At 43.4% G+C, this 72,089-nt stretch overlaps 1 protein-coding gene across 1 annotated transcript; it reads right to left on the minus strand.

Moving 5' to 3' along the window:
- Positions 1-50,432: 50,432 nt before the first annotated feature.
- LOC144307509 (uncharacterized) lies at positions 50,433-55,330 on the minus strand. The gene is made up of 4 exons (XM_077887324.1): positions 55,075-55,330; positions 54,830-54,891; positions 54,511-54,723; positions 50,433-54,371 (listed from the first exon to the last, which is right to left on the minus strand). The coding sequence occupies exon 4, from the start codon at positions 54,310-54,312 to the stop codon at positions 52,789-52,791; it is 1,524 nt and encodes a 507-aa protein (XP_077743450.1). The 5' UTR covers positions 54,313-54,371; positions 54,511-54,723; positions 54,830-54,891; positions 55,075-55,330; the 3' UTR covers positions 50,433-52,788.
- Between the last annotated feature and the right edge of the window lie 16,759 nt (positions 55,331-72,089).

Consider the following 72,089-nt stretch of genomic DNA (forward strand, 5'->3'; position numbering starts at 1 on the left):
TGACTGCTTAGTGGAAAATGAACAAAAGAAAGGAGCAGAGTTAGGTGGAACTCATCAGAAAAATCTTCCTGGAGGAAATGGCTTGAGATGGATGTAGAAGAAAACAGGGGGAAAAAACTAGAGGAAAGAAATGGGAAATCAAGATGAGAGGAATGGCATATACGAAGGCTCAGAGTCGCATATTTGGGGTTAGTTTGGCATATTTGACCAGACAGTAGAAGAGAACATTATACAACAGACATTTATTGAACACCTACCGTATATTAGGCATTATGCTGGGCACTGAGAATACAAAGGAGAACCTAATATGGTCCCAAACAGCCTTTGGGGACCTCTTCATCTAGGTGGGAGGGACAGAGGCCCACATAAATGCTCATGGCCCAAAGAATGCCATAGTCAAGAAATATAGCATCATCATGGGGGCACTGATGATGAATGATCTAGTATTTGGGAAGCAGGGGGACATCACAGATGAAGAACACCAGAGCTGGATCCAGGCCCAGGGAACAGTATTTGTTTTTTTTTGTTTTTTTTTTAAAGTATTTTTTTTTTTTTATGATAGTCACAGAGAGAGAGAGAGAGAGAGAGAGAGGCAGAGACATAGGCAGAGGGAGAAGCAGGCTCCATGCACCGGGAGCCCGACATGGGATTCGATCCCGGGTCTCCAGGATCACGCCCTGGGCCAAAGGCAGGCGCCAAACCGCTGCGCCACCCAGGGATCCCAGGGAACAGTATTTGTATGAAAGTTCATGTTCTGGAGGGCAGGGCAACTGGTGTGAGAAGCACAGTTGGCAGCAGTAGGAAGGAGAGTGGAAAAGGTGGTTGGGATCAGCTTGTCCAGGGCTTTGTTGGCCAAGCTGAGTTTTGCACATTGTTCTGTGAGCAATAGGGAACCATCAAAGGTTTTTTATTAAGGCAGAGGAATGACAGACTAGGAAGACAGCTCTTTCTGGGCACCAGAATGTGGAAGGACTGGAAAGGAGAGAAGCCAAAATCAAGCAGACCCATTGGATGGCCATCTCAAGGTCCTGGCAACAGGTGTCAAGTGCCCTGGACCAGGACTGTGGTAGTGAAAGCAGGGAAGAGGGGCCATTCCAGGGATATGTCCACAGGGAGAAACCACAGGGCTGGGTGTCATGGAAGGTCAAGGAGACAGAGAAAGTGACAATGACCCTGAGATAGCAGCTTGGGTCCGTGTGATATTGTTAACCAAGACAGGGAACATAGACTATTGGCAGAATGTTAAGTGGAGACAGGTGACAAGTTCAGCTTGGACACGAAAGCCAGTGAGTCTTGCGAGTGGAATGTCCAGCAGGAAGTGGGATGAGAGATGGAGGCAGAGATACCACCAGGGTCCAAGTGGCACTGGTTGACCCTATAGGACCAAATGGAGTGTCTCTTCTCTCATTTACTCCCCCAAGGCAAGGGCTAGGGCCAGAGCCAAGTGAACCTTTGGTGGGGGATGCCAGCCCCGAGTGACAAGATGCCTTTTTTCCAGGTCCTCCCAGAAACCTCATCCCTTCCCTTCAGAAGCAGTGGCCACTTTCCAGGGCAAAGGGAGGTGTTCTGTGTGCAGAACCCATATCCACGCACGGGCCATGAGCTTTTGAATTCTTGGCGGTGGGTGGAGCGTGGTGTCTTCCAATGCAATCCAGTGCGTTGATGACTGGGCATTTGAGACAGAACAAATTCCATAGCTACACAATGACCTCTGGAGCATTCAGTATACACAACTGAGTCTTCAGTGCTAAGGATCCAAGAGTGTATTCATGAGGCATTTCTAAAGACCCAATCTGCATGAACCACAGCCGGTCTCCTAGGAGTCCTAAAACTTTAATTAGACCAGGCAAGCCCCATAACCAAATCCTATAATCCCATAAATCTATAACAACAAGTTAGACACAAGAGGCTAATTGTGCTCTGAATGTTTTATCCAAAATGGTAGGAAATGGCTCCTAGCCCCAATCAAAAGTTCTGCTTTTTTTTTTTTGTTGTTGTTGTTGTTTTTATTTATTTATTTTTTTAAAGGTTCTGCTTTAACTGAGATTTGTCATAATCACTGTCATCTGAGTAGGGGTGATAGAAACTAAAAACATGGCCACACACAGAGATATATGCATGCACATGCACATGTCCTTGGTCACTTTAATGTCCATTGTATTTTCCTCTCAGTCCTGGATTGAGCTAACACTGGGGCAGAATTACACAGGGTTTGGCACAGGATGCAGCTACCCCAAGGCCTCTTCCCTACCACCTCCTTTATTCTCTGTAGGGTGGTACATCTACTTGGGGCCTCCTGTCCAGATGCAATTTGAGAAGAGCCCAGAATTTCTGGAAATACTACCACATGAAACAGTAGCTGCTTACCCCCCAATGCCCCAGACACCTGCTATATTCCCACAGCCCCTTCCTCCTGGGCTGTTTCCTCAGAAATGCTGTTCCTGAGGTCCCTCTCACTTTAGTTAGTGAATAACTGGGTATCCAGTGTGCAGAATGTGAGGTAACCTAGAGGCTGCCACTAAGATTTAGCTCTGAGGCCCCAAAGGGCTAAAAGTTAAACTTCCCCGTGGCTGAGTGTAACCATTGAGAAATGAGTTGTAGCCTCTCTGGGTTTTCCAAAAGCTTGCCAGAAGCCCCCAGGAAATGCCAATTTAGCTTTGGCTTCTATGTTTATTCTGACCTATGACCCTCGACCTAATCCAATTTTCAGAATGCTTTCTCCAGGATGGCTGTGGTCTCCCAATGATTTTTTTGTTAAGTCCCTGAGGTTCCAAAGCCAGTCCCTGAGAACTTCCTCAAGGAGGTAGGACAGAGCCCAGTTAATTCTGAGTCTCAAGAACCCCTTGCCTTGCCTAGGCTTTTATGTTCAGTCAGCTGGTCTCCCAGAGCGATGGGGCCTGATTCTCCTTCCCCTTCTGAATCCAGGAAGAAGGTGGTTTGGGTAAGTGCTGTCTCAGATAATCCCCAGGTCAGGGCCTATCTGACTCGTTGAGTCCCCTAAGTCATATGGACCTCTCCTCCAGTCCTGCTGAAGCACTTCCAGAACCTACAAAATGAGTTGTCGTAGACTCTGTTGTCTCCCAAGTATGAGAGAGTCTCAGAATTCCTGAAGTCTCCTCCAGGCTCTTAGATCTCTTGGTTCACAGAAGCAGTCTTCCAAGGGGGCCTGGAGGCCCAGCTAGCAAGGCAGGGCCCTTGCATCCAGGGTGTCCAATGTCAGTTTTGTGGCCCTAACTAGCAGAGAAGGTCCCAAGGGCCAGGCCAGAGCCAGAAGAGTATCCCCAAATCCAGGGGAGCCCTCCTTCCCTAGTTGTGGCTCTTTTTAGACTCAGGGGTGAATATCTTGGCCAAAGGGGAAGTGGTACCATTTTATAAATGCAAATAATATAGTGTGCCAAAGGTCCCAGCTTCCGAGGTCAACAGACTTCAGTTTGAGTCCAAGCTCTGTCACCTAGATTCATGACCTGGGACAAGCCACTCAACATCTCTGAGCCTTCATTAGCTTCATCCTGTATAAAATGGAGACTACAGGGGTGCCCAGGTGGCTCAGTCAGTTAAGCATCCAACTCTTGGTTTCGGCTCGGGTCATGATCCTGGCATTGTGGGATTGGGCCTTATATCTGGCTCCAGGATCAGCACAGAGTACACTTGAGAGTGTTTCCTCCTTTCTCTCCCTCTCCTTCTGCTCCCTCACAACCACCAATGTGTTCTCTCTCTCAAACAAATAAACAAATAAAATCTTTTTTCTCCTCATTTATTTTTTTAAAGATTTTATCTATTCATGAGACACACACACACACACACACACACACACACACACACACACAGGCATAGACATAGGCAGAAGGAGAAGCAGGCTCCATGCAGGGAGCCCGATGTGGGACTTGATCCCAGGACTCCAGTATCACTCCTTGAGCCGGAAGGCAGATGCTTAACCTCGAGTCACCCAGGCATCCCCAAACAAACAGGATCTTTAAGAAAATTGTAGACCACAGATGGATGCAGCTCACAGGGTTATTGTAAGTATTCAATGAATTGGTGCATGTTGAGTCTTTAACATAGGACTTGACTGTAGCAAGACTCCAGAAATGGTGCCTGTTATGGCTGCTCTCACAAATTAGCCTTCTCACTGGGATATGTAAAGAAAGGAAAGGACAGGGCCAACTACCAACCACACCATAGGGCTTGGTACTTAGGCCTGATCAGGCCATGCTTGAGAACATTGATTTCCAGATACCATTTATGACAGGGTCCCTGTTTTCTCCCATGCTGCAGGAGACCTGAGCGGTAGGTGCCTCCAGAGCTGTGGGATGTCAAATATTCATTTCTGTGCTGTTCATTACCCTGCTACCTTGGAATTTGCTCACTTTCCCCCAAAGCCAGGCCCTGGCTTTCTCTCCTAGTACACGTCACCCCAGGTTCCTCTTATCTCAGATATCTGAGATACTTGGTATAAGCACTGTTTTTCAAGAGACTGTATTTAGACAGGGCAGGTGGGTGGCACAAGTCAAGGGTGATTCAGTGACATTTACTGGCCAAGCCAGGCTGGTCCTTAGGAAGTTACTTCAGAACACACTAGGCAGCCTTTTTTTGTTTTTGTTTTTTTAATTCATGAGAGACACAGAGAGAGAAGCAGAGACAGGAAGAGGGAGAAGCAGGCTCCCTGAGGGGAGCCTGATGTGGGACTCCATCCTGATCCAGGGATCATGACCTGAGCCAAAGGCGACACTCCACCATGGAGCCACTCAGGTGCCCCACACTAGGCAGCCTTAACAGTACAGGCTGGCCCGTCCTCAGAGACTATGATGAAAAGTGTCTGGAGGGTTGAATCAACTCCTAAGATGAGTTCCATTCACAGCCAGGCTTGAAAAGCCAGACATGTCTGAACAATAATCCTCACATTGAATTTGCTTGGCAAAGTTGGACTTGTCAAAATGTAGATTTCTAGGCTCAGTCCACTAGATCTTCTGATCCAGTGATCCAGATTTTCTGATTCAGTAATTCCTGATAAGCTTAGAAATCTGCATTTTTAAACAGCACCCCCCAGCCACTCTAACCTAGGGGGAATGACCATCCCCTTTGTAATCATTCTTGGCTAGTACAGTCCCAAGATTCACCAGAGAAGGAAGGCATTGCCTCATCTAGCATAACTTTTCTGTACCCCTTTCATATTAATAAGTAATCTCTAAAATTTGTTCTAAAAATTGTTGAAGTATTTTCTCATTCTTGCAATGATACATAAGAAAAAGTGATTCTAAGCAAAATCATTTCATTTGCAATTATTATATTATGGAAGATTGTATTCATTCTTTATTACTTCAAAGCAAAATTACCTGCAAATTAGCAGGTAACACATTATTTATTATGTCATGGTGTCTGTAAGATAGGAATCTGGATGGCTTGGTTGAATGCCACTGGATCAAAGTGTGTCACAAGGCTCCACTCAAAGCATTGGCCATTGCCTCTGGTCTCATTTGAAGGCTCAACGTGGGGCAGGGGGTGAATATCTGCTTCCCAACTTACTCATGTGATTGTTAGGAGGATTTGGTTTCTTTCTGGCTGGCAGAGACATCAGTTCCTTGCCACATGAACCTCTCCATAAGGCAACTCATAGCTCACAACAAGGCAGCTGGCTTCCTTTGGAGTGAGCAAGGGAGAGAGAGAGAGAATGCAGTGAGAGTAAGCAGGGCAGAAGTCACACTCTGTCACCTCACCTCATCTTGGAAGGGAAATCCCATCATTTTTGCCATATTGTATTATGTGGAAGCAGGTTACATTCAAGGGGGGGGGATTACAGAAGAGTCTGGACATCAGGAGATGAAGGTCACTGGGGGCCTTTTCAGAGGCTTCCTACCACAGAGATCATATTTTATTTTTTTAAAGATTTTATTCATTTATTCATGAGAGACACAGAGAAAGAGGCAGAGACATAGGCAGAGGGAGAAGCAGGCTTCCTGCAGGTAGCCTAATGTGGAGCTCAATCTCGGGACTGGGGTCACGCCCTGAGCCAAAGGCAGACACTCAACTGCTGAGCCACCCAGGCATCCCCAAAGATCATATTTTAAAGCACACTTTATTTTTTTAAAGATTTTTTATTTATGTATATCGGAGAGAGAAAGAGAGGCAGAGACACACAGGCAGAGGGAGAAGCAAACTCCATGCTGGGAGCCTGATGTGGGACTCAATCCCGGGACTCCAGGATCACGCCCTGGGCCAAAGGCAGGTGCCAAACCGCTGAGCCACCCAAGGATCCCCTTAAAGCACACTTTAATGTGATCTTTCATACTATTCAAAATATGGGAGGAAACTGATTTATCTTATTTGAATGATGCATGCTGTTTAAAGTATGCAAAGCAAAACACGATTTACTGACAAATGCATTTAAACATGACATTACAGTATGTTTCTTTCAGAGACAGAATATATATGAAAATGTCAAAAGCAATTTAAGTAAGGGTAGTGGCATCCAAAATGAGACAAAAAACGGCTTTCATGCTGTGATGTTGAAAATTCTTGCATTTTGTACTGTAAAAGTAAATCTCCTTATTTATATGATTTTAGTATCTTGTTTCTAAGTGATGACATTAGAAAATCACACTGCTATTTCTCCACACCCTGTACACAAATTACAGAGCAAATGTGTTTATTCTTTGCCCCCCACAAAAGCATAGAGCCAAATTGTATGCAATCGTCCCTATACTTTGAGTTTTGCCATTGAATTTAGAAGTATGAGAGATAGCTTAACGTACTGTGCATATTGTTTTGATCAGATATTGTGATTTTAGAATCTAGTAAAGAGCAGCTTCAGACAATGTATTAGTTGTCTAGGGCTGCCATAACAAGTGGCATAGACTAGGAAGGTCAGGGCACTTGAACAACAGAAACTTATTCTCTCACAGTTCTGGAAGTTACAAGTCTACGATCAAGGTGCCCACAGGGTTGATTTCTTCTGAATCCTGTCTCTGGCATGTAGACAGTCATATTCTACCTGTGTCTTCACATGGTCTTCCCTCTGTGTTCTAGTTTATTTTTTAATTAATTAAATAATTAATTAATTAATTTTTGAGAGAGAATGCACACGCATGTGGGGGGTAGAGGGGGAGAGGGAGAGAGAGAATCTCAAGCAGGCTCCATGGTCAGCACAGACCCTGAGATCATGACCTGAGACAAAATCAAGTGTGAAACACTTAACCAACTGAGCCTCCCAGGCACCCCCTGATCTCCTCTTTTTATAAGGACATCAGTCGTGCTGGATTAGGGGCCACCCTGATGGCTCCACTTTTACTTAATTACTTCTGGAGAACACCCTACCTTCAAGTACAGCCACATTCTGTGGTACGGGGGGTTAGGAATTCAATATGTGAATTTGGGGGAACACAATTCAGCCCATAAAAGACACATTTTCAAAATTTTCATCATCCTTTCTCACTTCTATTTCAAACAGCAGCCTACCTAATGCTACTTGTCTGTTAGCCAACAATTCACAGTAGGTATAAATGGACCAATACAGGACTATAAATAAGAACAACTTAAGGGGTGCCTGGGTGGCTCAGTGATTGAGTGTCTGCCTTAAGATCAATCAGGTCGTGATCCTGAGGTCCTGGGATCAAGTCCTGCATCAGGCTCCCTGCAGGGACCCTACTTCTCCCTCTGCCTATGTCTCTGCTTCTCTCTCTCTGTATCTTTCATGAATAAATACATAAAATATTTTTTAAAATAAAGAACTACTTAAAACCATATAATGATCAAACCACAAGTCTAGCCTTCAATGAGTAGCTAAGTGATAAACTAGCTGAGCGATGCGAGACTGGGTATCATCATCCATTCCCCTAACTGCCACATGGGATCACTGGCTTTCCCCTAAAGGCTATCCAACAGTTCTCTTCTAAAATGAGTGCTTTTAAAATACTGACTTTGTAAACAGAAGTTGAGAAAAGACACTGTCACTGCCATTAATGATGTAAAATCCTGGATTGGTGAACCATCTGTTGGGAAATACTGCCCAGATCCAGACTTCATATCTGTTGCCATAGGTCAGAGTCACCCTGTGTTCATTAATTTTTTTTTCTGTCCAGACTCTGGGCTCAGTGCTGTGCAAGAGGCTTGTATTTTGTCATCTCATTTAGCTGCCCCAACAAGAAATAGGGGACAACTCTTGAGTACAATGAACCTAACTCTGAAATACTAAAGGAAGGATAACAGTAAAATATCACCAGGATCACCAGGATAGTCACCAGGATCAGCAAGTGCCACAGCATCTCAAGAAGCCCAGAAAACTCCCCACTGAAATTGCCACAAAAATATCTACCAAATTCCTCATCCTCCTGTAATTAGACTTGCTGTTCTTCAAGCATTACCATTTGAGGGAGAAAAAAAGGAAAAAGAAAAAGAATTGTTCATTTTCTTTCTGCTTCACTTAATTATTGGTTTGGCTGCAAAGCCCACCTTTTTTGCTACTTTTTTAGCCAAGATTTTGCATTCCACCCACATTAAAGGTACAATAAGCTCTTGTGTGCTGGACTTGGACCTAGTCATCATCTATATCATTGATTCTTGGGAAAATGGGATTTGAGTTCAAAATAAGGGCTTCCTAAGACATTTTTGGAACTGGTTCTATTTGTAAGCTGGGGACTACCGCATCCTGTATGACAATTACCAAAATTAAACTTCTAAGCATGGCTGAGTCTTTCTTTAAGGGCTCGAAAGCCCTTTAGGATTCTACTCTTGCTAGACAGAGCAGCTCAAGTGCTGCAGAAGTCATAGGAAAGTGAGCTGACCTCAGCACCTTTTTAGAAGTAGGTGACCCCTCAGTCTGAACAAACTGAACCTGGTCCCAGAATTCCATAACCAGTTCAGTAACTGCTACTTTTCTTTAAATGAGGAAAAGGCCAATCAAGTTCATTTGTCCCTGATCACTTCTGGGAGAAGATATCAAAGACTTAGAAGGCACAGGAAAAACATAGTTTTTGCTTAAGTGGGTATATTTTATGAGTAAGCATATATTTCAAAACAGGCAAGTTTTATACCTTTAAATCCTTAGGTTTTTTTCAGTTGTATTGGGGGAGACCTGGGCTCTGTTTCTCTGTTGGTTTTCCCTTTTGATTATGTTTGTCCTCATTAGGATCCATGGAAGGTAGAGGTAGCAGACCTTTTTGGTTAGGCTATGGGAGGCTCACATCTTTTAAAAGGCCAAAGCAGCTCCCCAAAGTTCCTCAGCTCATTAGCTGAAAGTTTTCTTGGATGATCCCCACTGCTAAAATGATTCTCTGTGCTTCATTAAAACTTTCCAGTGTGTTCTGTGCTTGGCACATGATGGGCACAGGACACTATTGCATACCATAGGTTATTGTATTCATTTGCCAAATATGAAGAAATGTAGACAAGATAATATTGATTGAGGTCTAGGCAAAGTGGAAGCTTTAGTAAGTACAGTGTAGGCCAAGGAGAAAGCAAAATTGGGCATGTTTGGGAGCATACTTCAGAGCTGAGCCATGAAAGGCGACTCCCTTCCTAGAAGCTCTGAAACCATGGTAACTCTAGTTACTTCGACACATCCTCTGGAATATGCTATTTATTGATGATGTTAATTAGTTGATTGTGTGGGAGTGGTGTCTCAGGAAACTTGGAATCTTGGCCCTTAAACCCAACTCATGTGAAACAAAGTTGAATTGGTTTGAAGGAAGCATAGGGAAAGGAGTGGCAACAGATAGTAAGAGATATAAAGAAGGAAAGTACTAGAAGGAAGAAATAGAGGAACACATGAAGCAACAGGGGAGTCATTCTTTTTGATTAAGCATTTACCAGAACTTTTACACAAGGAGTTACTGGGATTAGAAATGCTCTTTCCTTTCTCCTCAGATGAGATGTGGCATGGTGATCCATATTAGAAGGTTCTGTGTCTTTTCATTGAAAATTTGGCTGTTGTTACATCTTGGAAATCCTTCTCAAGCATTCAGTTAGAAGGAGCCAATCTACATGACTTCATTTTGAAATAATTTGTAAAAATGATTGGCTGAATAATTAATATAACTCGGAATGACTTTCCTCAGAAGTCCCTAAGTGCAGGCTGTAACATGTCATTTTGCACATCAAAGTCATCCATGAGCTGCCTAGTTCAATCTGCACTCTGAGTTTCAGAGACCTTGTGTGGCTCCTATTGATGTGGTCTGGCATTCTCTGAGGATGTAACTACTGGTACCTTCTCAGCCCTTTATTAGATCATCCTGTATTTTTATCTGTCTATGGAGAGAATCCCAATCTAAAGCACACTCCCAGACAAGGGTTTTATGGACAAACACACCTAAAATATTTGGCACCTTGAACTGAGTCATGATTTAAAAGAGAAACACCGGGATCCCTGGGTGGCGCAGCGGTTTGGCGCCTGCCTTTGGCCCAGGGCGCGATCCTGGAGACCCGGGATCGAATCCCACATCGGGCTCTCGGTGCATGGAGTCTGCTTCTCCCTCTGCCTATGTCTCTGCCTTTCTCTCTCTGTGACTATCATAAATAAATAAAAATTTAAAAAAAACTCTTAAAAAAAAAAAAGAGAAACACCATGGGGTGCCCGGATGGCTCAGTCAGTTAAACGTCTGCCTTCAACTCAGGTCATGATCTCAGGATCCTGGAATAGCGCCCTATATGGGGGAGTCAACTTCTCCCTCTGTCCCTCTCCTTGCTTGCTTGTATTTTCTCTCTCTTGCTCTCCCTTTCTCTATCTCAAATAAATAAATAAATAAATAAATAAATAAATAAATAAATAAAATCTTTAAAAAGAAATAAAAGAGAAACACCACAACTGCAGTCTAAAGAATTCTCCCCCACTTCAAATTAGAACTGCACTGTTATTTTCAAAATGTTGAGAAACTTGGGGACATTGTGCGCGGCGTGCCACTAGTGGGCACCAGAGGTTCAGTGAGAAACCACAGGCGACTAAGAACGCAAGGTTTCCTTTTACAAGGCTGAAGGCAGAAAAAGTCTTTTTTGGTCATTTTGGGCTTCCTTCAGCTTTTGTTTTTCCAGTTTGGATGATAGGCAAAGAGACTTTCAGCTTGATTAGGTTTGATTTGATTTGATTCCTCTATTTCTTTTTTTTTTTAAAGATTTTTATTTATTCATGAGACACACAGAGAGAGGCAGAAACATAGAGGGAGAAGCAGGCTTCCTGTAGGTAGCCCCATGTGGGACTCCATCCCAAGACCCCAGGATCACGACCTGAGCCAAAGGCAGACGCTCAACCACTGAGCCACCCAGGTGTTCCCCCCCCCCAGACATCTACTTTAAGGAAGCAAGGTCTCATATGCTCTACAAAACAAAGCCACATCATTTATTTTGCTATAGTGTCTTTTACTACTGGGGCTAAATGTCAGAGGAACAAAAACATAGATATCTTTCTTGGCTCCAGCATCAGAGAAAATGCACTTACGAGGAAGGAGAATAATGGAAACGATGGCAAAGCTCTCAATTTTGTGTGTGAATAGAAGATAGGAAGTAGCCTTAATAATCCAAAATGGCCAAAAGACCAAGAATCCCACGAATTTGAACACAATGTACAGACAATTAACCTTCCTGATTATAGCTTTCTGAGCTAATGTTACACAACTTGGCACTTAAATAAAAACATTTTAGTGCCTGTTGTAACTGGGAGTTTCGATAGGAACACATATACTCTCCAAGAAGTTTGCTAAGAGCTTTACCTGAGTCACATTACTTAAACCCCACAAAACCCTTCTCAGTGGTTATTGCTATTATCAAAGCAATACATGTGCATTGTTGAACAGATAATACTGTTTGCAGGATTACAGTGTTCTTGTCTCACGGAGTGGAAGGATGAATCTCACAGACACAAAAGGGTGAAATGAAGTGGAAGCTTATGAAGTGAAGGTGCAGGAAGGAAAGAAAAAAGCTCTCTAGAGTGAGGGGGATCCTGAATGGGTTGCCACTGAAGGCTTGTAATGGCAGTCTTTTATTGATAACTAACTGAGAAGCTTGTGGCCCTGAGATTCTTGTGCCATCTTGGTCCATTCCTTTATCTCTTGTTCTGCTCTGTGTCAGCGTCTCCACCTGCCAGGAATAGTTCTGGAGCCTAGTCAGGGGAGTCAGGGGGCCTTCTGTCTCTCCTACCTACCCCCAAACCCGTCCCTAACTCGTGGAACATGACCTGTGGGCAGAAAAAGCTATACTGGGGTTGTGAGGAGTGATTGATTGTATACTTTTGAATTAGTGGGGGTTAGGGATAGCACAAGTCTCCAAGGAATCTGGAAGCAAGGCTTTCTGGACCTTGAGTGGCCAGCTGCTACCAAGATAAGGTCACTTTCTTTTTTTTTAAAAGATTTTATTTATTTATTCATGAGAGACACAGAGAGAGAGAGAGGCAGAGACATAGAGGGAGAAGCAGGCTCCCGGAGGGAAGCCTGATGTGGGACTTGATCCCAGGACTACGGGATCATGACCTGAGCCAAAGGCAGATGCTCAACCACTGAGCCACCCAGGTGCCCCCATAAGTTTACTTTTCAACATGAAGGCACTAAGGGAGCCCCAAGTTCCTCAAGGAAGGTCACGCTCTGCATGTTTCAGGGACCTATCAGTGGGCTGCGTGCTGTAAGGAGATTTTAAGCTACATTTCTTCTGCCTTCATTTCCCACATCAATACCAGGAGTCCTTATTGAAAAAAACAGCAACATCCACTCTTCCCAATTTCTGTGTCTCTCTTCCAAGAGGCAACCACTCTCATTTCTTTGGGTTGGTTTTGGGGTTTGTTTTGCTATTTGACTCTAAATTCCTGACTTACAATGTACTCTATTTCTGCTGGAATGCTGCTATTTCTTGATTTTTCCATTTTAAACATGAGCTATCCACTTCCTTTATGGACTATAATGACTTAGTTCCCTTGCAACCCCTTTCCTTCCTGACATATACATAATTCTCCTGTTCCTCTTTGAGTTAATAATTGTTTACTTTGTGTGCATTTATCACTACAAATGCAACCCTAGACTTACCAAACAAACATCCTCTAAAACCCTTCTTCATATGGTTAACACATCAGATAATCTGCTAGTTCCATCTTTTTCCTGGAGAGATCCTTCCAGAACCCTTCACTAACCTGTCTCTACCCTCGGCTTTCCCTCCATCTTCATCCTGGAAATTTGCTTCATTAGTGTCCTGCTTGACCCTCTGTTTCCTGGATCCGTTGTGTTCTTCTGACCACTTCCTTGTCTTGCTGGAGCACATATTCTAATGGCTTCCTGAGAAGGAATATTTGAGACCTTATCCCTGGTACTCTGAAATTTCATGACAGTGGGCTTTGGCATGTGTCCTATAGTCATTATACTGGATACTTAGCCCTTAAATCTGGTAACTCATTTTTTTTCCAGGTGAGTTAAAAGACTTCTTTTATTCTCTCTTTGATTATTTTTTCTCCTTCGTTTTTTTCCTGTCTTTTCTCTGGGAATCCTGATAAATAATGGTTCTGTAATTCTCTTATCCTATCTCTATTTCTCACCTCTTTGCCATTTTGTTCTGCATCCAGAGAGAGGTAGTTAAATGTATTGTCTGTTTAATGAATTAAAAACAATTTTACTCAGAGCACCTGGGTGGCTCAGTGGTTGAGCATCTGCCTTTGGCTAAGGGTGTGATCCTGGGGTCCTGGAATTGAGTCCCGCGGGGAGGCTGCTTCTCCCTCTGCCTATGTCTCTGCCTCTGTGTCTCTCATGAATAAATAAAAAATAAAATCTTTTTAGAAAAGCAATTCTACTCTAATAGGCTGACTTTTCAAGAGGCCATTCTTGTTCTCAGTGTTTCCTTTACGTTTCTAGCGTCAGTCAATGTTTCATGTTTACAATGCACCTATGCACTTCTCTGAGGATATTAATTATAGTGTTAGTATTGTGGTTTCTTCGCCTCCCTGCATTGTTTCTATTTCAAGTTTCTTTTTTCACTGTTGTTTTAATCTCTTTTTCCCTGTCAAAGATTTTTCTCCAGTGTTTGATTATTCTTTTTTAAATTGTTTTAAGTTTATCCATTTATAATCTCTATGCCCAATATGAGGCCCGAACTCACAACCCCAAGATCAAGAATCCAATGCTCCCCTGACTGAGCTGGCCAGGTGCCCCCTCCAGTGTTTGATTATTCTTAACTATTCATTCATATTGGGAGTGAGACAACAGAAAAATCTGTGTGTGTGTGTGTGTGTGTGTGCGCACGTGTGCACGCATACATATGTGGTGTGTGTGTTGGGACAATTGTTGACTGGTGGGTCTTACATACTTAGGTGGACCTAGCCATTTCATTCAGTATCTGAAGGCCTTTTCTCTTAAGCCAATTAAATCCCCAGACAGGGGTCTTTCAATTTCCTGCCTGGAGGATAGAATACTGAGTGCCACTATTAAGGGTATTGATGGGAAAGACAAAGGGTGAAGGGCTGTTTATATCACCTTTGCGGAGAAAAAATGAGTGGGAAATATTAGAAAGGGAGACAGAACATGAGAGACTCCTAACTTTGGGAAACGAACCAGGGGTGGTAGAAAGGGAGGGGGGCGGGGTGGTGGGGGTGACTGGGTGACAGGCACTGAGGGATGAGCACTGGGTGTTATTCTATATGTTGGCAAATTGAACACCAATAAAAAATAAATTTATAAAAAAAAGAAAAGAAAATAAATATCACCTTTGCTCTGAGCTGAGCCCACTTTAAAATCATCATCATCATCATCGTCATTATTATTATATTCACCACCTCATTTTAATAATAGCCAACATTTACTGAGGGCTTATTTGTCAAACAAAGATTTATGTACAAGTACGATCTTTTTAAAAAAAGACTTTATTTATTAATGAAAGAGGCAGAGACATACGCAGAGGGAGGGAGAAGCAGGTTCCTCGCAGGGAGCCTGAAGTGGGACTCGATCCCGGATCCTGGGATCACGCCCTCAGCCCAAGGCAGATGCTTAACTGCTGAGCCACCCAGAAGTCCCCAGGTATGTTCTTCATACCATGGTTAAACATAGGAAAAAAATGGAAATAATAAAAATGCCTAGAGGAGATTGATTACAAAGCATAGTGTATTGATACAAGGAAATGGTAGGCGGCCATTCAAAATAATATAATTAGGGATGCCTGGCTGGCTCAGTCAGTAGAGTATGGGACTCTTGATTTTAGGGTTGAGTGTTAGAGCCCCACATTGGGTGTGGAAATCACTTAAAAATAAAATCTTAAAAACCAGTCTAATCATCCCCAGTTGTTGAGGCCAGCCACCTCCCCTAGGGCTACTTAATAGACGTTCCATTTCAGCTGAACTGGCCCTATCATCACCTCTATTCCAGCCATCCACCTAGACTTGGATTGAAAGAAAAACAGGGGCGCCTAGGTGTCTCAGTGTTTGAGCATCTGCCTTTGGCTCAGGGAATGATCCCAGGGTCCTAGGATCAAGTCCTGAATAGGGCTCCCCGCAGGGAGCCTGGTTCTCCCTCTGCTTGTGTCTCTGCCTCTCTCTCTCTCTCTCTCTCTCTCTCTGTGTCTTTCATGAATAAATAAGTAGAATCTTTAAAAAATGGAGATGGCCTTTTGGAACTGCAATGATGGGGAGAGACTGTCCCTTATCCCCACGTCCCTTGGTGCAAAGAGGCAATGGTATGCTGATAAATGTTTGACAACCCACGGGAGGAATCTCTGTAGTATAAATACTCCTCACTCCCATTGTCCAATTTCAAGCCATCAAAGTGATGTCAACTGGTTAACACATTTTCTGAAAATTTAACAGTACATTTTTGTGAGCTGGGATGAGCTAGTTCAACCACTGTGCCACCCAGGTATCCTGAGATGGCATTTCAGGACGCTTGCCACCCAATGGGGAAAAGAAATGTGAAAGTGCAGAGTTGGTAATCTGAAAAAAATTAAAACCACTGTGTGGTACATGGTGGCAATTTTAGAGTAGTAGTGAGTGTGTAGCCACTTAGAATTTTCTTCTTTACACTTTTTATGTGTGTGCCTATTTTGTGTGTATAGCTCCATGTTTTCATGAGTGTGCACAAGTAACATATTGTTTTTATTTAAGGATCCATATTACCTATGAAGATAAAGATGTCAGAAACAGAAAGGAAGACATGAAGTTAATAGAAGTGTGTTTTCCATTGCACATAGAACTCCTGGTAATGCATGGTGCCAGGAAGAAAGCTGGCTTCAAGAAGTCTTCTCATTCAGAAAGAGAAGAACTCCCTCTTGAAGAGAGAAAGTACCTAGGTCACAAGGAGGCTACTCCTTAATAGCTTTGATCCAAGGATAGAAGCTTACTTCCCTTATTCATTCCTTGAGGGATTCAGAGAGGATGTTTCTGATACAGTATTAGGTCTTAATTTTTTTAAAGATTTTATTTATTTATTTGAGAAGGAGAGAGGAGAGAGAGGGAGAGAGAGAGAACGAGCAGGGGGAGGGGGCAGAAGCAGAGGGAGCAGCACTAGATCCCAGGACCCCAGGATCATACCTGAACCCAAGGCAGATGTTCAATCGACTGAGACACCCAGGCACCCAGCATTTGGTCTTTAAATGGAAAATTTAAAGCAGATTGAAGAGAACAAGGCCTCCTGGTCTACTGAACCTATCACATCACCATAGAGGTGCCATTTAGTCTGAAAAGACTAGACTTGTTTTCTCTGTGATTTATACATTACCCAGAAACATCTTGGCTTCCTGGAATTCTTAGTAAAAGTTCTGTTTTCTCAGCAACAATATTCAGGCATTGCTCCTAACAGCTTGCTCGGTCTCAGGCATGGAAACTAACTGGTATTGCCCCCCAGCAAAGGCATTGCCTTTGGCAATAAATCTGAAGAGCAAAGTAAAATTGCACATTCGACAGCCCCCTGCTGGTTCCTTAAAATCACACAAAACTATCCATCCATTTTTTTTAAAATTTTTTATTGGTGTTCAATTTACTAACATACAGAATAACCCCCAGTGCCCGTCACCCATTCACTCCCACCCCCCGCCCTCCTCCCCTTCCACCACCCCTAGTTCGTTTCCCAGAGTTAGCAGTCTTTACGTTCTGTCTCCCTTTCTGATATTTCCCACACATTTCTTCTCCCTTCCCTTATATTCCCTTTCACTATTATTTATATTCCCCAAATGAATGAGAACATATAATGTTTGTGCTTCTCTGACTGACTTACTTCACTCAGCATAATACCCTCCAGTTCCATCCACGTTGAAGCAAATGGTGGGTATTTGTCATTTCTAATAGCTGAGTAATATTCCATTGTATACATAAACCACATCTTCTTTATCCATTCATCTTTCGTTGGACACCGAGGCTCCTTCCACAGTTTGGCTATCGTGGCCATTGCTGCTATTAACATCGGGGTGCAGGTGTCCCGGCGTTTCACTGCATCTGTATCTTTAGGGTAAATCCCCAATAGTGCAATTGCTGGGTTGTAGGGCAGGTCTATTTTTAACTCTTTGAGGAACCTCCACACAGTTTTCCAGAGTGGCTGCACCAGTTCACATTCCCACCAACAGTGTAAGAGGGTTCGCATCCTCTCCAACATTTGTTGTTTCCTGCCTTGTTAATTTGCCCCATTCTCACCGGTGTGAGGTAGTATCTCATTGCGGTTTTGATTTGTATTTCCCTGATGGCAAGTGATGCAGAGCATTTTCTCATATGTATGTTGGCCATGTCTATGTCTTCTTCTGTGAGATTTCTCTTCATGTCTTTTGCCCATTTCATGATTGGATTGTTTGTTTCTTTGCTGTTGAGTTTAATAAGTTCTTTATAGATCTTGGAAACTAGCCCTTTATCTGATATGTCATTTGCAAATATCTTCTCCCATTCTGTAGGTTGTCTTTGAGGTTTGTTGACTGTATCCTTTGCTGTGCAAAAGCTTCTTATCTTGATGAAGTCCCAATAGTTCATTTTTGCTTTTGTTTCTTTTGCCTTCGTGGATGTATCTTGCAAGAAGTTACTGTGGCCGAGTTCAAAAAGGGTGTTGCCTGTGTTCTTCTCTAGGATTTTGATGGAATCTTGTCTCACATTTAGATCTTTCATCCATTTTGAGTTTATCTTTGTGTATGGTGAAAGAGAGTGGTCTAGTTTCATTCTTCTGCATGTGGATGCCCAATTTTCCCAGCACCATTTATTGAAGAGAATGTCTTTCTTCCAATGGATAGTCTTTCCTCCTTTATCGAATATTAGTTGACCATAGAGTTGAGAGCCCATTTCTCAGTTCTCTATTCTGTTCCATTGATCTATGTGTCTGTTTTTGTGCCAGTACCACACTGTCTTGATGACCACAGCTTTGTAGTACAACCTGAAATCTGGCATTGTGATGCCCCCAGCTATGGTTTTCTTTTTTAAAATTCCCCTGGCTATTCGGGGTCTTTTCTGATTCCACACAAATCTTAAAATAATTTGTTCTAACTCTCTGAAGAAAGTCCATGGTATTTTGATAGGGATTGCATTAAACGTGTATATTGCCCTGGGTAACATTGACATTTTCACAATATTAATTCTGCCAATCCATGAGCATGGAATATTTTTCCATCTCTGTGTCTTCCTCAATTTCTTTCAGAAGTGTTCTATAGTTTTGAGGGTATAGATCCTTTACATCTTTGGTTAGGTTTATTCCTAGGTATCTTATGCTTTTGGGTGCAATTGTAAATGAGATTGACTCCTTAATTTCTCTTTCTTCAGTCTCATTGTTAGTGTATAGAAATGCCACTGATTTCTGGGCATTGATTTTGTATCCTGCCACGCTACTGAATTGCTGTATGAGTTCTAGCAATCTTGGGGTGGAGACTTTTGGGTTTTCTATGTAGAGTATCATGTCATCGGCGAAAAGGGAGAGTTTGACTTCTTCTTTGCCAATTTGAATGCCTTTAATGTCTTTTTGTTTTTTTTGTTTTTTTTTTTTAAATTTTTGTTTTTATTTATTTATGATAGGCACACAGTGAGAGAGAGAGAGGCAGAGACACAGGCAGAGGGAGAAGCAGGCTCCATGCACCGGGAGCCTGACGTGGGATTCGATCCCGGGTCTCCAGGATCGCGCCCTGGGCCAAAGGCAGGCGCCAAACCGCTGCGCCACCCAGGGATCCCATAATGTCTTTTTGTTGTCTGATTGCTGAGGCTAGGACTTCCAGTACTATGTTGAATAGCAGTGGTGAGAGTGGGCATCCCTGTCTTGTTCCTGATTTTAGGGGAAAGGCTCCTAGTGCTTCCCCATTGAGAATGATATTTGCTGTGGGCTTTTCATAGATGGCTTTTAAGATGTCGAGGAATGTCTCCTCTATCCCTACACTCTGAAGAGTTTTGATCAGGAATGGATGCTGTATTTTGTCAAATGCTTTCTCTGCATCTAATGAGAGGATCATACGGTTCTTGGTTTTTCTCTTGCTGATATGATGAATCACATTGATTGTTTTACGGGTGTTGAACCAGCCTTGTGTCCCGGGGATAAATCCTACTTGGTCATGGTGAATAATTTTCTTAATGTACTGTTGGATCCTATTGGCTAGTATCTTGTTGAGAATTTTTGCATCCATGTTCATCAGGGATATTGGTCTGTAATTCTCCTTTTTGGTGGGGTCTTTGTCTGGTTTTGGAATTAAGGTGATGCTGGCCTCATAGAACGAATTTGGAAGTACTGCATCTCTTTCTATCTTTCCAAACAGCTTTAGGAGAATAGGTATGGTTTCTTCTTTAAACGTTTGATAAAATTCCCCTGGGAAGCCATCTGGCCCTGGACTCTTGTGTCTTGGGAGGTTTTTGATGACTGCTTCAATTTCCTCCCTGGTTATTGGCCTGTTCAGGTTTTCTCTTTCTTCCTGTTCCAGTTTTGGTAGTTTGTGGCTTTCCAGGAATGCGTCCATTTCTTCTAGATTGCCTAATTTATTGGCGTATAGCTGTTCATAATATGTTTTTTAAATCGTTTGTATTTCCTTGGTGTGGGTAGTGATCTCTCCTTTCTCATTCATAATTTTATTAATTTGAGTCTTCTCTCTCTTCTTTTTAATAAGGCTGGCTAATGGTTTATCTATCTTATTAATTCTTTCAAAGAACCAACTCCTGGTTCTGTTGATCTGTTCCACAGTTCTTCTGGTCTCGATTTCGTTGAGTTCTGCTCGAATCTTTATTAACTCTCTTCTTCTCTTGGGTGTAGGATCTATTTGCTGTTTTTTCTCTAGCTCCTTTATGTGTAAGGTTAGCTTTTGTATTTGAGTTCTTTCCAGTTTTTGAATGGATGCTTGTATTGCGATGTATTTCCCCCTTAGGACTGCTTTTGCTGCATCCCAAAGATTTTGAACGGTTGTATCTTCATTCTCATTAGTTTCCATGAATCTTTTTAATTCTTCCTTAATTTCCTGGTTGACCCTTTCATCTTTTAGCAGGATGGTCCTTAACCTCCACGTGTTTGAGGTCCTTCCTAACTTCTTGTTGTGATTTAGTTCTAATTTCAAGGCATTATGGTCTGAGAATATGCAGGGGACGATCCCAATCTTTTGGTATCAGTTCAGACCCGATTTGTGACCCAATATGTGGTCTATTCTGGAGAAAGTTCCATGTGCACTTGAGAAGAATGTGTATTCAGTTGAGTTTGGATGTAAAGTTCTGTAGATATCCGTGAAATCCATCTGGTCCAGTGTATCATTTAAAGCTCTCGTTTCTTTGGAGATGTTGTGCTTAGAAGACCTATCGAGTATAGAAAGAGCTAGATTGAAGTCACCAAGTATAAGTGTATTATTATCTAAGTATTTCTTCACTTTGGTTAATAATTGATTGATATATTTGGCAGCTCCCACATTCAGGGCATATATATTGAGGATTGTTAAGTCCTCTTGTTGGATAGATCCTTTAAGTATGATATAGTGTCCCTCTTCATCTCTCACTACAGTCTTTGGGGTAAATTTTAGTTTATCTGATATAAGGATGGCTACCCCTGCTTTCTTTTGAGGACCATTCGAATGGTAAATGGTTCTCCAACCTTTTATTTTCAGGCTGTAGGTGTCCTTCTGTCTAAAATGAGTCTCTTGTAGACAGCAAATAGATGGGTTCTGCTTTTTTATCCAGTCTGAAACCCTGCGCCTTTTGATGGGGTCATTAAGCCCGTTCACATTCAGAGTTACTATTGAGAGATATGAGTTTAGTGTCATCATGATATCTATTCAATCCTTGTTTTTGTGGAATGTTCCACTGAACTTCTTCTTAAAGGGGAATTTTAAGAGTCCCCCTTAAAATTTCTTGCAGAGCTGGTTTGGAGGTCACATATTCTTTTAGTTGCTGCCTGTCTTGGAAGCTCTTTATCTCTCCTTCCATTTTGAATGAGAGCCTTGCTGGATAAAGTATTCTTGGTTGCATGTTCTTCTCATTTAGGACCCTGAATACGTCCTGCCAGCCCTTTCTGGCCTGCCAGGTCTCTGTGGAGAGGTCTGCTGTTACCCTAATACTCCTCCCCATAAAAGTCAGGGATTTCTTGTCTCTTGCTGCTTTAAGGATCTTCTCCTTATCTTTGGAATTTGCAAGCTTCACTATTAAATGTCGAGGTGTTGAACGGTTTTTATTGATTTTAGGGGGGGATCTCTCTATTTCCTGGATCTGAATGCCTGTTTCCCTTCCCAGATTAGGAAAGTTTTCAGCTAGAATTTGTTCAAATACATATTCTGGCCCTCTGTCCCTTTCGGCGCCCTCGGGAACCCCAATTAAACGTAGGTTTTTCTTCCTCAGGCTGTCGTTTATTTCCCTTAATCTATCTTCATGGTCTTTTAATTGTTTGTCTCTTTTTTCCTCAGTTTCCCTCTTTGCTATCAACTTGTCTTCTATGTCACTCACTCGTTCTTCCACCTCGTTAACCCTCGTCGTTAGGACTTCTAGTTTGGATTGCATCTCATTCAATTGATTTTTAATTTCTGCCTGATTAGCTCTAAATTCTGCAGTCATGAAGTCTCTGGAGTCCTTTATGCTTTTTTCTAGAGCCACCAGTAGCTGTATAATAGTGCTTCTGAATTGGCTTTCTGACATTGAATTGTAATCCAGATTTTGTAACTCTGTGGGAGAGAGGACTGTTTCTGATTCTTTCTTTTGAGGTGAGGTTTTCCTTCTAGTCATTTTGCTCAGTGCAGAGTGGCCAAAAGCAAGTTGTATTGGGAAAAGGAGAAAAAGAGAGGAGAGAAAGAAGGAAAGAAAAGAGAAAGAGAAAAAAAGGAAGAAAAAAACGAAAAAGAAAAAAAAGGTGAAGAAGAAGAGAAAGAAAAAGAAAGGAGAAAAAAAGGGGGTGGGGGAAGGAAACAAATCAAAAAGCAAAACAAAACAAAACAGAACAAAAAAAAAAAAAAAAAAAAAAAAGAACCACGGGGGAGTATCTTCTGATTCTGTGTACTTTAAGTCCCTTGGCTTCCTCTGGAAGTTGTCAGTCAGTCTAGCTGGTGTTCTGGGGGAGGGGCCTGTTGTGCTGATTTTCAGGTGTTAGCAGTTGGGGGAGCTGCTGTGCCCCTGCCTGGTGCAGGGCTCAGTGGGGGTTGTTTACCCCGTGAGGCCGCAGGAGGAACAGCCCCAGTGGCGGGGCAGCTCTGGAAACCTGGATTCAGCCCCCGCAGGAACTCCGGAGGTCTCCGTCTGCAGGGCCTGGAGGCTCCGGAGCGGGGCCGCTGATCTGCTCAGCTGGGGCAGAAGCATCCTTGCTGTCCTGGGCCCTCCCAGCCTCTGCCTGTCCCGGGGGAGGAGGGATCCTGGGCTGTGTCCCGGTGCCCTGTGCTCCGGGGCCTGCGCTGGTGGATTCGCGCTCCCGGGCCGTGCAGCCCCCTCCGCGTAGCCGCCGCCCGAGCACCCCGAGCTGCTCCTGGAACCGCGCAGCCCCCTCCGCACGGAGCCTCTTCCTCTGCCCGAGCCCCTCCGAGCTGCTCCCGGGGCCATGCAGCCCCCTCTGTGGAGCCGCCGCCCGAGCCCCTCGGAGCTGCTCCGGGTCCCGCCGGGTCCCGCCGTGCGCGCTGCAGCCCTTAGGGAGCTCGGCGCACTCTCCTGGGCGCGCAGTTGCTGTTACTGTCCCGGGGAGCCCGAGGGCATCCCCTCCCTCCTGGGTCCTGCTCCAACTCCCTGCAAGCCCCTTTCCGCCCGGGAAGGTTGGTGCAGCTCCTGCTTCTCCGGGACGGGGCTCTCCTGTCCTGGGTACACTCGCCCCGGCCTCAGCCCGGCCCCTCGCGGGGCCCCTCCCCCTTGGAGGCCTTTTGTTTCTTTATTTCTTTTTCCCCGTCTTCCTACCTTGATAGAAGCGCGAACTCTTCTCACTGTTGCATTCCAGGTGTTCTCTCTTTAATTCTCAGGCCGAATTCATAGATTTTCAGGATGATTGGAAGGTTTTCTAGGTAATTTGGTGGAGACAGGTGATTTGGAGACCCTACTCTTCCGCCTACTTGCCCCTCCCCCCTATCCATCCATTTTTAACATCTCCTTGGGCAGCCACTTCAAGGGATTAAAAAATGTGCTAGCCAATCTCAAAGAAGTCTCAAGGAAAATCTTCAAATTCTTCCATTACATCTAAATGCTGTGAGAGTTCAGTCAACCCTGAAAGGGCATCATAACCATCGTGGATGTGTGTGGGGCCATTCAGAAGCTCTGAGTGTTGTCTGACTGGCAGACATATTTCTGGGATTACCTATGACAGGATAGAATTAAGCTGCCTAGAAGTAGTTAGTTCCTCACTGAGTATCCTCTCTCATCATTCCCCCATGGCAGGCATTGCCCATTGCCCATGTATGTGTGTGTGTGTGTGTGTGTGTGAAACAGAGAGAGAGACAGATAAACAGAGAGAGAGAGACAGAGAGATTGACAAAGTGAGAATAAGTCCTTCTTTTTGTCTTTCCATTTGCTACTCATCTCCCTGTGACCTGTAGAAGTGACAGTTTCCTGAGGAGAATCTTCTGGAATCAGCCTGGCTCAAATTTGCCTGTGGGGTTTCCCAAAGAGCCAGGTAATTGCCCCCAAACCTTCCCTTCATTTTAGCAAAAGTCAAGTGTGTTGTAGGTTTCCACTTTTACTCATGTTCTTATGTCTTGGACCATGATTTCATTTTGGGCTCCGATTAATCACTTTTATGACCGAGGCCAGGATGTTTGTATAACTGATGTTTATGGCTCCAAGTTCAAAGCTATTTATAACATAGTAGATTGCAGAACTCTGATTTGGAAAATATTTTTTTTAAGAGGGAGGAGGAGAGGGGGAGAGAGAATCTCAAGCAGGCTCCACTCCCAGCATGGAGCTCAACTTGGAGCTCCATCCCATGACCCTGAGATCAAGAGTTGGTCACTTAACCTACTGAGCCACCCAGGCACCCCTGATTTGGAAATCTTTAAAAAGCTATCTAGAAGATATAATTTTCAGTAGCTGGATACTCCCCCCGAATATGGAAACCAAAGGTATTGGGAGTGCAAACAGGCCTTCACTATGTTATACAAGAACCTGAGAATGGAAAAAGCTGGGCCAGACCCCCTTCTTCAGCTCAGGGGTCTTATCTTTAACAGGGGCTCCAGCAATTGGGTCGAGGGAGTATTGAGGTCAGCCTCTTGGGGGTCCTCCCACCATTCCTTTAATAATCCATTGTGGGTTTGCGAATGGTGAGTCTATGTCTTTGATGATCTATATTGCCAACTTGTGCCATCTATCATGGTAATTGATTCCCTAAATTTCCTCCCCATGGTGTAAAATCAGACTTTTCTTGATTTGGCTTCAACTCACCTCATAAACTTAAAGGGAATTCTTCCTTTATTAAATCTATTAGAATCCATTGTTCACTCCATGAGGCACTTTGTAATTTTATAGCTCTCTAATATGTTTCCCACCCTCTAGCCTTTCTGACCTAAAGACAGCTAATCTTTTTAATCATGCCTCCTTTTTGCCATATGGCAGCCCATCCCCCTCCCGTGCCCTTAATCTCTTTCTTGTCTTCTCTGGCTCTTCCCCCAATCCTTCCTTTCTTGAGCTCTGCCTTTCTGAAAGGGCAGTGACCCAAACCATCCCCAGGGTATGGCTAATGGGATGATTGCACTGACTCTGCACTCTGGGAGTTCCCACCCAGGAGCAGAGACCAGGTGGTTGGTGGGGATGGAGGTGGGGTGAGGGCAAATAAGCTGGACGCTTCACCAGCCAGAGGTTAAAAAAAAAAAAGATTAATGTGCCCATGAATACATTAAAATCAGTAGCTAAGTTGAGGTTGGCTGCTTAAATATGGCATCCTCCCCTTCCTTTGAGTTCTTCCTCTTCTTGCTCCATAGACCCCTTCATGAGATCCCTCCCTTTCTTGGGCCCCCAATCCTCCTCTTAATGTTTATTTGCCATATTCAATTTGGATAAACACTTCTTATTGGGGAAGGGTATGTGACTCACGGTTCATGGGGGGGTGGCATACCAGTGAAGAACTATCCTTGTGCAGATGCTAGTAGGTTTGGACAAAGAGAGAAAACAAAATTCCTGGACCCTGATGTGTAATGAACATGAATGATTCCTTGACTTCCTTGGTGCCCTAAGCTGATGCGCCTCAGGCTCTGAGTAGTATTGGCTCCAGGGCTACCGAGAAAGATGAGTCTGAACACCTAGCAGAGTGTTCTAAGTCTGCCACCATTCTAAGAATAATGAGCTAACTGATCTGACATCAGACTGCATTCAGGATCCCCTAAGGGGTTGCTTTTCAAGCAACTCATGGTTTTAGCCAATAGGTGATTTTTCAGGGTTAGGCTGAGAGGGGAGAATGGGGATAGCTGAGAGTGGAGGAAGTAAGGAGGAGGTGCAATGAGATGCTTCACACAAAGACAGGGTGCACACCTTTCAAGGACATCTCTTTCTGTTTATCAGTCCTTATGCTAAGGAATTACCAAGAAAAAAATCTAGAAGAAAAGCGGCGGTGCATGGAGGACTGCTGGCATCTCGTCCACACTGCCTCATGACTCATTTTTCCTCTGAACCTGAAGGCTCAGCTTACATGTTAATAGAATTCTATTAAGTAAAGGCATCTTTCCTTCCTGGAACTTGGTCTGAATACACCAAGTGAAACTCCCACACTTACAGACTCAATTGGGGTCCCATGACATTTCTCCAACAGCCGCCTCTCCTGAATTATGGAATTGCACAATGAGCTTGCGAAAGCAAAGAGTGTGGCCAAAGAATTAACTTCTAAGAGAACCTTACCCAGAAGTCATTTGACCTTTCCTCTTGATTGTCAAAGAAGTGCTTATCTTGGCAAAATAGTAGGATGAGGTAAGGTGGGTACCTTCCTGCCCCACCAGGTTCTTCTACTTGAAAGACGCTTGCAGTCTTTGCTATACTCAGAGTTCCTGAACTCCTGGCTTTCAAGTCTAATTTCTGCCTGCCAACTGCATAAAGGATGTGAATTGCGACTTCAAGGTTCATATTTTCCAGTAAAATGTCCCCAGAGGCTTTGACAAAGACACCTCAATGTTGGATTCATAATTAAAATTGCACATATACTTAGTATTCAGATATGCAGTTTATCTGAGGGAAAAACTCACTCTTCTTGTATTTGATCAGTGTTATCAGAACCATAGATAAAAGTACTCTTATGTATCTAGGTTTGGAAAATCCTGGATTTTAGTGCTAAAAATAGTTGTTTCACTGACTGTACAATTCAATTAAAAAGCCTCCTGTGAATCAGAGCCAATACTACTTCTTCCAGGAAGCCTGGGTAATTTCCATGAAATATTCTCTAAGTCATATGGTGAGGAGAAAGTTAAAATGGATATTTCCTACACATAGTGGCATTCATCCTTATTTCTTCTTGCCTGTTTGTGAGAAAGAGCAAATAAGATAAAAGGAACTACCAAAAAGAGAGAGAGAGAGAACAAATATATCTGCAGACCTATGTTCAGGAGACAATGTGCCTTGTATCCAGAAGACACACAATGAGTATGTATTCCTTTTAAAAATGGAGTCTAGGGATCCCTGGGTGGCACAGCGGTTTGGCGCCTGCCTTTGGCCCAGGGCGTGATCCTGGAGACCCGGGATCGAATCCCACGTCGGGCTCCCGGTGCATGGAACCTGCTTCTCCCTCTTCCTGTGTCTCTGCCTCTCTCTCTGTGTGTGTGACTATCATAAATAAATAAAAATTTTTTAAAAATGGAGTCTAGACAATGGAACTTGATTCTCTTTACCAGCCACTGGAATCTTCAGATGGCCATCAGGATAGAATGCAATACCAGTTACCATTAAACCTAGATTCAGAGATGCTGAAAAAAAATCTCCAGAGCATCCAAGATATATATAAATCTCCCTTCCCCTCTCCCCACCCTCCATCTCTGCAGGAAACATAGCTTTGAAGAAGTGGAGGTTAAAAGGCAGATTGACTTTCTCCTCTCAAAAATGAAAGACTTGAGGCACCTGGGTGGCTCAGTGGTTGAGTGTCTGCCTTCAGCTCAAGTCGTGATCCAGGGGTCCTGGGATGGAGTCCTGCATCAGGGTCCCCGTGGGGAGCCTGTTTGCCCTCTGCCTATGTCTCTGCCTCTCTATCTCTGTGTCTCTCATGAATAAATAAATAAAATCTTTTTTTAGAAAAGGAGAGACTTGGATTCCATTACTCCATAAAGTTGTTCCAACACCTAATTTTAAAACTGAGGCCCGGTCAAATAATGTGCATATTGGTTTTTTAACCAGCTACTCTGGGCAATGATATCATGGTGATTCTGACATTTTTTAAAAAAGGTTTTATTTAAAAATCTGAGGCACCCAGGTGTCCCGATTCTGAGGAATTTTAGAGTCAAAAAGGATATGGTACAGTAAACAGGGTATTTTTACCTTGATGGTAAAGATACTGTAACTGGTCAACATTCCAAAGTGTGCCAGTGATGTCCTCAGCCCAAGAAATGTCTAACTCCTACTTTCTTGCTTATTTGCCCTGTGATTTAGAACCCTCTTTTGGAGGCACAGTGCCCTGGGCAAACTCTGCAGATCATAGTAACTTCCACTATTTTCATTTCATATTAAGGAGTGAAGACACAAGAGTTCCTTTCTACATTTCCCTGGAATCTTGCTTGGAGAACTGAAGCAGAAGACTCCAGGGGACTGCAAAAGCAGAGAAGTAACACTTGGCAAATTGGAACTGCTATCACATGTAGGAGACAGAAGATTTCAGTGCCCTTACTGTTGCCATGGGTGCAGTAGAAGCGTGGGTGTGAGTGTGGGCATGTGACTCTGATCCTCAGAATATGTGATTGCTATGCCAAGCCTTTCACCATGAGCCTCTGGAAGTTGGCGCTAATAGCTCTGTCTGATCTCTGAAGCAGTATAAAGCTCCCATATTCTCAGGAAAAGGCCTGAAATATTCTCCCCTATTTCCTCTGCATGAGGGCTCCTGGGTCATAATGGTACCCACAGAACTTTGATGGTCAAGGTCTATACCCTTTAACAGCTCTGGTGGGTGGAGGAGTGACTTGGACTACAAGCAGCCTTAATTAGAAACAAATAAACAACAGGTATCTGGGCACCTGGGTGGCTCAGTTGGTTGAGCATCTGACTCTTGCTCAGGTCGTGATCTCACCCCTGAGTGGGTCCCACACTCAGCACTCAGTGGGGAGTCTGTTTGGGATTCTCTCAATCCCTCTCCTTCTACCCTACCCCTCCTCCCCCTACATGCCCACACACACTCTTTATCAAATAAATAAAGAAATCTTAAAAAAAATAAGAATGATAAAAGAAACCCCAACAGATATCATTGCCTAACATTTCCACAGGGCAGCTAAAGGGGAGAGACTGATCGATTATGCATTGAGAATGGCTAGCCAAAAGCCAGACTCCTCCATCACAACCTAGTGGTAGGTCAAACCGTAGCATTGCCAACAGCTGACTCTTCTGAGTTTGCCCTGTTAGGAAAGTCTGTTTTGGGTGATTCAGTAAGGCAGCTGGCAAGCTGGAGAAACCATTTATCACCTCACCCAGGGAAGCCTGTAATCTAATAGCATCAGTTCTGTTGGAAACAAGAGCATAGAGGCATGGTTGCTTTGGGGAAGGTAACCTGAGCAGTGCCAGATTGCTTGGCAGAGCTCCAGATTTGGGTTAAGGGTGCCGGCTTCTCAGATGGTCTTACCCAGGGAACAGAAGCCTGAGGCAGCCCTGAATACTTCCCTGGACCTTGTTACTTATGACATCTGGTCAACCATTTTGCCCATCTAGGCCTCAGTTTTTTCATTTGTAAAATGGAATTAAGAATAGCAACTCATGCTTTGAGTCCTGCAAGACCAGGGTTCAAATTGCCCCTCTAATATTATCTGTTTGATCCTGAGTAATTATTTAACCTATCTGCACTTTCAGTTCCTTGCCCATAAAATATGCGAAATAATATTTATCATATAGGGCTTAGGAAAGAAAATAGTGTATATAAATATTGCACATGCTCGATAAATATTTGTTGAATCAATAAATTGAATAGTACTGCCTGGCACATATTAGGTGATTTTTAGGTGTAGGTTCATCTTCTTCCCCAACTAGATATGACATGGAAACATACAGTGGGACAAACTATTCTTACTGAGCCACACACCCAGATATCAGCTTCATACTCTAGAAATTGTTAAGTCTACATCTTTTATGTTTGTTTTTTCCATGGGTATTATTCTGGCCAGAAATGTATATCCTAGTGATACTGATCATAAACATGTTATGGTCAAAGGCAAGAATATTAACCAACATCTAGATTACCCAACTAATATTAAAAAGAGGAGGGATGCCTCTATGGCTCAGTGGTTAAGCTCTGCTTTCATCTCAGGGCCTGATCCTGGAGTTCAGGGATTGAGTGCCACATTGGGCTCCCTGAGGAGAGCCTGCTTCTCCCTCTGCCTACGTCTCTGCCTCTCTGTGTGTGTCTCTCATGAATAAATAAATAAAATCTTTAAAAAAATAAAAAGAGGAACAACCCTTCTTTGCAGAAAAATGTGCACACATCTGAAAATACACACATAAACATTCAGACTTCTGCAGAGAATCTCAAGGGGTTCACAGGCCCTCTAAAACCCCAGGATAAGAACCTCTGAAACCTCTGGTATGCTAGGCTGGAGAGGTAGGGCAATTTGTCAGATAGATATCTCAATAACCCTGTAACACTCTTTGCAGAAAAATTTAGGTAGATGTAGGTCAAAAGTATTACCTTTTTCCCCCCAAATCTTCATTATAAAAGAACCTTGCTTCATATTCTCAGTTTCCGTCTTATCTTTTTATTTATTTCTTCTCTTTATTTTTTTTTAAGTTTTATTTATTTGAGTGATCTTTACACTCAATATGGGGCTAGAACTCACAACCCTGAGATCAAGAGTCACATGCTCTTCTGACTGAGCCAGCCGGTGCCCCTCTCCTTCTCTTTAATGATGATCACAAGTCTTTCTTTAAAAGAAGAAAATAATAGCTGGTTTGTAACATTTCTGTTATGACAAAGTTGAAATTAGCAAAGTCTATAGTTGGTGCTCAGTCAGCATTTCAGTTTAATCGTAATTTAATTTTATTACACCATATGGTAACCATTGATACTCTTTATGGTAATCATTGTTTTGTCTCTCAAGCTGCTACATATATCCCTTATATAGTTATGTATGCAGATCCATACCCATGAACCATGAATATTATCCACACTTTCTATGTGAAGGTTGCCCTTTCGTGTAGCATTTCACTGAAGCTCTTTGTCTCTTGGTCTTCTCCATGCTCTTAGGAAGAGCAGCAGCCCCGGTCCCTATTATGGCATACTTAGTATTCCATCTGTTGCACTTTTCTCTGGCAACTCCAGTTTGTGTTTCAAAGTCATAACGTGGCTCTTCTTTGTAGCCTTCTTGAGTCCACTCAGCTTGTGGTTGTCCCACTTCAATCTATCATAATGCAGCCGTGTGAATATGGGACAGCCATCCATTTTTCCATGCTAGAAAGGCAGTGTTCAATGATTATTGTTTCCTTGCAAGTAGACTGACTGCGTCCCAGGACCTGACCTGTCATGGAATATTTAACATAGCTCCTGGGTTGTGCTGGTGAAGCAAAGTTCCTTCATTATGGCTTCAATCTACAATGTGATTCTGGACCACACATGGCTGCAATTTTGGCCAGGAGTCAATCCCAGAAGGTTTCTGATGGTGAACTTTGTTTCAGTGGAAAACTTGATAGTTGCCCCAGGCAGCTTTGTTTTTGAATATGGGAGTGGTAGACTCCTTCCTTACTATATATCAGTGGTCAAATGCATCAGACAGAATGTTCTGAGCAGCTGAAAAATTTCATTTGTGAGTCACTTCCTCTTTCACTGTCTCTTACCAAAAAGCTTCCCTTCTGAGCTCAAACTTTGTATACTGTCCTCCAGGAGTATGCGTGGCCCACAAAACCATGTTACATGAGAGAGAATAGCAGATGGCAGGAAGCAAGAAATCCATGATACAGACATGAAGAAACACAGGAAGCTTGAAGCTTTCACTCCAAGAGGTTTTGAAAGCTGCAGTACCAGCCTCCAACACTTTTGCCAGACTCCACTGTGCCAATCCCAGCCAAAGTGAAGCACATGCCTAGGCATAGGAGGTAGGGCAGGAGACAAGTGGCAATGCACAGCATCTCATGCTCTACTTCCTTCTCTCTTTTCCTCCTTCTCCCCAGAGCTACCTGTCAGAATGTCTGCCCTGAAAAGGCAGGATTGATCAAAGGGTTTTCTCAGATCTAGGGTCAGCACATTGACTCATATTCAAGCACTTAATGCTTTCTGTGACTAACAGGTTAGTGGCTAACAGCATGGACTCCAGGGCCAGTCCCCTAAGCTCAAATTCTGGCTCTGTGTATTAGTAGCCTATAGACGCTGGGGCAATTGCTTTATCTGAGAGCTCTGGCTTTTCTCACTTAGGGTACAGCATTAATTACAGTACCTATATCATTGTGTTGTTGTGAAAATTATATGAAACACATTATATATGGATATGTGTCTGTGTGTATCTTAAGTGTTTTAATAATTATTAATGCTATTATGATCAGGGTTAGGGACTCTTCCAGCCTGCCTTGTCTCATCACTGTTGTGAGTTCTCCACCCTGTGCTTCGACTTCACTACCGTGTTCATTGTTTCAACCATACTTTTAACTTCACGGGATTAGATGCCACCTATTTAGGTCTGAGAGAATGTTCATAGGGCTCCTTCCCTACATCCCCTCCACGATGGCTTTGGGTGTCCCTTTGGAGGAGACCTTAACACCACATCAGAAAATAAACTCCTCAATCACAAAGGAACAGACAAAATATTAAGAGTAAGGGAAATGAAACTGAGTAGCAAGGGGGAAGGCTGCCTAACACATCAAAGGCCTCTCCACACCAGTAGGAAGTAGAAGACCAGAGTCACCCCTTTGGTTTGTGGTCTGTGCACTTTGTTCCATTCCCCACTTGTACCTTCTCTTTTTCCCTCTCTCCTGTTTCCTCGCCCTTTGTAAGAAAAACAGCCTGTTGCAGCTGCTGACGCAGAAATCTGGCTTGTGGTAGCTCTTACTGTGTGGTGACTCATGATGAGAAGCAGGAATAATTTGCCTGGAGGGGGGAAGATGTGTCAGTGTGTGGGCATGCAGGGCAATTGCCTGGGTGGTACTTATACTCAGCTAATGCAGTAGCTCATTAGCTTTCTGGAGAAAACTCCCAGAGGTCCAGGGGCATTATATTCCCCTGGTGTAACAAAGGAGCAGGGGGAGGGCAGAGAACCTCTGCTCCAACCCCAACCATCAAGTTTGGAGTTTGGGGGAGTCCCGGAGGGCTTCACAGCAATGAGATATTTCACATCCTGGTGATTAGACACCTAAATCTGGAGGATTTCAATGAAGGAGAGCAAAGAGCAAAATAGTGAATGCGGTGCTACAGACATTTGGTCCTTGCCCTTCCCCTGTCCTCCAGGGACTCAAGGCTTTCCTGATTCTCCATGGGCCTCTGAGCAACCCTCTACTCACCCTCCCAGGTGGACTGTGCCCCAGCCTGAGTGTTGCCAAGTACCCACCAAGTTCATCACAGGTGCAAACCATGAGCAGAAGGCCTGAGCCACTCCATGGCCGGGCCTTAGCCTCTGCTGGGCTACTTTCTCTGTGGCTTGCAGGTACACCCAGTATCAAGCAATGAGAAGATGTGGGCAAGAAGATATTCTTTTCTCTTTCTCCACTTTCTGGAGAAAGAAAGCATGGGCAGACCTCCACTTTCTCAGTATCCATTCATCAGGCTCCTCCCTAAGTACCACTGTCCCCTCTCCTGGGCCCTCACTCATGACTTCATATTTTGGGACAACTTCAGTGTAGCTCTTGTCCCCAAAGAGGGTAAGGGATACTTGCTTTGGACCTATCTTACTCTTTTCCCTTAATAAAACTTCTTTTTATATTGATAACCCATTTTTTAGGTCCCTTTCTGGGTGACTGAAACAGTCACCAGATTTGATTAAAAAATCAAATTCAAGCTGGAGTGTCAATGGCAGATAGACAATGGCTCATTCTGCTACTTTTTACAGTTAACTTGTACATTTTAACAGGACCCTTCAATACATTTCAGGGGTGGCATACTTTCTTTGTAAAGGGCCAAATAGTAAATATCTTAGGCCATACAGTCTTTGTTGTAACTATTCAACTCTGTTCCTATGGCATGACATTAGTAATAGACAATTTGTAAATGAATTGACTGGCTGTATTCCAATAAATCTGTGTTTCAATAAATAAGTAAGTTGAATTTCATGTAGTTTTTACATGTCACAAAATATTATTCTTCTTTTGACTTTTTCAATCATGTAAAAAATATAAAAACCATTCTCAGTTCAGACACGCAAAAACAGTGGCAGGCCAGATTTAGCCAGGAGATTGTAGTTTACCAGCTAGTGCCTTAGCCCAGGGGTTTCACATGCTGTTATAAAGTTGAATGGGATGGAGAGAGAGAAAAAAACTTTTTAGAATGAAATTGGAGGCAAACTTATCATCATCCTCTTCAAATCACACAAGCTAGGTGGAAATGCTTCCTATTTCATTTGACCTATATTATTGAGTAACTACTATGACAAGGATCGTGTTAGGTACTACGTAATACACGGAGAGAATAAAACAGATGGTGTCTATGCCCTTCTATTTTTTAAGATTTTATTTATTTATTCACGCGACACACACACACACACACGCGTGCGCAGAGTCAGAGACATAGGCAGAGGGAGGAGAAGCAGGCTTCATGCAGGGATCCTGATGTGAGACTTGATCCAGGGACTCCAGGATCACACCCTGAGCCAAAGGCAGATGCTCAACTACTGACCCACCCAAGGGACCTTGTCTATGCCCTTCTAGAGTTTAAAGTACTGTAGGGGGGGGAGATAGACTATCAACAAGTAAATATGTAATAAATCAAGAATTTCAAACTGTGACAAGTGTGTGAAGAAAACACAGGAGAGCCATTGCGGAGAATGAGGGAAATTGTGGTCTGGGAAGGTGGACTTGCTTGTGGAGATGCTTTTATGAAAGAGCTGGGCTGGTGAAATGCAGCCAGGAGTAGGGGAAAGGAAGCACATTCTAGGCAGAAGGCTCAGCAAGTGTTAGGGCCTTGAGACAGAAAAGAGCTTACTCTTTCATAGATGTGAAAGGAGACAGTATGACTAGTAGGACTGAAGTAGTGACTCAAGAGGAGTTGGGAAAAGTATGGAAAGGACACATTACACAGAGCCTTGAAGCCCATTGAAAGAGTATGGACTTCATTTAAAGTGCAAGGAAAGTTCTTTTATGTTTTATTTTTCTTTTTCTTTTTTAAAAAGATTTTATTTATTTATTCATGAGAGAGAGAGAGAGAGAGAGAGGCAGAGACACAGACAGAGGGAGAAGCAGGCCCCATGCAGGGATCCCAATGTGGGACTTGATCCCGGGACTCCAGGATCACGCCTTGAGCCAAAGGCAGGCGCTAAACCGCCGAGCCGCCCAGGGATCTCTTATTTTTCTTTTTAAATGTAAGCTCTGTGCCTCATGTAGGGCTTGAACTCATAACCCTGAGATCAAGAGTCACATGCTCTACTGCCAGCCAGGTGCCTCTGATAGAGTAATATTTTAGACATCTTACGTGTAATGCCTCTGAGATCTCATGAGTCTGGCATTTAGAGGAGAGTTGTGGGTTGGGGACATGAACATGAAAGAAATCAGCATATAGATGATATTTAGAGCCATAGTAATAGAGGAAATCGCTTAGGTGGAGAGTGCAGATACAGAAGAAGCCTGAGGGACTGGTGCCAGGGCACCCCAAAATTTGGATATTGGATAGAAGAGGAGCCTTCAAAACAGATGAAAAAGGAGCAGGCAAAGATACAGGTGAGTTTTTGAAATGTACAGTGTCACAGATACTGAGAAAGGAGTTTTGGGGGAGAGAGCAGTTATCTCTGTTGAACACTGCTAGAAGGTCAAGTTGGATGAGGGCAAAAAGGACACTACTGATTTTGGTAACATGTAGGTCTTTGGTGACTTTGACAAGAGACTTTGCTGAGGTGGAAAGGCTAGATGGACAGTGGCTGAGGTTAACAGAGAGGTAAGTTGGGATGGGATGACCTTCATAAGGCTGATTCCAGAGCTGTGATCCAGAATGTATCACTTGGTGGTTTGGCAATTTCCAAGGCAGCTATCCCTACTGCCTGAGTGGCATGGCCCTGATGGCATGGTATGGCTCCTTGCACTTTTTCAATGTGGCTCTTAAAAGTAATAAAATGCTCATTCATTTATTTATTCACCGAATATTTGTTGAGTATTTAATAAGGGTTGGGCGCTCTAGATAGTGGACAAAAAACCAGATGAAACGTTCTGCCCTGGTGGAACTTACATTTAAGCCGCTAGGAAAGCCAAGAAATAGGCAATTACACAATCATAATCAGGGTTATTAGGTACTATGACATAAGAAAGATACATTAGTCGAGGTAATTAATTCTAGCTGCTGTAACAAATGATCCTCACATCTAAGAATTTCAACACAATAAAAGTTTATTTGTCATTCATGTCACCGGCCAGTGCAGGTCTAGCAGTTCTCCTGGGTAGCTGTCTTCCAAGTAGTGACTCAGGATTCAGGCTCTTTCAGTTGTATGGCTTCACTATTCCATAGACTCGCTGCCCCCTTCAGAGTCTACCAGTGGGTCCTTGAAAGTCTGTAGGCCAATAAGCAAAGATAGCTTATGGACTCTATAACATGATTTATAGCCACACTAGAAAGAGACTTGAAGCCAATGTGATGACAAGAGAAGCTGAGAAATGTGACCTCCCTCTGCCCAGGAAAGAAATGGGGTTCTTGAGAAACTAGGCAGTCTCTAACACTGAAGTGCAGGATGATATGAGGGTTCAGAGGAGGAGCTCTTTATATTTATTTAAGGTATCAGAAAAATGTTCCTGGATAAAGTGACATCAAAGCAAAACACCTGAAGGATGAAGAAGAATTTAGCTGATGGAGTGGGGTCAAGACTGTTTCAAACAGAGACAACCACGGGTGCTAGTGAGAGGAGGTGAGAGAGAGCATGATTTGTTTGAAGAACTGAATGGAGTCCAAAATGGTCAGAACACAGAGCATGAGTTCAGGAATAATAGGAGAGGAGAATAAAATGGGAGGCCAGTGCCAAGGGTGGGTAGACCATCAAGCTGATGCTTACAGATAGAAGAGTCAAGAGTTCCTCCAGGGAAGCTGGTCCCTGATGAAGGCTCTGGGTAGAGGTACTAGGGCAGCAACTTCAACCTCAAAGGCCTTCAGAGGCTACGCAGAGAAACTGGAAGTTCAAGGTAGTAGAGAACAGTGATGCTTACAGTAAGGTGGAACGCGCATGCTTTGCCTAAATATATTAAATTCAAAAACCAAAACAAATAAGCAACGAAACACTGCGCAGGACAAATAAACCACATCTGCTGTGGACCCCTGATAGAAGGCATCAAGAGAGTGTTTACAGTCACCAAAACAGGAAATGAGAAGCTTTCAGAAACAAGACTTTGCATCCAAGTCTACTGTTGTTGATGTGCTGGTTTGCAAAGGGTCTCACAACTTATTTTGTGCTGTATTTGGTTATCTAGCTGGTAAGACTACGAGTTTCTTGAAGATAGAAACGGATTGTCCTATTTCATTTCAATGATGATGATGATGATGTCAGGCACTGCTATATTAACCCACTAAGTACTCACAATAACCAATGTGAGAAGTACTATTATTGTATTCATTAAATTTTACTCTTTTCTTAAAAAGAATTTTAAGTAAACTCTATGCCCAACGTGGGGCTCAAATTCATGCCCGGGAGATCAAGAGTTGCATGCTCTACCTGCATGTTCTACAGGTTGAGCCAGCCTACTCATTAAATTTAAAAAATGTAGGGATGCCTGGGTGGCTCAGGGGTTGAGCGTCTGCCTTCAACTCAGGGCCTGATCCCAGGGTCTTGGGATTGAGTCCCCCATCAGGATCCCTGCAGGGAGCCTGCTTCTCTTTCTATGTCTTTGTTTCTCTGTGTCTCTCGTGAAAAAAAAGAAATCTAAAAAAATTTTAATTGAACCATAATTGACACACAGTGTTACATTAGTTTCAAGTGTACAACATAGTGATCCAACTTCTCTACATGTTATATAGTGCTCACCACAAGTGGAGCTACCACTTGTCACCATACACTGCTATTACAATACTATTTTTTTTTTTTTTTCAATTATTACAATACTATTGACTATGTTCTCCACGCTCTACCTTTTATTCCATAACTGGAAACCTCTATTGTTTCCATTTTGCTTGTTTGTTTAGTAGGCTCCACGCCTAATGTGGGCCTTGAACTCATGACCACAAAACCAAGAGTTGCACGCTCTGCTAACTGAGACAGCCAGGACCACTTGTATCCATCTTTTAAAACATATTTTATTTATTTATTTGACAGAGAGAGAGAGAGAGAACAAGCAGGTAGAGCAGCAGGTGAAGGGAGAGGGAGAAGCAGGCTCCTAGCGGAGCAGGGAGCCCGCTGTGGGGCTCGATCCCAGGCCCTGGTATCGTGATCTGAGCCAAAATCAAGAGTCAGATGCTTAACCAACTGTGCCATCCAGGCACCTCAATAAGTGGTAGCTATTGCTATTAGGCACAATGATGGCAATACTAAGTACCCAACAAATGTTTTTGAATGACCAACTAACTAGTGAGTCCAAAGTACTTGTATTCAGGGGTTCAGAGGGGAAAATCCACCAAATTTAGCTCAACAGTATAAAGTGAATATGAAACTGCCTCTAGCTAAAAAGTTTTGGTATCCTATATATACTGAAACCTTTTCAGAATTTCCTGTTATTTAGTAACTAACTACTAGTCCTAAGCCGTTATATAAATACAAATTTAGAGTGCGTGTAAAAGTAACTAAGCAAGATGGGGAAATGGTCCTGCTGGCTACTTTTCTCCATCAATAAATAACTCATTTGATGAAGCAACAATTTCATTTCCTAAGAAAATACCAGACAGGACATCGCCCAGAACTTTAAAAAGCCCTGTTTGGTTGGCCTTCGGTAAATATATATTTAGGTAATGATAAACCATGAACTTAGGCCAGATTCACAATCCCCTTTTCTGCTTCTGTGACTGTAGTTACGCAAAGAAATGGGGAAAAAAAGGTTCAGAGAGCCTGGAGGCCCTAGTCCAGCATTTAGATCATTTCCTTCTGTGGCTCTTTCCCAGCCAGGATAATGGCATTCATATAAAACTGGTCTTTAGAAAAGCCATGTAGCAGGCCAACTTTGTCTTTGCCTCCTTCTAGCTTTTCTTTGTAGTTTGCTCTGCTCTGAGTCCCTAACATCTCTGTGCTGTCCTTTGGTCTCCCCAGATCCCTCCCCACAATGTCCTGTATGAAGTTACTTTCCAGAGCAGAATCTATGCCTTCCCACCCATCAAGGCTGACCTTTCTGGTAGGTTACTCCTCTGGGACTCTGCTGTTGGTTTCTAAGACAAAAGGAGATATAAGGATAATGGTATAGCTACTTGCCACTTGTCTTAACTTTGGCATTCTCACATGTTTGATTCATTGCTTCAGAAAATAGGTTCGGGAGCTCCCCTGCAACACCCAGCTAGGAGTCCTAGGTTTCTTAGAATTGGCATGAAATCCATGGTAGCTACCAATTGGGCATTCTGCCCATAGCAGTACAATGGCTTGTGGGGGGCTTGTCCAGACAGAGCAAAGCTCCTGCTCCATGAAGTCAACTGGGGCAAGAGTCAGGTATGGGTGAAATGAAGGAAAACAGGGAGAACAAGAAGACCAGTCTCTCAGAAATAGTGTGATGATTAATTTTTTAAAAAGATTTTATTTATTTATTCATGAGAGACACAGGGAGAGAGAGAGGCAGAGACACAAGCAGAAGGAGAAGCAGGCTCCTCGCAGGAAGTCTGACGTGGGACTCGATCCCAGGTCTCCAAGATCAGGCCCTGGGCTAAAGGTAGTGCTAACCACTGAGCAACCTGGACTGCCCTGTGATGATTAAATTAAGCCATACATGCAAAGCATTCAGGGCAATGCCTGACACAGTATGAGTGTTCAGTAAATGTTAGCTGTTATTATTCCCCACCACTGAAGATGGAATGGTCAGTTGGCAAGGATTCAGATCCAACACGTCCCTTGAGTAGAGATGGTGCCTCCCACAGAGCTCCTCCTTAGGACCCCACTCACCTTGTCTCTCTTGAGCAGCGCTTACTCCATGCAAGGATCATGGGCTCCTGATCCCTTCTCCCCGCCCCAACCACACAGCCTCTCCTGCCTCCTGCTGCTAACCCCATTTACTATCCATGCTAAAAGCCCTGGTGTCCTTTTTCTCGTTATACCCCAGAGGTCATATACTGGTAGCAAATACATGCAGTGGACATATTTGTTTGACTCACATGGTAATTCTTTTAAGACTACAGCAGGTTGACAACATGGAAGGGTTAGGAGATATTGTTAAAAGTTGGAATTGGGGGCTCGGGGGCAGGCCCCCCTTCACAGAACCTGGGTCTGAGGACACCTGGCTGTTCCTTCGGCGGAAGGAGGGGTGGGGGCGTGTGTTGGGCTCTGAATGATGTACGATATCCCTTAGAGTGACCATTAAAACCTCCGCTGTGAAAAAAAAAAGTTGAAATTTGGGCTGATTCTTTTTTTTTTGTTTCCAACTCCTAAGATCCAGCAACATGGGTTTAAATTCTAGTTGGCAAACATGTGTTGCTTCTAAAGCATTTTTTAAAAATTTCATTTATTTATTCATGAGACACACACACAGAGAGAGAGAGAGAGAGAGAGGTAGAGACACAGGCAGAGGGAGAAGCAGGCTTCATGCAGGTAGCCTGATGCGGGACCCGATCCTGGGTCTCCAGGACCACGGACCTGGGCCGAAGACGGCACTAAACTGCTGAGCCACCCAGACTGCCCATGTGTTGCTTCTAAATGGTGTCTTCCACCCTCACCCCAGCCATGCACTCTCTGGCTTGCCATTTATTCCCAGCAGACCCACTTCTCTCTCTTACTGACATTAGCAATAGACCTTTAGGGCTCACCAGGGAGAGCCTCAGTGGCTTGTTTAAACTGGAGCCTGAATCTATGGCAACAGAAAACAGGTTTATCTTCCTTGGAGTGTTCATAAAATTCAGTCACCTAACTCTACCTCTTAGAAGAAGAGAAGAAATATTCTTTTCATCGTGGGGAAGGTTGCCCTTCTCTGATAATGGGCCACATGATTCCTTCTCATGGAGACCGGGAACATACACACGTATACACACACAGACACACACAGACACACACACACACACACACACACATTGAATGTTTGCATCCTGCTATAATAAACACATCTCTCCATAGACAAGGAAGTCCACGTGTGTCTATTTCAACTAAGTGGTCTTTCTTGCATAACAATTCAGGCTTTGTCTGTAGAGTTTATAGGGCCATGTGTTATTCAAATACTTGGGGCTGCTCTGGATACCCTGCTGGGCATTCTCCTGGAAAACATTCTGGAAGCTCTCTAAGAGCCTGCAGGGTGGGATGGAGAGAATACTGAATGTTAACTCAGCCAATCTTCTCCAGAGGGGCAGTCAGCATCTGGTGGAAGCAGGGCAGCTGCAAACCCAGCCCAGTGGCCAGGCATGGCAGGAATGCTTGTAGGAGTACAAAGTGCAGCTTGCTTTGAGTCTAAAGAAGAAAAATAGCTGATCCATTCTTACAAGCTTGGGGGAAATTATTAAAAAAAACTTACACAGCTTACTACAGGCAGGCACTGCTCCCTGATCTCAGAAAAATCCAACGAGAGAGGTTCTGTTATTATCTGCATTTTTATCAGTGAGGAACCAGAAGCACAAGAGGTTAACTAGCTGAGGCTGTGAAACCAAATCGCCTAAAAGCAAGGATCCTAATTGGGGCAGTGGGCCTGCAGTTTGTCCTCCTAACCCCTACACCATGGTGCCCAGTAAGGGCAAGGGACCACCAGCATCAGTATCACCTGGGAACTCCTTAGAAATGCACGTTTCAGGGGCACCCCAGTGGCTCAGTTGGTTAAGTGGCTGTCTTTGCTCAGGTTATGCTCTCAGGGTCCTGGGATCAAGCCCCCTCTCAGGGTCCCCACTCAGCAGGGTGTCTGCTTCTCCCTCTCCCTCTGCCTCCCCTCCCCTGCTCATGCTCTTTCTCTTTCTCTCAAATAAGTAAATAAAATTAAAAAAATGAAATGCACATTTCAGACCCCACACAGACCACCTGAATCAGAAACTCTGGGTTTTTAACGAGCACTGCTGGCAAGTCAAACTCCAATTAAAAAAAATATACAAAAAAAGGCAAAACAAAACAAAACAAACAAGCCCTCCAGGTGACTGTGATGCAAGTTCCTGCTTGAGACCTGCACCCTGAGGGTAAGGGCTCCCAGCAATTGCAATAGAGCACTGCAGGTTGCCAGCAGGAAAGAGCTGGCCAAATATGCAGTCAATTGAATAAGAATTGAAAGGCGAGGGTAGGGGTAGAGGTGGGGCGGGATCATTTTCTCACCAGCTTGTCCCTTACCTGTGATTCCGTTATTAGCCGTCATTCCTTTGGATTGTGAAGGCTTAATGATTTAGAAGACGCATTTATTAAAATACAAATGCCCTTGGTGAAATGAATGCCATAAGCCAATTCTTCCACGGAATCTTCTGGAGAGTGACCAACCATTTCTGTTTGCCTGGGACTGAAGGGTTTCTGGAGACGCAGGACTCTTCTGTGATGAAACAGATGATCTCTCCAACGTTCGGACTTCCCCAGGACTGAGGTAGTTCCTGAGAGACAGGACTTTTTGTACTAAAACCAGAAAGCCCTAGGCAAACCTGCCTAAGTTGAAGATCATGAAGTAGACTACAGTAGGCACTGTGACATCGGTGACTTGGAAGCCACATAGCTAAAGATGCCCCGACTTTAAACATCATTTCGAAGGAAATGTTTCAGATTCAACATTTTCCCAACTTCAGCACATGGGTAGAGGTACGGTTATGCATCCAAAAAAGACCTGAGGGGTTATTAGAACACATAACTCCACAGCACCAGACATTTCCATGAAATTTAGTGCTGAAAAGAGAAAGGGTTTAAGAATTATACTTCCCCAAGGGCACCTGGGTGGCTTAGTCGCTAAGCATCTGCCTTCAGCTTGGATCATGATCCCAGGGTCCTGGGATGCCTCAGGTTATCTTCTCAGGGGCCTGAGATCAAGCCTCACATGGGGCTCTTTGCTCAGGGGGTCCTCTGCTTCTCCTTCTCCCTCTGCCCCTCCCCCTTCTCATGTGCTCTCTCTTGCTCAAATAAATAAAATATTAAATTATGCTACCCCCAAACTTATACAAATATATGTGAGGAAGAAGGCAGAAGACGATGCCTCCATCTACAACGATGATAACAGAGTCTTAAAGCCACGGAGCAAAATGCTACTCAAGGGGGAGAAGCAGACAATAAAATGATAGCCATCTTTCCGAGGTGTAGGATCTCAACCGGGGCAGGGCAGCGTGCAGCAACAAAGGCCGGGAGAGAATATGCTCCTGCGTTAATATCTGTTACTGCGGGAGGGTGGGATCGCACACGGGCCACCTGCCCATGTTGCCGCCTCCTGATCCTTTTCTGTAACTTCCAAGGGCCTACATCATCACGTCATCAGCAAATAATCAAATTTCATGAAGGTGGGCAACAAGGACAGGGAGACTTCTCCTCAGTGGACTTGGAGGAGTCACCCAACGTGGGAGGCTCTCAGGGTGCTGGACAGTCCTCCCCAGGGAGGACTCCCCAGCCCCCAGCTGCTGGAAGGAGGCTCGGCCCAGGTGCCTTGGCCTGAGGCTCGGCCCACCGAGAAGCAAGGGGGAGGGACTTGCATTTTTCTCCAACAACCTGTGGGATCAAAGGTGGGAGTTTACTCTTCTGCTCTAACCTACCCTTGCCTGATTTGGCAGGGACCTTGCCGCTCTGCCTGTACTGTTGCTACCACCTGCCACATTTGTTGAAACCTTCCCTGGAAGCTTCACTGGACGATGCAGCTGGGCCTATGCTGAGAGTAGAGTAGACTTTTGTAGTGGCCTTTTGAATAGTTTGGCTTTGGGGTCGATTTAGTTAAAATAATATCCTGATGCATCCCCTGGCAACATCGCTGGGGTAGAGCTATATTCCTGGCAGGCTCTGAGGGGGACCGAAGTGCCCCTTTTATATGCCCTAGATGCTCTAGCAGGCTCTTTGGGAACTTTTGGAGAAGCGTCTTTGTGAAGGGGCAGGAGGGACTTTTCTGATGCCTGATTATCTTCCTGCCCCAAGGGGTCCAGCTACACTCTAATCTCACTTGAAGGGGAGAGTTGTACCCCCTAGCTGGGCTACATGCCTTGCTATGAAACCCAGAGCCTTAAAGACGAGAGACTGTATATATGTATGATTTGAGGCCTCAGAGCCTCACTACCCCCCCCCTCCCCCGAGACCTCAGGGAAGGGCTCTCTGCTATGCATCAAGGTTAGAATATGGGGAATGAAAGAACTCCAGTGAAGTGGAGCTTTGGGAGAACAGGCACAAAGGAGTCCATGATCTCTTTCTCCCAGGTGAGTCCTCTCCTCTACTTCTCCAACGTTAGTTGTAAATTCCAGGCAGGAGGGCTACTCTGGGCAAGGGGATGAGCAGGGGAAAGGGAATAAGGAGAAGCTGGTTTCCCAGTTCTTGGGCTGGTCTAAGTGTAAAGCTAAAAGAGAGGGTAAAGGGGGTCTGGGTTCCCTTCGTTGTCCAGCTCAGCTCACCAGGGTAAGAGAGTCAAATTGGATTTGGATCAGAAGCGCCGATAACTGTAAATAAAGATTGCATTTGTCTGAACCATTTCCTGTGTCATATGAGTCTTGGGATACTTTAAGTGTGATGGTAGGCAACTGACAAGAGTCTAGCTCTAGTGTTGTGGAGGAAACCCAAGCATCTGAGAAGCACAACTGGTCTTGTAGCTGTCCTTCATCCTACCACTACCATAGCTGGTTCTTTAAAAAGGTAGCAGCCAGGAGAAGCAGGGTGGTCTGAACAGTCCCCAGTGAAATTTACAAAGGCAATATGATGGAGTCGCTCACCAAGAGATAAGCCTTTTAACTGAGATCTCTTGGCACAACACCTTATTTTCCCTGTTCCAAAAGGAAACCATTCTGCCTGCCTTTCTTCCCTAAGAAGACTTCACATTTCCAGCCCTGTCTCCCATCTGCCCCAAAAGAGACCTAGTATCCCCCCAAATACTCCGTGGACATCCTCACCTGCAGGTTTTCCACAAATCCTCCCCTATGCCTAGCCTGCCTTTGTCTCCTGGAACATCATTCTCGCCCCATTTTTGAATGCAAAGCCCTACCAGACCTACTTCCAGCCCAGGGATGCATTTTTCGTTCATTCATCTGGGGCTTTCTTTTGCACCTGAACCAAAGCTGCTTACACTGTTGCTTCAGGGGCTCGGTGAACATTTGTGTTAAGTATTCTTGCGGAATCTATATTGTTCTTAAACTCAGGCAGCCACTTGGAGGTCACTTCCTATATACATGAAGTGGGCCAGGTGCCCAAGGGCATCTTTGATCTCACAGCTAGGTAAAGAAATTGCTGGACATCATTCACTTCCCATAAAATAAATGCTCCCTGGGGGTGGGGGAGAGGGAATCCGGTGAAACACAATGGCTCTTTCATGGCATTTACCTTAACTAATATTCCTGAAGTACCCAGAGTTTATATAGTCCTTAACTCCCAAGAAGTTCACAGTGTTCCTTGATATCAAAGCACCTGCTTGGCTCAGTCCATAGAGCCTGCGACTCTTAATCTCAAGGTCATGAGTTTGGGCACCATGTTGGGTATGGAAATTACTTCAGTAAAATAAAAGAAGGGATGCCTGAGGGGTCTACCTTTGGCACAGGGTGTAATCCCAAGGTCTCGGGATCAAATCCTGCATCGGGCTCCCCACAGGGAGCCTGCTTCTCCCTCTGCCTATGTCTCTGCCTCTGTGTCTCCTGAATAAATAAATAAAACCTTTAAAAAATAAATAAAAGATAATAAAATCTTTTTAAAAATCCATGCTATCCTTAGTATATGAACATGACATCAATGACCCATTAGAGTAGGATGGTCTTTGGAATTGTTTTGCCACTAAGGATAAGGCTACACCCAATCTTTAAGTCTCTTATTCTTTGTTGACCATGGGCAGCCATTTTCCAGCCAGGATTGGACCTCGAAGGGAGCATATCTAATTGAGCCACAAAGTCCTCTTCCATGTCCCCAAGCTCTAACCACCTGAGCTCACCAGCCAGAAGTACTTCTCTCTCTCAGGGCTATTAAGTTTTTCAATTCCTCACATGACTCCAGGAACTTGAGCTCTGGACTCTGACCATCTGAATTCAAATCCAGACTTCTTACTAATTTGGGAAAATTACTTACCGTTCCATGCCTCAGTTTCTCTATTTATAAAATGAAACTAACAATAGTGCCTATCTCCTAAGATTGGTGTGAGGATTTTTTTAAAGGATTTTATTTATTTATTTGAGAGAGAGAAAGAGAGAGTGCAAGAAAGAGAGCACGAGTGGGGTTTGGGGTGGAGGGAGAGGGAGAAGCAGACTCTCTACTGAGCAGGGAGTCTGATGGGGTGCTCAATCCCAGGAATCCAAGATCAAGACCTGAGCCAAAGGCAGGTACTTAACCGACTGAGCCACCCAGGTGCCCAAAGATTGTTGTGAGGATTAAAAGGGAAAATGTGTCAAGTGTCTGGAGTAATGCTGGCCTGTATTTAAGTTTTCATGTTGGCTACTACTCTTATTCATTATTCTCTAATGACGAAAACAAGAGCAGAAGTATTTTGCCCTGAGGGCTTTGGTTTGCCCTATACCCTGGTGCCAAGCTCTTCCCCATCTACATTTGGTTGTCAAAATAGGTTCCTTGACAATCATGTAATGCCCAGCCCCAGCCATCACCCCCTCCCATCCTGACAACATTACTCAAGTGCTTTTGGGGGGATTGGGCACTGCCATGCTGCAAAGAAACATCAAAGAAATATTGTCTCTTCCCTCGATGAGCTCAATATTTACCTTAGGAAATGAGCCAAAAGGAAGTCAATTTTGGCACCATACATGCCTTATCACAGTGAGCACAGCCAAAACCCACTGGGCCTAAACAGATGCAGGTACAGCCCCAGAGTGTGATTTTTACCCAAAGATAAGAAAGCCACAATAAGGGACGCTTGGGTGGCTCAGCAGTGGGGTGTCTACCTTTGGCTCAGGTCATGATCCCAGGGTCCTGGGATTGAGTCCCACATCGGGCTCCCTAAGGGTAACCTGCTTTCCATCTGCCTATGTCTCTGCCTATCTCTCTGTGTCTCTCATGAATAAATAAAATCTTCTTTTTAAGCCACAACAAAAGGTCTGGGAGATATCTTAGAAGACATTCCTGGTTTTGTTTTGTTTTGTTTTTTGAATGAGGGATCTGGTTTCTTAACAAAGTGAGAAAAATCCACATTTATTAATTACCCCTAAATTATGCTGGATACTGTGAGAATACCTCTACACTTATTTATCTACCTACCTACCTATTTCTTGTTTCAGCAGGGTGCTGGGCCCTTGAAGAGTTTCCAATCTAACAAAAGTCTTCAAATAATTTTTTTAATGTGACAAAAGGACAAAATATTGCATGACTGCGCTCATACGTGGCATCCAGAACAGTCAAATTTATAGACAGAAAGTAAAATAATGATTACCAGGCACTGGGAAAGGGGGTAGGGAGTGTTCATGTTTAAAGGATACAGAATTTAAATTGGGGATAATGTGGGACACCTGGGTGGCTCAGTGGTTGAGCATCTGCCTTCAGCTTGGGTCATGATCCTAGAGTCCTGGGATCCAGTCCCATATCGGGCTCCCCACAGGGAGCCTGCTTCTCCCTCTGCCTGTATCTCTGCCTCTCTCTGTGTATATGTCTCATGAATAAACAAATACTCTTTAAAAAAACAAAACAAAGGTTAGGAAAGGAATGCTTGAAAGATCAGTCTGTTAGGTGTGTGCATCATGGTTTGAAAGGCGACAACGTGGAGACATAATGAGAAGTTATTCCAAGCAGATCTTTCTTCACTTACACATGGTTCATTCAGAAAAGGGGTTGGCCCTTGGTCAATAAGACTCACTCCTGCTGTTCAGTCAAGGAGAAAAATTTGAATGTATTAGATCTAAGAGCCAAACACTGTGTATTGCTGGATGAAGATGTTTGATCTTGGAAGTTTGGAAATAAGAGTGATTTTTGTATGGGTGCCTGCATGATTCAGTTAAGCGTCTGACTCTTGATTCTGGCTCAGGTCTTGATCTCAGGGGTGTGAGATGGAGTTCCATGTGCGGCTTGCACTGGGTATGGGGCCTGCTTAAGATTCTCTCTCTCCCAGGGCTCCTGGGTAGCTCAGCAGTTGAGCATCTGCCTTAGGCTCAGGGTGTGATCCAGGGGTCCTGGGATAGAGTTCCCGTATAGGGCTCCCTGCAGGGAGCCTGCTTTTCCCTCTGCCTCTGTCTCTCTCTCTCATGAATAAATAAATAAAATCTTAGAAAAAAAGAAAGAAAGAAAAAAGTTCCGTGTGGGCAAGCAACTTTTGTCCTGCTTTTTAAGAGGAGCAGGATTTACCACTTCAAAATACATCACTTGGCATGAGGATTGTTTGAGCTACAGGGGATCACAACCCAGCAGATTCAGGAAAAGCTCTTTCCCTCCCCCTCTACCGCTGAAATTTCCATCAGAAAGGGGGCCTGTAGCAGGGAGTGAGCTCTCACCAGAAACATTTTTTTACCTAAAGCAACTTACCTACACACCAGGGCAAACTTTGTTTTACAAACATCCTCTCTTGTCTTCCTGGCCTTCCTCTCCCTCAGTATCCCCAGACTTCTTCCCCCTTCCTTATATCAGGATAATTGAATTTGTTTTTCTCCTGCTGATCCGTCTTAAGTCAATTTAATGATTAGACCAGCCAAAGAACCTAGAAGAGAAACAGGGACAATGTTTCTGCCCCTCCACATTTCTTTTCAGAAAGCAAAGGTTGGTTGGAGTGGATAAGAGGCGAAGAGGCAGGGGTTAGGGTGTATCCTTCCAGATCATCTCTCTCCATGGGTGGTTAGCCCATCCTCCCTCTGCTCACCCTCTCAGCTGACGGGGGACCACCTCGGGACCAGGTCCTTAGAGCCCCTGGGACTAAATCCCACTAGCTGGCTTCAGCGGGTTGCCCAGATGCAAACCAAAGGAGTAGGGGAGGGCAAAGAGAAGGCACTGGTAGCTCTTCCCCCCACCCCCCGCCCCCTGTTCATCTTCCACTTGGCCTTTCATGGCTTTTGTGCCCTGCATTTCCATTTGGGTTCTTCCTTCAGGATTCCTTTCTGAGGGGACGGAGCGGGGTGGGGGAGCTCCTGCTGCCAGAGGTTTGTTCCCAGTCTCCCACAGCAGCTCCTCTCCTCAATGCCTCCGAGGTAGCTCAATTATCTCGGTTGTTTCAGTTTGGGCTGCAGAATGAAACCAGCAGGTCATGAATACACAGAGGATTTATCACTTAATAGCTGAACCCCTTGGGTCATTAAGGAGGCGGAGAGAAACAGCGAAGTGATTGTTAATCTTGCAGAAAATGTAACGTGGAGATGGACATTTGCTTCCAGTTGTATCCTTGAAGGCCCCCCTCTGTGAAAGGAGGTCTTTTGTTTGGCCTCTTTGGCCTTGGGGATCCGAAACACGGTTTGGGGCTTCTGCTGGTTGGGGGAGGAGGATGGGGGAAGACCAGACCGGATGGTTTGGAACTGTAGACACCAAGCTGTGTACTTTTGGTTTTTGCATACCCCCTTTGGACTAGCCTCCAGCAAGGCCAGCTCCGAAGGTATTTGCATTCCTGAAGAGAGGCAGAGACATAAGCAGAGGGAGAAGCAGGCTCCCTGTGGGGAGCCCGATGCAGGATTTGATCCCGAGACCTTGGGATTACACCCTGTGCCAAAGGTAGACCCCTCAGGCATCCCTTCTTTTATTTTACTGAAGTAATTTCCATACCCAACATGGTGCCCAAACTCATGACCTTGAGATTAAGAGTCGCAGGTTCTATGGACTGAGCCAAGCAGGTGCTTTGATATCAAGGAACACTGTGAACTTCTTGGGAGTTAAGGACTATATAAACTCTGGGTACTTCAGGAATATTAGTTAAGGTAAATGCCATGAAAGAGCCATTGTGTTTCACCGGATTCCCTCTCCCCCACCCCCAGGGAGCATTTATTTTATGGGAAGTGAATGATGTCCAGCAATTTCTTTACCTAGCTGTGAGATCAAAGATGCCCTTGGGCACCTGGCCCACTTCATGTATATAGGAAGTGACCTCCAAGTGGCTGCCTGAGTTTAAGAACAATATAGATTCCGCAAGAATACTTAACACAAATGTTCACCGAGCCCCTGAAGCAACAGTGTAAGCAGCTTTGGTTCAGGTGCAAAAGAAAGCCCCAGATGAATGAACGAAAAATGCATCCCTGGGCTGGAAGTAGGTCTGGTAGGGCTTTGCATTCAAAAATGGGGCGAGAATGATGTTCCAGGAGACAAAGGCAGGCTAGGCATAGGGGAGGATTTGTGGAAAACCTGCAGGTGAGGATGTCCACGGAGTATTTGGGGGGATACTAGGTCTCTTTTGGGGCAGATGGGAGACAGGGCTGGAAATGTGAAGTCTTCTTAGGGAAGAAAGGCAGGCAGAATGGTTTCCTTTTGGAACAGGGAAAATAAGGTGTTGTGCCAAGAGATCTCAGTTAAAAGGCTTATCTCTTGGTGAGCGACTCCATCATATTGCCTTTGTAAATTTCACTGGGGACTGTTCAGACCACCCTGCTTCTCCTGGCTGCTACCTTTTTAAAGAACCAGCTATGGTAGTGGTAGGATGAAGGACAGCTACAAGACCAGTTGTGCTTCTCAGATGCTTGGGTTTCCTCCACAACACTAGAGCTAGACTCTTGTCAGTTGCCTACCATCACACTTAAAGTATCCCAAGACTCATATGACACAGGAAATGGTTCAGACAAATGCAATCTTTATTTACAGTTATCGGCGCTTCTGATCCAAATCCAATTTGACTCTCTTACCCTGGTGAGCTGAGCTGGACAACGAAGGGAACCCAGACCCCCTTTACCCTCTCTTTTAGCTTTACACTTAGACCAGCCCAAGAACTGGGAAACCAGCTTCTCCTTATTCCCTTTCCCCTGCTCATCCCCTTGCCCAGAGTAGCCCTCCTGCCTGGAATTTACAACTAACGTTGGAGAAGTAGAGGAGAGGACTCACCTGGGAGAAAGAGATCATGGACTCCTTTGTGCCTGTTCTCCCAAAGCTCCACTTCACTGGAGTTCTTTCATTCCCCATATTCTAACCTTGATGCATAGCAGAGAGCCCTTCCCTGAGGTCTCGGGGGAGGGGGGGGGTAGTGAGGCTCTGAGGCCTCAAATCATACATATATACAGTCTCTCGTCTTTAAGGCTCTGGGTTTCATAGCAAGGCATGTAGCCCAGCTAGGGGGTACAACTCTCCCCTTCAAGTGAGATTAGAGTGTAGCTGGACCCCTTGGGGCAGGAAGATAATCAGGCATCAGAAAAGTCCCTCCTGCCCCTTCACAAAGACGCTTCTCCAAAAGTTCCCAAAGAGCCTGCTAGAGCATCTAGGGCATATAAAAGGGGCACTTCGGTCCCCCTCAGAGCCTGCCAGGAATATAGCTCTACCCCAGCGATGTTGCCAGGGGATGCATCAGGATATTATTTTAACTAAATCGACCCCAAAGCCAAACTATCCAAAAGGCCACTACAAAAGTCTACTCTACTCTCAGCATAGGCCCAGCTGCATCGTCCAGTGAAGCTTCCAGGGAAGGTTTCAACAAATGTGGCAGGTGGTAGCAACAGTACAGGCAGAGCGGCAAGGTCCCTGCCAAATCAGGCAAGGGTAGGTTAGAGCAGAAGAGTAAACTCCCACCTTTGATCCCACAGGTTGTTGGAGAAAAATGCAAGTCCCTCCCCCTTGCTTCTCGGTGGGCCGAGCCTCAGGCCAAGGCACCTGGGCCGAGCCTCCTTCCAGCAGCTGGGGGCTGGGGAGTCCTCCCTGGGGAGGACTGTCCAGCACCCTGAGAGCCTCCCACGTTGGGTGACTCCTCCAAGTCCACTGAGGAGAAGTCTCCCTGTCCTTGTTGCCCACCTTCATGAAATTTGATTATTTGCTGATGACGTGATGATGTAGGCCCTTGGAAGTTACAGAAAAGGATCAGGAGGCGGCAACATGGGCAGGTGGCCCGTGTGCGATCCCACCCTCCCGCAGTAACAGATATTAACGCAGGAGCATATTCTCTCCCGGCCTTTGTTGCTGCACGCTGCCCTGCCCCGGTTGAGATCCTACACCTCGGAAAGATGGCTATCATTTTATTGTCTGCTTCTCCCCCTTGAGTAGCATTTTGCTCCGTGGCTTTAAGACTCTGTTATCATCGTTGTAGATGGAGGCATCGTCTTCTGCCTTCTGTCTCACATATGAACTGCCATTTGTATAAGTTTCAAAATACATAATACACAGTGCCAGACCCTTTCATGACATTTAGTGCTGAAAGTTAGAGCAATCATAGGTGATTAGTGTCTGAGGGTTTATTATATGCCACATACTAGTCTAAGTGCTTCACATGTATTAACTCATTGAATCATGCAATCTATGAATCAGGTGCTATTATTAACCCCACGGGATAGACTGAGGCCCAGAAGGGAAGAATAACTTGCTCAGAGGAACAATGCGTAGTGGGTGGCAAAGCCGGGTTTTGATCCCAGGCATTGTGGCTCTAGAGCCTGCATTCTCAGCAACTGTAAACTGATCCGTCTTAGAACTAAATGCAATCATTAAGTCAGTTTACAATCTAATATGCAATATACAATGCTATTTTCCAAGTATTCTCAGGCTCCAATACACATGTCATTGGTTTACTCTCTAGACTCTAATACTGTTTATCAGCTATTGGTAGCACACTTTTCCTATCAATGTTGAAAATGTTATAGGAAAGAAGAGAAAAAAGCATTTTTGCTTCTCTGAAGTGTGACCCTGTGTGTGTCAGTTCTCCAGAAACCTAAAACTTATTTTGGGAAGAAATTGCCCATCCATCCAGAGAGTAAAATTGCCATGTCACTGGGAAATTTACCAATTGGGAAATTTACCAAATTGAGCCTGCCTTTTCTCAAATGTAGCATTTTAAATACCTCTCTCCCAACAGATGTGGATGGTGGCCCTTGCAGGACCCAAAGTGATCTTAGGTCTCTTTCTTTTCTCCTCTGCATCTCAGAACCCTCCCCATTTACCTATCTAGACTGCCTGAGATTCAGCCCTTTCCCTCTCTGGTCCCTGCATTCTCATCACTCAAGTACCCATGTGGGTGTGGGTTTTGGTCACAGTCAAAGACTCCATCCGCTCTTGTGAGCAGAGCTCCCCACAATAGCGACAGTCGACTTGCCTAGCAAAATTCACCACTGTGCATTCCCAAAAGTCCTGATCCTCTGGATATCTCTCGGTGCTTCTCCATTCCTGACCAGATTCCACAGTTTGCTCTGCATTGCCCTGAACTTGCTCCTTACACCTCCCCTGGCACCCCCTCCTGGTTTGGCTCACCTTCGACTGGGGGTCTTGTGAAGGAGCCCTCTTCAATGAAACCTGCCTCTGAGCTGACTCTGAGAAGGGGGCACTAGCCTGGGCCCTTACAGGCCAAGGAGAAGCGGACTTTGCTTCCTCCTTACTGTTCTCCAGTTGAGGCTGTTTTTTCTGCCCCACAGCCACCCCTATACTTGCAGCAGAAGATTCTTCCTGAGGCTGAGCCTGAACTGAATCTGCTGCTCTGAATGATGCCCAGGCTTGTACTGTCAGAGGCCAAGGGTGAGCTAAGACACTTTTCTCCTTGCTAGTACTCCTTTTGTGTCCGCTCTGCTCTCCATCTCCCTCGCTGTCCGCAGCGAGGGACTCCCCTTCCTCTCCTGAGGCCTGCTCCAGATGGGCAGATGATTCTGGGGCCTCCTCCTGTGCACTTTGATAAAGAGCTTCGGCTGATGGGTTATCCTCCTCACCCTCTGGACCCTGGCTTTTATGCTCCTCCACACTGGCCCCATCATTATCAAGTGATGAATCCCCTGCCGAAGCTGTCTCTGCCTGATCTGAGCCTGTGACCGATGCCCAGGCCTGGACCGTCAGAGGCCAAGGACTAGCCATGATCCTTCTGTTCTTTTTATTTCTCCCCTTCCGTCTATTTTTCCGCCCTTTGTTTATCTCCTCATTGGCTGCCAGGGATGCATCCTCAAGAGGGGGCTCAACGGGACTTGCTGCTGGCCACAGGGCATCAGCAGGTGCCTCCTGAGGCTGAGAGAGAACGGCTGTGTTCTCTGCCTCCTTGTCCCCCCCTGGCTCACTGGTTTCATACACTACCTCCTCTTCAGTATCAGCCAGCGACAGAGACCCCAGGATGCGAGTCTGGCCCAGCACGGGGGCTGCAGAAGACGCTCGAGTCTGCAGTGTCAGAGGCCAGGGCAGATAGACGATCGTGCTCCGCTTTCTATTCCTCCTTTTCCCGCTGCCTGGCTTCCCTGCATTTCCCTCGGGGTTAGCCCCCTGTGGGGTCACATTGCCTGGAACCAGAACCCCCTCTGGGCACGGGCCACCATCAGCCTTCACGCTGGGAGGCATACTAACAACAGACATATCCTGCATCTCCTCATTCTCTCCCGGCCCGGTGCTTTCCTGCCCCACATCGACCCCACTACTTGCAGCCGCTGGGGCACCTTCAGGTGGATTCTCAGCCTCGGGCAGGGGTCCTGCCTCTGCTGCTGCGGTGCCCGGGTCTGTGTTGTTTGCTTGGCTCACCAGAGCCTCCTCGTGACTTACAACGTCCTTTTCCATGATTCCTCCCTCTCCAAATGTTCTGTGCTTTCGATTCGGGGATCGGGTGATGGGTTGACCTGGAGCAGAGAAAGCAGAAGTGATCCCAGAGGGCCAGTGTGAGTTGAGCTGAGGCTAGCAAAAAGCCCCTCCTTGAAGGAGGGAGGGTATCAAGCAACGGGTCTGGGAACTGAAACTGACATTAGACCCCAAGGATACCTGGAAGAGTTTAGGGACGGCGCAGGTCCAGGAGGCCGTGGACAAGGCGGTGGGGAGGGGTGTCAGACACCTGTTCTCACTGGCGGCTGGCTCACGGATGCAGTGCCAAATCTATGACTCTGGATGCCCTCGAAACACTGATGGATGACCCAGTTTTCAGTCTTTGTTGGCCTTCGATATCAGCACTGTCTTCTCTGGCAGGAGAGGAGAACCCTGAGAGACAACAACAACAACACCACAAAGACTTTTGGATAAATATTCCCGTTTTCACCTAGAGAGACATGGGTTAAAGGTCAGGTATGGACTTCAGTATTGTTACCTTTTGATGCTTCGGACAATCTCAGAAGACCCAAAGCATGGATGAGAAAGCTGTGGCTGAGCCTATAAAAGCAGAGAAAGAAAGCATCATCAAAGTCAGCCCGGCCAGACTCCCCCGGGGTGTTGGTTCAAGCCGATTCAACCTGACTATTCCAGAAATGCTTTATCCAAGTTTCTTCTCGAGCTCTCTCTTTTTGTTCCCATGCGGAGGCACTGGTACATATGCCAGCCACCCGGAGAGCCTACCTAATTAGGTAACACAGCCTCCTTATTAATCGATGAAGAGATTCTGTTCCGTTCAGTATGGCAGTAGCAGTTGAGACCTCCTTCACCGATTCCTGATTCTTCCCAAGTTGAAGATCTAGATCAAGGCTGGGGGCCTCATTCCATTAAGCCAGTACAAGCCATTCTGCATGCATTCCAGATAAGCAGAGCTACAGAGAGTTCCTACTTCTCAAAGTCATAAACTGTCCAGTCCTGCTGCAAATTCTAGTCCTCTTACAGCTCTCTACTGTACTATATATATGCGCAACATAATCTTGGAATGGGCTAATTATTTACATAATATCTTTTCTCTCTGAGCAAACATTTTTTTTTGTTGACCTTTTCATCAAAAAAAGGGAAAAAAAGAATAAATGAGGGGGGACCACACTCCCTTTCTCTAGTTATAACTGACACACAGAGCTCAATGAGGCCCCTGTTTTCCTTTGATAAGAAAGTGTAACCACACAAAAGAGCAAAGTAAGGCCTGGCATTGCCCTAGTAGGGTTGGAAATGGAAAGCTTGTTTTTGTTTTTTGTTTATCTGGAATGTGTTTTTATCTAGAACAGGGGATGCAGCAGTGCCTATGTGAAGGTGGTGTGCCCAGTGGAGACGGGGGAGGCCCTCTAGACCTTCTCTAGGGGGGCCACAAAGGGCCTAGAATTATTTCTGCATGGGTGATGTTCTTACCCAATCCTCTTTCAAGTGCTTCCTATGTAAGAAGATTGTAGAAAGAGGAATCACAGAGCAAAAAATTATATACACTGATTAGCCAGCCTGGTTTCTGCTTTTTTGAAAATTTCCCCCATGCAATGGTCAGCTTTTTCATGCTTGGTACCTAGCTTCAAGTAGTTGCAACGCTAGGGCTAGCTTAGCACATGACAGATGCAGAGGTTATCCCTAGATGAAAGCCAGGTGGCTGGCTGCCAAGGAGCCACAGTAGATGAAATTTACCTTGTTAAATGCAATAGAGTCCAAGGTTGGGCCCCCACACTGTGAGTAGGTCTATAGTCCAGTGGTGAATGCATGTTCATCAAGCCCACAGAGCTAGGTCTCTGTCTATATCTCTACTGCCTTGAAAACCATATCCATATTCATGCTCCTGTGTTTCTACCTACATAAGATACCATTGTATCCTGGACTTCATGGGGATGAACACTGCCTATTTGAGACTCCTTAGATTTCCCTCTGACATGGGATGCCTGGGTGGCTCAGCAGTTAAGCATCTGCCTTTGGTTCGGGGTGTGATCCTGGAGTTCTGGGATAGAGTCCTGCATCAGGCTTCCTGCATGGAGCCTGCTTCTCCCTCTGCCACTCTCTCTCTGTGTCTCTCATGAATAAATAAAATCTTTTTTTCCCTATTATATTCATAGTTTACTGATAGTTTTTATCACAAAGGGTGTTACATTTTTTACTTTTTATTTTTTAATAAATTTATTTGTTATTGGTGTTCAATTTACCAACATACAGAATAACACCCAGTGCTCATCCCGTCAAGTGCCCCCCTCAGTGCCCGTCACCCATTCACCTCCACCCGCCACCCTCCTCCCTATCCACCATCCCTAGTTCGTTTCCCAGAATTAGGAGTCTTTATGTTCTGTCTCCCTTTCTGATATTTCCCACACATTTCTTCTCCCTTCCCTTATATTCCCTTTCACTATTATTTATATTCCCCAAATGAATGAGAACATATAATGTTTGTCCTTCTCCAATGGACTTACTTCACTCAGCATAATACCCTCCAGTTCCATCCACGTTGAAGCAAATGGTGGGTATTTGTCGTTTCTAATGGCTGAGTAATATTCCATTGTATACATAAACCACATCTTTATCCATTCATCTTTCGATGGACACCGAGGCTCCTTTCACAGTTTAGCTATTGTGGACACTGCTGCTATAAACATCGGGATGCAGGTGTCCCGGCGTTTCATTGCATCTGCATCTTTGGGGTAAATCCCCAACAGTGCAATTGCTGGGTCTTGGGCAGGTCTATTTTTAACTCTTTGAGGAACCTCCACACAGTTTTCCAGAGTGGCTGCACCAGTTCACATTCCCACCAACAGTGTAAGAGGGTTCCCTTTTCTCTGCATCCTCTCCAACATTTGTGGTTTCCTGCCTTGTTAATTTTCCCCATTCTCACTGGTGTGAGGTGGTATCTCATTGTGGTTTTGATTTGTATTTCCCTGATGGCAAGTGATGCAGAGCATTTTCTTATGTGCATGATGGCCATGTCTATGTCTTCCTCTGTGAGATTTCTGTTCATGTCTTTTGCCCATTTCATGATTGGATTGTTTGTTTCTTTGGTGTTGAGTTTAAGAAGTTCTTTATAGATCTTGGAAACGAGCCCTTTATCTGATATGTCATTTGCAAATATCTTCTCCCATTCTGTAGGTTGTCTTTGAGTTTTGTTGACTGTATCCTTTGCTGTGCAAAAGCTTCTTATCTTGATGAAGTCCCAATAGTTTATTTTTGCTTTTGTTTCTTTTGCCTTCGTGGATGTATCTTGCAAGAAGTTACTATGGCCGAGTTCAAAAAGGGTGTTGCCTGTGTTCTTCTCTAGGATTTTGATGGAATCTTGTCTCACATTTAGATCTTTCATCCATTTTGAGTTTATCTTTGTGTATGGTGAAAGAGAGTGGTCTAGTTTCATTCTTCTGCATGTGGATGTCCAATTTTCCCAGCACCATTTATTGAAGAGACTGTCTTTCTTCCAATGGATAGTCTTTCCTCCTTTATCGAATATTAGTTGCCCATAAAGTTCAGGGTCCACTTCTGGATTCTCTATTCTGTTCCACTGATCTATGTGTCTGTTTTTGTGCCAGTACCACACTGTCTTGATGACCACAGCTTTGTAGTACAACCTGAAATCTGGCATTGTGATGCCCCCAGATATGGTTTTCTTTTTTAAAATTCCCCTGGCTATTCGGGGTCTTTTCTGATTCCACACAAATCTTAAAATAATTTGTTCTAACTCTCTGAAGAAAGTCCATGGTATTTTGATAGGGATTGCATTAAACGTGTAAATTGCCCTGGGTAACATTGACATTTTCACAATATTAATTCTGCCAATCCATGAGCATGGAATATTTTTCCATCTCTTTGTGTCTTCCTCAATTTCTTTCAGAAGTGTTCTATAGTTTTTAGGGTATAGATCTTTTACCTCTTTGGTTAGGTTTATTCCTAGGTATCTTATGCTTTTTGGTGCAATTGTAAATGAGATTGACTCCTTAATTTCTCTTTCTTCAGTCTCATTGTTAGTGTATAGAAATGCCACTGATTTCTGGGCATTGATTTTGTATCCTGCCATGCTACCAAATTGCTGTATGAGTTCTAGCAATCTTGGGGTGGAGGTTTTTGGGTTTTCTATGTAGAGTATCATGTCATCGGCGAAGAGGGAGAGTTTGACTTCTTCTTTGCCAATTTGAATGCCTTTAATGTCTTTTTGTTGTCTGATTGCTGAGGCTAGGACTTCCAGTACTATGTTGAATAGCAGTGGTGAGAGGGGACATCCCTGTCTTGTTCCTGATCTTAGGGGAAAGGCTCCCAGTGCTACCCCATTGAGAATTATATTTGCTGTGGGCTTTTCGTAGATGGCTTTTAAGATGTTGAGGAATGTTCCCTCAATCCCTACACTCTGAAGAGTTTTGATCAGGAATGGATGCTGTATTTTGTCAAATGCTTTCTCTGCATCTAATGAGAGGATCATACGGTTCTTGGTTTTTCTCTTGGTGATATGATGAATCACATTGATTGTTTTACGAGTGTTGAACCAGCCTTGTGTCCTGGGTAAAATCCTACTTGGTCATGGTGAATAATTTTCTTAATGTACTGTTGGATCCTATTGGCTAGTATCTTGTTGAGAATTTTTGCATGCATGTTCATCAGGGATATTGGTCTGTAATTCTCCTTTTTGGTGGGGTCTTTGTCTGGTTTTGGAATTAAGGTGATGCTGGCCTCATAGAACGAATTTGGAAGTACTCCATCACTTTCTATCTGTCCAAACAGTTTTAGTAAAATAGGTATGGTTTCTTCTTTAAACGTTTGATAGAATTCCCCTGGGAAGCCATCTGGCCCTGGACTTTTGTGTCTTGGGAGGTTTTTGATGACTGCTTCAATTTCCTCCCTGGTTATTGGCCTGTTCAGGTTTTCTATTTCTTCCTGTTCCAGTTTTGGTAGTTTGTGGCTTTCCAGGAATGCGTCCATTTCTTCTAGATTGCCTAATTTATTGGCGTATAGCTGTTCATAATATGTTTTTAAAATCATTTGTATTTCCTTGGTGTTGGTAGTGATCTCTCCTTTCTGATTCATGATTTTATTAATTTGAGTCTTCTCTCTCTTCTTTTTAATAAGGCTGGCTAACGGTTTATCTATCTTATTAATTCTTTCAAAGAACCAACTCCTGGTTCTGTTGATCTGCTCCACAGTTCTTCTGGTCTCGATTTCGTTGAGTTCTGCTCGAATCTTTATTAACTCTCTTCTTCTGCTGGGTGTAGGATCTATTTGCTGTTTTTTCTCTAGCTCCTTTATGTGTAAGGTTAGCTTTTGTATTTGAGTTCTTTCCAGTTTTTGAATGGATGCTTGTATTGCGATGTATTTCCCCCTCAGGACTGCTTTTGCTGCATCCCAAAGATTTTGAACGGTTGTATCTTCATTCTCATTAGTTTCCATGAATCTTTTTAATTCTTCCTTAATTTCCTGGTTGAACCGTTCATCTTTAGCAGTATGGTCCTTAACCTCCATGTGTTTGAGGTCCTTCCAAACTTCTTGCTGTGATTTAGTTCTAATTTCAAGGCATTATGGTCTGAGAATATGCAGGGGACGATCCCAATCTTTTGGTATCAGTTCAGACCCGATTTGTGACCCAGTATGTGGTCTATTCTGGAGAAAGTTCCATGTGCACTTGAGAAGAATGTGTATTCAGTTGAGTTTGGATGTAAAGTTCTGTAGATATCCGTGAAATCCATCTGGCCTAGTGTATCATTTAAAGCTCTCGTTTCTTTGGAGATGTTGTGCTTAGAAGACCTATCGAGTATAGAAAGAGCTAGATTGAAGTCACCAAGTATAAGTGTATTATTATCTAGGTATTTCTTCAGTTTGGTTATTAATTTTTTAAAATATTTGGCAGCTCCCACATTCGGGGCATATATATTGAGGATTGTTAAGTCCTCTTGTTGGATAGATCCTTTAAGTACGATATAGTGTCCCTCTTCATCTCTCACTACAGTCTTTGGGGTAAATTTTAGTTTATCTGATATAACGATGGCTACCCCTGCTTTCTTTTGAGGACCATTTGAATGGTAAATAGTTCTCCAACCTTTTATTTTCAGGCTGTAGGTGTCCTTCTGTCTAAAATGAGTCTCTTGTAGACAGCAAATAGATGGGTCCTGCTTTTTTATCCAGTCTGAAACCCTGCGCCTTTTGATGGGGTCGTTAAGCCTGTTCACATTCAGAGTTACTATTGAGAGATATGAGTTTAGTGTCATCATGATATCTATTCAGTCCTTGTTTTTGTGGACTGTTCCACTGAACTTCTTCTTAAAGGGGAATTTTAAGAGCCCCCCTTAAAATTTCTTGCAGAGCTGGTTTGGAGGTCACATATTCTTTCAGTTGCTGCCTGTCTTGGAAGCTCTTTATCTCTCCTTCCATTTTGAATGAGAGCCTTGCTGGATAAAGTATTCTTGGTTGCATGTTCTTCTCATTTAAGACCCTGAATATATCCTGCCAGCCCTTTCTGGCCTGCCAGGTCTCTGTGGAGAGGTCTGCTGTTACCCTAATACTCCTCCCCATAAAAGTCAGGGATTTCTTTTCTCTTGCTGCTTTAAGGATCTTCTGTTTATCTTTGGAATTTGCAAGCTTCACTATTAAATGTCGAGGTGTTGAACGGTTTTTATTGATTTTGGGGGGGGATCTCTCTATGTCCTGGATCTGAATGCCTGTTTCCCTTATCAGATTAGGAAAGTTTTCAGCTATGATTTATTCAAATACGTATTCTGGCCCTCTGTCCCTTTCGGCACCCTCGGGAACCCCAATTAAACGTAGGTTTTTCTTCCTCAGGCTGTCGTTTATTTCCCTTAATCTATCTTCATGGTCTTTTAATTGTTTGTCTCTTTTTTCCTCAGTTTCCCTCTTTGCTATCAACTTGTCTTCTATGTCACTCACTCGTTCTTCCACCTTGTTAACCCTCGTCGTTAGGACTTCTAGTTTGGATTGCATCTCATTCCATTGATTTTTAATTTCTGCCTGACTGCATCTAAATTCTGCAGTCATGAAGTCTCTTGAGTCCTTTATGCTTTTTTCTAGAGCCACCAGTAGCTGTATAATAGTGCTTCTGAATTGGCTTTCTGACATTGAATTGTAATCCAGATTTTGTAACTCTTGATAGAAGCGCGAACTCTTCTCACTGTATCATTCCAGCTGTTCTCTCTTTAAATCTCAGGCCGAATTCGTAGATTTTCAGGATAATTTGAAGGTTATCTGGGTAATTTGGTGGGGACAGGTGATTTGGAGACCCTACTCTTCCGCCATCTTGCCCCTCCTCCCAATAAATAAAATCTTAAAAAAAAGATTTCCCTCTGGTGTGTTGACCCTTTTGTTCATTCAGATCTATTCATTTGTTGGACACCATTCAATGACACTGATTGCTGAGCATAAGGCTGGGTGCAGAAGAGTCTATATACTTAGGCTTCAGGTTACTTAATTACCGTCACATTTCATCTTGGGTAATCTGAAGTGACTACTTTAATTGGAGTTCTGCATGTTTCCAAACCTTAAGCCACCTATTAGCAGTCACTTTCCTGGTTGACACCTAAAGACAGCTCATGATGTTCTTCATGTAGGGATTTTACTAGTTTATTGGAAGCCAGACTAATTATTTATCCTTTCTCCAGGTTATTGAGGCCTTCATGCTCTTTGTATACCCTCCCCTTATGGGCAGTAAACCTCTCTGACTTTTGGATAGGAAGAGAATAACCCCTGAATCCAGAACCACCGTACTGCATTGTACCATTACCACTTTCTCTCCAGCTTTGCAGATAAAGAGGAACAACTGAGGCTCATTTATTTTTGTGCTACACAAGAGCTGAAATTTACTTGTGTTCTGGCATTGAAAATGTCCTACGTCCCTCCTTGGACAGGCAGGAACTTATCCCTCTTTTGTAGGAAAGGTTTACCAAGCAGTGTCCTTCTGTGAGGGTGAAGATTTGAAATCATGGTGCCATAGGGTTGGGAGTCTGGGAAAACAGCCCATTTCATATAGGATTCTTTCACTGCCAGTGGCCAAAAATAAATACATAAAAAGACACAAAGTGGCTTAAGCAAAACCGTCAATCTGTAATTCATTATAAGCTCAAATGTTAGAGGTAGAGCCAACTTCATGCGTGGCTCAATGCAGAGCATAAATTGTTTATCAGGAGCCGTCAGAGCTACTTTCTTGGGATTGCTTTCTATTTTGTGACTCTTAGCAGAAACTCCTGGAAACTTCCATCTTACAATGCCTAATACAATGACAGCATTCCCTTCCTTGGTAGAGCAGTAAGGGTCCCTAAATTTGGTCTCATTGATACTAACTGGCTTGATATGTGTCCATTGCTGAAACAATTGAGAATGGAATGTCCAAATCCTGGGTCTCTTCGAATCCAACGGGGAACTCAGAAAGTAAAAAGATATATATTTATTTAGTTGAGAGAGAGAGAGAAGTAGGGGAGGGACAGAGGGAGAGGGAGAGGGAGAGAAATCCTCAAGCAGACTCCACACTGAGCACAGAACCCGACGAGGGGCCCAATCCCAGGACCCCAAGATCATAATCTGAGCTAAAGTCAAGAGTCAGACACTTAACTGACTGAGCCAACCAGGTACCCTGTAAAATCCACTATTTAAAGTGGTTTTTCCTATATAGACAGAATTGTGCATTTGATCACCATTACCTAACACCGGAAAATTTTCATCACCTCAAAAAGAAATCCCATGTGTCTTAGCACTCACTCCCCTCCACCTCTGGCAACCACTACACTCTTTTCTGTTTTTATAAGCTTTCCTATTCTGGACATTTTATATAAATGGAATCATATAATCACATGTATAATATGTGACTTTTTATGATCTGGCTTCTTCCACATAGCATACTGTATTTAAGGTTCATCCATGTTGAGACATTTATCAGTACTTCATTCTGTCTTCCTTTTTTTTAAGATTTATTTTTTTATTTGAGAGAGAGAGAGCCAGCAAGTACAAGCAGGGGAAGGGGCAGATGAAGAGGGAGAGAGAGAATCCCAAGCAGGCTCCGTACTGAGGGCAGAATGCAGCACAGGGCTCCATCTTACAACCCTGAGATCATAACTCGAGACTAAAACAAGAGTCAGATGCTTAACCAACTGAGCCACCCAGGCACCCCAGTATTCATTCCTTCTTATGGCCAATTAATATTCCACAATATGGATATATCACATTTTGCTTATCCATCCATCAGTTGACAGATATTTGGTGTATTTCAGTTTTTGGCTATTATGAATAATGCTGCTGTAAACATTCATATGCAGGTTTTTGGGTGGGCTTATGTTTCCAGTGATCTAGGGTATATACTTACGAGTGGAATCACTGGGTTATATAGTAACTTTATGTTTAACCATTTGATTAACTGCCACCCTATTTTCTACAGGGGCTGCATCATTTTATATTTTTGCCAGCAATGCATAAGTGTTCCAACTTCTCCATATCTTTACCCATACTTGTTACTGTCTTTCTGATTAATGCTATTATTGTGGGTGTAAAATGGTAGCTCACTGTGGTTTTGATTTGCATTTTCCTAATGACTAATGATGTTAAGCTCTTTTTATGTGTTTATTGGCCATCTCCATATCTTCTTAGGAGAACTATCTACTCAATTCCTTTGCCAATTTTAAATTGGGTTATTTATATTTTCATTATTGAGTGGTAAGAGTTCATTACGCATTCTAGATCTAAGTTTTGTGAGATATGTGACTTGCAAATATTTTTCTCCCATTCTGTGAATTGTCTTTTCACTTTCTTAACATTGTCCTTTTTTAAAGATTTTATTTATTTATTTATTTATTTATTTATTTATTTATTTATTTGAGACAGAGAGAGAGAGAGAGGAGAGTGCGCAAGCATAAGCAGGGGGGAAGGACAGAGGAAAAGGAACAAGCAGACTCCCTGCTGAGCATGGAGTACAACATGGGGCTGGATCCCGGGACCCTGAGATCGTGACCTGAGCCGAAATCAAGAGCCAGATCCTCAACTGACTGAGCCACCCAGGCACACCAACATTGTTCTTTGAAGCACAAATATTTTTAGTGTTAATGAAGTCCCCTTTGTCTCTTTTTCTTTTGTTTGTGCTTTGGCTCTCATATCTGAGGAATGATTGCCTAATCCAAGGTCAAAATGATTTTTTTCCCTGTTTTCTTCTAAGAGTTTTTTAGTCTTAGCTCTTATATTTAGGTCTTTGATCCATTTTGAGTGAACGGTTGTATATGGTATGAGGTAGGGGGTCCAACTTCAGTTTTTCTGCATGTGGATATTCCATTGTACCTGCACCATCCATTGAAAAGACTATTCTTTCTGCATCAAATTATCTTGTCACCCCACACCAGCTTAAAAGCAATTATTGTTCTTGATGTATTTATTTATTTATTTTTTTTTAATATTTTATTTATTTATTCGAGAGAGAGAGAGAGACACACAGGCAGAGGGAGAAGCAGGCTCCATGCACCGGGTGCCCGACGTGGGATTCGATCCCGGGTCTCCAGGATCGCGCCCTGGGCCAAAGGCAGGCGCCAAACCGCTGCGCCACCCAGGGATCCCTGTTCTTGATGTATTTAAAGGGCTGGAAAAGATTAAATAGAAACATCTATAAAGTCATGAGACAAGTTTGAAAACAGATACAACATACTTTATGTAGTCCCTTCAAAGTAGTCATTTTGGGAGTATCACTGAGATATGGGGGATGGAGGTGAAAAATTAAGGTGAAGTATCATGTATGTGACTAGCAAACTGATCTTCGCTGGTATTTAAAAAGAGAGAATTCATGGCAGCAAGAGCATCAACTGAGTGAGTATATAGCATTCTAAGATGGTTGCTTTAAAGAAAGCACTGATTTGGGGGACCTGGAGGTTCAGTCAGCTAAGCATCTGACATTAGCTCAGGTCATGATTTCAAGATCCTGGGATCAAGCCCCGCATTGAGCCCCACATCACATTAAGCTGCACATCAGGGCTCTGTGCTCAGTGGGGAGTCCGCTTGTCCCTCTCCCTCTGCCTCTCCTCCCACTCACGCTCTCTCGCTTTCAAATAAATAAACAAAATCTTAAAAAAAGAAAGCACTGATTCAAAAGTACACATACTGATTCAAAAGTACACATTATGCCCTCAAAACAAAACAAAATTGCTAACTTGAGACAATATACCACAGTAGTTAAGAGTATGGACTTTGGGATCAGCAACTCTGGGTTTAAATTCAGATTCTACCTGTTACTAATTGTATAAATTACTTAGCTTTCTGATCCTCACTTTCTTCATCTGTAGTATAGGATAGTAGTAGCATTGATTTCATTTTTTGTAAATTTTGTTTTGATATTAATTCAGACTTGCAGTGTTTATATTTTACCAAATCTACTTCATTTATTTTTATCATTTTGTGTGTGTGTGTGTGCGTGTGTGTGTGTGTGTGTGTGTGTGTGTGTGTATTTTTCTCCTGAACCATTTGGGAGCAAGTTGAGGATATCATTCCCCTTTATCCCTAAATACTTCGGTGTATATTTTGTAAGAAAAAGGACATTCTCTTACATAACCACAGTACATTTATCTAAATCAAGAAGTTTAAAATTGATACGATACTGTCATCTAATCTGTAATACATATTGGTTTTGTCATTTTAATGAATATTGCCCTTTGTAGCTATTTTTCCAGGTTCAGAACCCAAAATGAAATTATACACTGAATTCAGTTGCCATGCTTTGTTAATCTCCTCCACTCTGTAATAGTTCTTCAGTCTTTATTTGCAGCTTATGACACTGACATATTTAAAAAGTGCTCCTCGGTTATTTCACAAAAACATTTGTTGTTATTTTTTTGATTAAAATGAGATTACATATTATGAGCAAAGATACCACAGAGACGATGCACTGAGAAGGACACATCTTCCTTTTGTAAGTAACTAGTCATTTATAGGGAGCTATCAATTGGAATCAAATGAGATGATAAACATCAAGCATGGGGCACAATGCCTGGCATGGTGTAAGTATACAAAAAAATGTTAGGCACCATATTTGTTATTTTTCCTATTATGATTTCTACTGTTGTTATTATTTCTACTATTATAATATTGTTATTGTTAATCAAAAATATTTTAAGATCTGGACCCAGTATTCTACACTATCCATGATTTGAAAGAAATCAGAAACATAGAACAAGGTAAGTTAAGGAAATACTGGGTTTAAGTGCCAGTGGCGTGTTGAACAAGACAACCTCTGTGATCTTCCAGCTTTGGGATCTCAAATTCTTTGTTTCCTGAAATACTGACTGATTGCAAGACCCGTGAGAAGGGTGTTGATGGAATTTAATTAATTTTACACCCTCACTTCAGGTCATCTTTACTTCTCACTATGTTGTATTCCTAGAAATCATATCACAGAAGGATCATGATAAAGTAGGTTAATGGGTTCCTATAAGAGCAACACCATAATTAAATGCTATGTTCTGATTAAGCTTGAACTTAACTGTAGTTAGAATGGGTAAAGCAAATATGGAACAACTATACATTTAATCATAACCGTTTTTATGTCAAAACATTTTAAAAAAAAAAATCAAAGCTATGCCCATGTAGTAACAGACCAAACAATACAGATCTCATGATGAGATACAAGTTTCCTGCTTCTCCCTTCCCCATCCCAGGTCTACATACCAGAGGTAACCTCTTAACAGCTTGATTTTAGGTTTCTTTTTTTTATTTGTTTCTTTTTTTTTAATTTTTATTTATTTATTTATGATAGTCACAGAGAGAGAGAGGCAGAGACACAGGCAGAGGGAGAAGCAGGCTCAATGCACTGGGAGCCCGATGTGGGATTCGATCCTGGGTCTCCAGGATCACGCCCTGGGCCAAAGGCAGGCACTAAACCGCTGCGCCACCCAGGGATCCCGATTTTAGGTTTCTTATAGGTTACCACGTTAAGTCTAGATCAGAGATTGCACACTGCAGGCCAGTGAGTAATATTTTGCCCAAAGATACATTGTGTCTAACTCACATAGTGTTTTCCATTCTCCTCTAAAGAGTTGTTAACCTTTTAAAATAGGAAGATTTCACATGAAACCAAATTTCCAGTCTTTCTGGAGAAACTGGAACCTCTGAACCTGCATCATGCAGCCTGAGCTGAATAGAAGCTGCCCTTTTTATTCAGGGTAGGCACTCTGTAATTCACTGTGTTCCCTACCTACTCAGCTTTACGCCTCTGCTCCCTGCCTGGACTCTTGAGGCATTTGAGTTGGCAACCTAAGCTTTATCTCTTCGTTACTCAAAGTTTTGGATCTGCAGTTTTGGCATCATCTGGAGCTTCTTAAAAGTAGAGTGTTGAGCCCCATCTCAGACCTGCTGAATCAGAACTTGCATTTTAACAAGATCCAAGGGCGATTTGTATGCACGTGGAAGCTTGAGAAGCTCCGGGATAGAGAGTATACTTTTATCTGACCCATTTTCTTGACATATCAGTTTTAGACCATCTCTTCCACACAGTGTGAGAGAGGAGGAAGCAGAATCACAAGCTCTTCATTGATGTACATCTTCTTCTTTACTAGATATCGCTAAATTATGCTTCAACATAGTTTTGCAAACTGTCATTGCCATCAGCAGAGCATGAGGTTCCATTTCCACGTATCACCACTAACACTTGGTGCTGTGGGTTTTAAAAATGTTTTCCCAATCCAATCAGTGTTCAAAGGTATCTTGTTGCTGCTTTAATTTTCATTTCCTTGGTGAATAATGGAGATGAGCATCTTTTCTCATGCTTATTGTCTATTTAGGTTTCCAGTTCTGTGAATCAGTCACCTGTTAATGTGTCTTTCCTCTATCCTCACTTGGGGTTTTCTTTTTTGCTTATTTACTAATTTCTTTTATACTTATTATATATTCTGTATACTAATCCTTTCTTAGTCATATACATTGCTGTGCAGTGAATTGTCTATCTGTGAATTGTCCATATTCTGATGTATTTTGTTTTATAATAGTTTTAAAATATAATTAAGTAAAATGTATCAAAAATTTCTTTTTGGTTTTGACTTTTTGTGTTTGGTTTAAGAAGTCCTTCCATACTGGGACGTCGAGGTGGCTCAGTGGTTGAGCATCTACCATGTGCAAAGGGCATGATCCTGTGGTCCTGGACCACATGGGCCTGCTTCTCCCTCTGCCCGTGTTTCTGCCTCTCTCTGTGTGTCTCTCACAAATAAATAAATAAATAAATAATCTTTAAAAAAGAAAGTTAAAAAAAATCCTTCCTTACCTTGAGATCATAAAGGTATCTTCCTTTAGAGTCTACCAAAAGTTTCAAAGTTTTGCTTTTTAAAAAGATTTTATTTATTTATTTGAGAGCGTTTAAGAGAGAGCACAAGAGGGGGAGGAGGGGAGGATGGAAGAAGGGGAGAGGGGAGGAGGGGCAAAGGGGGGATGGGGGAAGGGAAAGGGCAGAGGAAGAGGGAGAGGCAGGCTCCGTGCTAAGCAGGGATTTGACACAGGGCTCAATCTCAGGACCCCAGGATCATGACCTGAGCCTAAGGCAGATGTTTAACCATCCAGGCACCGCAAAGTTTTGCTTTACATGAATAGTCCTTTAATCCATCTAAAGTGTTTTCACAATTTGATGGTTGCCAGAGGGGGAGGTGGTTGGGGGGATGTATGAAATAAGTGAAGGGGATTAAGAGTACACTTATCATGATGAGTGCAGAGTAATGTATAGAATTCTGGAATCACTATATTGTACACCTGAAACTAATATAACACTGGAATTAAATATATATTGGAATTAAAATAAAAATAAAAGAAAATTTGTTGTGTTTATCATAACTTTATGGTCAAGTTATGATTATTTCAGGCTCTTTTATCATTCCACATTGGATTTATTATTATAACTACACTGAATTTATTGACTCATTTTGGGGGAAATTGACATCTTTATAATATTAAGCCTTTTCTTCCATAAACACAGTATATTTTCCCATTTATTTAGGTCTTCCTTTATTTATTCATGTTTTGTCATTTTCTCCATATGTATCTTTTCTTCCTATAATTTCTGATTTATTGTTGTTTCATTTCTAATTTTGATATATTGAGCTTATACCCAGCACTTGTCAAGCTCACTTTTGTTTGTAGGTATCTTAGATTGTCTTAGACAATCTAATTATATTATCTCCTAATAACAGGGTATCAACCCTTCTAATTTATGTACTTTACTTCTTTGCTAGTATTTTTTCTAAAGATTTTATTTTTTAAGTAATCTCTACACCTAAAGAGGGGCTGAAACATTCAACCCCAAGATCAAGAGTCACATAATCCGCTGACTGAGCCACCCAGGTGCTCCTACTTGTCTTAATTGTAGTCACCTGAACTTCTAGCACCATGGGGAATAGAAGCAATCCTAGTGGGTATCCCTGCCTTTTTTAAAAAAGATTTTTTTAAAGATTTTATTTATTTATTCATGATAGTCACACAGAGAGAGAGAGAGGCAGAGACACAGGCAGAGGGAGAAGCAGGCTCCATGCACCGGGAGCCTGACGTGGGATTCGATCCCAGGTCTCCAGGATCGTGCCCCGGGCCAAAGGCAGGCGCCAAACCGCTGCGCCACCCAGGGATCCCTAAAAAAGATTTTTAAAAAGATTTATTTATTTGAGAGAGAGAGCAAGTGTGTGAGGGGGGGTAGGGAAGGCAGTGGGAGAGGGAGAGAATCTCAAGCAGACTCCACACTGAGTGAGGAGGCCTATGCTGGGCTGGGTCTCACAACCTTGAGATCATGACCTAGGCTGAAATCAAGAGTCAGACATCACCCCAGTGCCCCAAGATTTTATTTTTAAATAATCTCTGCACCTAACATGGGGCTAGAACTTTTAACTCCAAGATCAAGAGTCACATGCTCTACCAATAGAGCCAACCAGGGGCTTCTTGTTTTTTATTTTAATGAGAAGACCTCTACAGTTTCACCATTAAGTATGATATTTTCTTTAGGCTTTGAATTGATATCCTGTATCATGTTAAATAAAGGTTCACTTCATTCCTAGTTTGCCAAAAAAGAGGGTTTTTTAATTTGAGAGAGAAAGAGAGAGAGAGGAGAGAGAGAGAGAGGGAGAGAGAGAGAGAGAGAGAGAGAGAGCATGAGCAAGGAGAGGAGCAGAGGAAGAAGCAGACTCTCTGCTGAGCAGGGAGCCCAACGTGGGACTCAAGGTCATGAACTGAGCTGAAGGCAGATGCCCAACCAATTGAGCCACCCAGGGGCCCTCCCCCAAAATCATGAATAGGCATTACATTTTATTAAATATTTTTTTCTGTATCTACTGAAATGATTATGTATTTCTTTATCTGTTAATGTGGTGATTAAGCTGCCAGTTTTTTTTTAGTGTTAAAGCATCCTTACATTCTTGGAATGAACCCTACTTGCTCCAGATTTTTTGTTACTAAATCTGCTGACATAGACTTGCCAAAATTCTATTTTGGATTTTGACATTTATATTTGGGTGTTTGGTCTATAATTTTTCTTGTTTCGTGTTCTTTCTTAATTTGGGTATCAAGACTATACAAGGTTCATAAGATGAGTTTTGCAACCTTTCTATCTTAAATAGTTATGGGAAAATCCACACCTAAAATAATTGGAGGCTGTGAGGAGACTTTTAGTTGTGATCCAAATGATTTAGTGGGTATTGGTTTATTTCAATGTCACTATCTATTCTTAGGTTTATTCTGATCATTTATGTTTTTCTGTAAAAGAGACCATTCATCTGTTTTCATATTTATTTGCACAAACTTATTTGTATTTATTCCTTTGTGCTTTTAAAATTGCTACAGTTTATGCCTATGTATTTATTATACACTTTTTTTTGTACAAAGAACAGGAAGCACGGCAGCCTTGAACTTTATGGCATCCATACTTGAATCCTGGAAAACGTGCAGCCATGCCTTCACATCTCTGAGAGAAAATTATTTTCATCCTATATTTCATCAAATTATTTTAATCCTATAATTCTATACCTGGTGAGGTTAGACTCAAGTCTCTTTCAGTAAAGTTAAGGGTATGAAAGTACTTAAATATAAATATTTTGCCTCCCATTCGTCCTCTGATTTGAGGCTACTAGAGAATTTATTTTTTCAGCAAAATGAGGTAGTAAAACAAGACAGGGGGTCCAGTAAACAATGGAGATAACATTGTAAGGAAGTGAAGGGATGTCATGAAATGACAACCGTGAAGCAGGCCTAGAGATTAATCCCTTCATTTTTTTTTTGAGATTAATCCCTTTAGTTGAGAGCAGGCAAATGAGGAGAGGCAGCTCTAAGAAGGAAGTTTGCAACAAATGAAAGGGAATTGTTATAATATCTGATACACGTAAGGAATTAGAAAAAAATTTTGGCCCCTGTTGGAATGATCTGCTGAAGCATTTTGGTAGATATATAGAGCAGGGAACCTGCTCTTTCCTCTGCCTATGTCTCTTCTCTCTCTGTGTCTCTCATGAATAAGTAAATAGACTCTTAAAAAAATAAAAAAATAAAATGCCTATTTTGAAGATTAAGATTCTGACTTTAGCAGAACTACAGTAATTGTCAGTGAATGGAATCACATGTAACATCCCTTAAATAAAAGTTTATCGACATAAAAAAAAGAAATAGTAGTATAAGCTTACAGGTGACATACAGAATGTGTAGGTAAATATTAGAAGAGCCCAGTTAAACATATTGAGAGGGGCTGTTCCTGAGAAGTGACTGGAGGATGAGGAAGGGAAAGAGATTACTTTTCATTTTAA

This window comes from Canis aureus, chromosome X (genome assembly GCF_053574225.1).
Source record: "Canis aureus isolate CA01 chromosome X, VMU_Caureus_v.1.0, whole genome shotgun sequence".
NCBI lineage: Eukaryota > Metazoa > Chordata > Mammalia > Carnivora > Canidae > Canis > Canis aureus.

Bases quoted from the DNA above. Each gene is read 5' to 3' on its own strand.
- LOC144307509 (XM_077887324.1), bottom strand. From the start codon at position 54,312: ATGGAAAAGGACGTTGTAAGTCACGAGGAGGCTCTGGTGAGCCAAGCA.